We start from the raw sequence: 69,147 nt of genomic DNA, 5'->3' as shown, positions 1-69,147 counted from the left end.
GTAGATTAAGAAAGTAGTTTGCCCCACTTGCAAGACAAAAGAGTTCATCAAAGCTCATGAGGGAGTTGCAGCTTCTTCAGCACACGGAGGCTACAGAGCAACAGGATCCTGAACAGAAATTGCTCATTAAAATGATTTTATCTTTGAATGATGGAAAACTTCTCATTTCTGTGAAGCTCCACAGAAAACATATTGAAGTAGAAAGATCCTGTGATCGTAATTCTTTAACTTAGCAGCCCGACCCTTCTGCTTTGGGTCTGAAAAGCTGCACCCTTTAAATTATCAACGTCTAACCCCAGTCACAGTGTGTATTTTTGCTTTCTTTCTCTACAATCAAGGTGGAGTCTTAAAAATCCGATTAGACCTGAAAATATGAGCTACAAAAATGTGATTTTTATCTGCTGACTTTATTATTTTAAGTGTACAGGGAAATAAGAAATTGTTTCCCTGTACACTTTATCAAACTTTCAGTTTGATAAAAACATGCTATTCTGTGTGACTTCAAATACAAACTACTCCTATAGCAAACGCATAAAAACAATCCTAATCCAGAGTAAGTGGCTCTTTTCTGTGGCGCTGCTGGGGTGGCTAGTCAACAATCAGCGGTTGACAACTCGCACAACCACATCTCTTTGTGATCAAAGCCTCCTTACATGCTTAAATGTTTCGTCACAAAAAGAACAGAGAACGGCCTGCATTCTGTCTATTCACAGACGTCACGTGCCAAAGAGGATCGCACACTTTCAGATCGTCTCCAAGTGTTTTTTTTTTTTTTTTTTTTGATCGCACGAGCCAAGAAACGGCGATGACGTATTTCAGTTACAGAAAGCCAGAGACTTACAGGAAGGTGGAGGATGCTTTTAGTAATTTATGAGTGCCACACAGATACGTGGCAGTCTGACCACACCTGGTCAGCAGCATGGTGACATGCAGCCGGCAATGATACTTCAACAAAGCAATTTATAAAGTCTGTATTTTTAATCCACGCACAAAAAGAACAAACACATTGTAATTAGATAAGCAAGATGAGATAAGATTAAGTTCTTGAACAAAGTTCCTGTTTACATTCAGCTGTGGTAGAGATCAGGAATAACAGCTTAGACTCCTTAGTATACTTTAATTTCCAAACACGGCTATGAATAGAACTTGGTGGCATCATTTAGCAACTTGTTTTAACCAGTATATGTGGGATATCATGTCTGAACGCACATATTGGCCCTTCAGGCTCCAGCTGTAAAAGACACCAGGAGACAACACTCCTGACACCTAAGAACAGCAACCGGAGACTACACTTTACTAAGGTTAACAAAAAAAAAAAACAAAACAAAAAAAAAACAGTTGCCTGTGCAGATGAGTCTGAATTTCAGCTGCAATATTCAGAGTTTAAGGGGCCAAAGTGACCCAAGTCACATGAATGCATGGATCGATCTGCCCTTGTATCACCAGGTCAGGCTGATAGTCTCAAAATGGGCTACGAAACAGTTTCAGTTCTGAGGTAGAACTGAATGCAAAAGTCATTCAGTCATTTAGTCATTGAAGAATCATAGTCGTATACAAAGAAGGCAGTAAGATATTAGTGACTATCCATACAGCATATTGTAATCCTCACTGAAGCCTTTTTTTAATTTTTTTTAATCAAGCATTCAGTGAGCTACAGTCTCCGACGTTAAATACTTTTAAAACAAGTTTGCGTAAAGTACAGGATGCTTTTCATTTTTACTTTTGTGATGCAAATGCTTTGAGCTTCACTCAATCCTGTGAAGGCGTCAAAGCGTTAACAATCGAACTGAGAAAGAAAGGCCTTCTGAGCTAAGAAAGCACTGCAGCAGCTCAGAATTAAAATCCACATGTAGTACAACTAAAAATCAGAACCCGTAGCACAACATATAGGTCTCTTCTTTTTGTTCATTTACATTTTTTTTTAGAAACATTTACTGAATAACGGCGTCTCATGAGTGTTTCCGCAGAAAGACTTTTCAGCAGAAATAAACAGCTTTTCTGAAACATGTATAGTTAAAGTATTACAAATAAGTCTGCTTTAAAGACAGATCCCAGCAATAAATCTGAAAGATTAGCATAAGAAGCAACTTTCCAAGTTCAGAAAATGATCGGCAAGAAGTTTACATTTATCTTGCAAAGTCAAAGAAACACTTGAGATGAAGCTGTTATAAAGCTGATGTTTCCAGGACAAGATATAAATCATTCCATTATTTACCATTAGTGAAGTGAGGTCATTTTTTGTAAGAATAAAAACAGTGTTTCAAGACTCTGACAGATATGTAGTGAGAAAGTAGAAAGTACCAAGGACCACATTGACCTCTAGTGGTCATGCTTTAATATTACTAAAGAATTATGGCTTTGTCACACATAAAAAAAACAAAAAACAACAGGTAATGTAAATGTTACCTGCTCTCTTACAAACAAGAGTTGAAGCTGACGTCATGAGCCACACTCGCAGTTTACTGGAACATTTCTTTCTCTCAGGACAGTCACATTGACGAGAAGCAGAAACTGCTCATTTTAATATCAATCAAATCCAAAGATTCACAGTACGCCCACATAAAAATGCATTTTTCAGGATCCTAACAAGTAAAAGAAGGATGTGTGCCTGACTGCTAACAAGTATCAGTGGATGACGCTTGTGAACAGTGTCGGGTCCAAAATGATTCGATGATTAAAACTGAATATCGTGTAATATACAAGTTTGCTTCTGACAGAAAATGAGATCAGCATGTCACGAAGGATAAAACGATGTACGGGGACTGTCAACTTTGAAAAAATCTATATATTTTTCTACCTTGTAATTTCTTTCCTTTTCTCAATATTGGCCTTGTAACATTTGAACAGGACTTTTGTCATTAATGTTTTTACTGCTTTTCTGTTTTCTAAAAGAAAATGCTTACACAGCTACCCCCCCCTCCACCCCCCTGTAAATGCCAAGTTACAGAATGTCTTCAGTGTATATTGTTTTCAGAAGGTATTTAAAATCTGATAAGGTACTGTTTTTTTTTTCTTTTGTTGTTTATTTTAGCAACTATGTATTGCAGTTGGTGATAAAGTAGTTGCATTTACATTAGTAAAGTATGACGCATATTAATGCGTCATTCTGACATACATTCAGCACATTCAAGTAATGTGCTGAATGTATGTCCACAGATGCCATTAGAAAATCTTAGCAGTGATCACACAGGAACCAAGATAAAGAGGAGGCTCACGAGACACAGACGTGTCTGAAGAGAGATGCCGCAGTGCTAAAACCGCCCGCGTCTCGCATCAAAGTGTGTCTGAAAAGAGAAAATGAGATATTGTTGTCGCCTCAAAAACTTTACCAGTAAACAAATAGGTATGCCTTCAAGTGTAACGGGTGGCTGTGCAGCGCTAACTTAAAGCTGAATGTGTCAAAAGCTGGCCTGGTTTCACAGACAACCAGGGAGATTTAACAAGCATGCGATGACGGGAGAGGCAGTGTGTGGGTCTGTTTAGTGCTACTTGTGCATTCAGTGACGTTTTGTCACCTTCTCTTTAGAAGTATGAGGTGGGTCTATCATGGGCAAGCAAATGTTTTGCACAAAATTTTGGTTTGAGGTTTGAAAAAGTTGGTTTGGACACGTTTCAGGAACTTTATCTAGGTCATGCCACTTTGCCTTTTGTTAAACACAATGCATGTGAGTGACGGGAAGCAAGAGACGCGTTTTATGTACTTTTAAAAATTAAAACATTTATGAACACAACACTTTGAATGTCTCGAATGAGAGAGTTTGATGCTTGGTATAGTTTTAACGTTGATGTGGGTGAGAAAATGAAACCATAGTTTTGGCTTAATCTGAAAAATTAAAAAATACATCCAAATGTTAAACATACAGTAAAAGACATGAGAGAAAAAGCAGCTGTTCTTTATTACATGGTTTATTCTCATGATTCTGATCATTTTCTATTCATTCAGCCCAGCTTAGTGAAAAATAATTAAAGTGAAGTTTCAAGAAAATAGTCATTTCAGATTTTCTTATACAAATCCCTTTTAATATAGATTAATCTGTTAAAGATTAAAGCACTTTAAGGACAAACACTTGAAATTGACCTTGCAAAATCATTGTTTTAGATATTCTCTTCAAAACTGACTTTCAAGGAAAGCAGACAGGAATGTGAAACATGAAAAGAAGCAATTATATTCTTCTGTCCACAGTGGACAGAAGGAAACGCTTAGGAAGTTTGATCACTATTTTGTAAATTTTAACAAACTGTAAATTTGTGTTTTCAAGTTAATCTGGCTTCTCCTGCATTACTTGTCAGGGCAAATGATTAATGCATCTAATTACGCATAATAAGACAAAATTATGCTTTGAAAAGTAAATAAATATGTAACTTTTTTTTTTTAAAGTACAGTGCTAATGAGTACGTGGCATTCAGATCAAAATATTCAAAAACCATAAGCCGTACATCACTGAATGGTTCCCTTAGAAAAGAAAAAAATGTGCAGAACACCAGATGGCCTCAAATGGTGAAAGGACAGATAGCAGTTTTAAAGAAATTAAAGATTCAGAAACTATTCAAATTTCAGTCTGCTGCACAAATAAAGGGTTAGTCAAAACAGCTTAAAGAAAACTAATCAAAATGTTTTCCTTAAGAGTTTCTACTGTGTTAATATTTGCATTCCCTTAGCTGCAATTTCAACAACAACAAAAAAAAACAACTTTGGAAAATACTGCATGCTTCATTTCATATAGAAATATTGATACATTCTGCAAAACTTCAACCATGTTTAAAGTCTGTCATGTAAGGTCCCAAAAAAACATTGTGAAAGTGTGCGCAGACATTCAGTCCCTTGACTTAAATGCATAAAAACCTGCTGGTGCTTTTCATGATTTCAAAATTGCTTGCGGTCATAGTTGCAACATTTTAATGTGACATATTTTTTCTTGTCATCTCATGGCTGCTAGCACGGCTCGTGGCTGGTGAACTACCATGACCAAACTTAGCTGTTGTCTTTTTGTGTTGTGTGACTCACTGTAGTCTAAAACCACACAGCTTTGAGGTAAAAAGATTTCAAAAGCGACAAGTTTTTTAACTTCAGCAAAGTAGCGCTGCACACTTCAGTCGCTCTCACAAACAGTTCCAATTTCTCACAACTTAATATGTAGAGTTAATGAAGAGAGCATTGACTACTGTTAATGATTCATTTTAATTATAGTTCATATTTCAGGTGACGTGTTTTAATGGAAATCACAAATTGAACTTTGCAGCGAAAATCATCTCGTTTTTGACGTGGCAAACTTTTTAAGAAATGCAGAAACCCGTCCTATTGTGTTTCAATGTGGGAAAAGGACAGTGTGGATGTGGTGGAGAACTACAGATGTTTAAGCTTTCACTAACAGCACCACTACACTACTACAATGTCTTTGCAGGCTAATTTCAGGTTCAGTTTTCAGTATCACAAATCCGTTTCACTTCTTATATGGGTCTATTATTGTGGTAACTTACAATGGAAAGATGACAGAGATCAGCAGTGCCTCTTGGACAAACAATGCCCTTAGGGGGAAGGGGGTTTCAGCACTATTCTGAAATCATTTTGTAATTTAGATATTGCCCATGCAACTAGAGTGTAGCTTTGTTATTTAAAAATATCAACAACATTTATTATCAAAACCGTGATTATGATATGATTTCAATGCTTAAATGTTGTCGCTGTACCTTTAACTCACACAGAAACGAGAAAAAAGCTAGATAGATCTTAAAATGAAAAGAGGTTTAGAGGTTCTCTTTTCAACACAATATTAAGTGGTTATGGTATAATAATCAATATATTACTGGCTATTATACCATGTATTTAGTATTCTACAAAATAAATGTAATTTAAGAATTTATAATAATTTCTTTTACTTTTTTAAAGTTTCTCAGGGAGTATTGGGCAAAATGTGCTAAAAGTACTTTATTACAGTTTGGACTTAGTCTGATACACAATGTTTATCACAATATTTAGAATTTGTGCTTCGGTTCTATAATAATGTTAAAATCTTTAAAGCAGCTGTAAACCGTAAGCTATGATCTAAACCTTTTCCCCAAAACAGAACAAAAATTAATTTTGCAGCTTCTCCCCCCCCCCCCCACATAATCAAACAAGTGACTTTGCGAAACAAATTTGCAGTTTGGCAGCTCATTATGAAAAACCCCCCAAAAATCTTACTTACACCATATCTTGCAAATGTATCAACAAAAACTTGCCGAGACAAACTCCCCCGATCAATAACTAGACCGTGCAGATAATCAACAGTGAGAAGGCAGCCAAATGTGCACAAAAAGAAAAAAAAAACTGTTGACACAGTAGAACTGCATCTAAATGAAGCCAATTATATCAAACCAATGTTCAGTGACTATAAATTTAAAGAGAAGCCATTTAAATATATGCCCAGTTTTGTTTATAAGTCTAAAATAAATGCATTAGAATAATTACTATATAAAGCATTGTGATTCATGTAACAGCAAATATTGCTCCACCATGACCTGCTTTTCTTTCTTTATATAAAACCTTGCTGTGCATACACATGCACATGCAATATTCCTTTAGTTCTGCATTTTATTTCCTCTAAAAGTTTACATATTCATCCTTTATGTCTGTAAGCTGTGACTAGATAAAAACCAGTCAAGTTCCGTGTTTGTGCATTAATAATTATAATAAAAAGTTGCAGATGCTTTCCATGTAAGCATTTACCTTGGGCCAGTAATACTCAACATCAAAACAATCTTTGCACGACATTCAGGTGAAACAATAGCATTTTCAGTCAGTCAGACGTTTTCAGCTCAATCGCAGTCAGAAACTGTAGCAGAGGTCAGTCGTACCAACTAATTCCACAACTACTCTCTGTGCCACAAACGTTGAGTCATCTAGAAGTTTGCAGAACCGGTCTCTTTTATTTGCATTAACATTGTCCCACTCATTTCCTGTTTGAAAGATAAAGGGCAAATTGTATAATTTATTCTGCTATGAAAAGCCATTTCTATCCGTCAAATTTTTCATCAGAAATCAATCAGAATTTATTTAAATTTAGCTGTCTAAATAAAACTTTTTGACTTTTCCATTTTGGAATTTGGGGTGACTTTTAGTGACAACTGGTACCATGTAAATGAAATGAATTAAACCTTTATCTTACAAGGGTTTGTAAAAAAAAACAAACAAAAAAAAGCTTAAATCCTGTTAAATTGTTTTGCTCCATAATCACCAGATCTCAACCCAATTCATTTCTGCCTTTTTTTTCTTTTTTGTTTTTTAAGTTTTGGTTGATTTGTTCTTAAGCTTTTTCGAAAAGGATAAAAAAAAAGATACCCTCCTCCATGAAACATTTCATAACAAATGTTTTGCATTGAGAATATTTAAGATTTATTTGAGACAAAAAAATACTTTATAACAAACTGATTTGCAATAGCTGAAGTACATGAGTGCAAAACTATTTACTGACGCAAAATAGAAGTAGCAGGAGACACAACGGCAACACGCTTTAATGAAATGGAGGTACAAATTAGTAAGGGAATGAACTGAGGGTGACTGTAACTTAGTGCATAGTCGTCGCTTTGCTTCCAAGTTGCTTACTGAATTGCGCATCTTCATTGTGGACATACTGGTGAGGGTGAATGTGTAATTGTGGGTTTAGTATTAAACAATTTGGGTGGTTGGAATGACTAGAGCAGAGTTGTATAGACTCAATCCATTCATCGCTGCCCTGGACCATCATAACCAAGTTGTAGGTTATAAAAAGGTCTCTATGAATGTGGCTTGTCAGGCGAAACACTTCGAAAGTACAACAAAACTAATTTCGTCCTATATCATAGTAATCTATTGAAATCTGTTCAAAAATATGAGGATATAATAATTGAATAGTAATTCAGGAAAATGGCAACCGTTTACGTAAAAGCTGCTATAAGTATAAAATCGGAAAGTTGGCAAAAAGATGACTGTAGTCATTCCAGAATATAAAATGTAATTACATTATAAGAAAGTTGATTAGCTTGCATGTTAAGACAACTGCTGTAAATTTAGATAGAGTCTGACTTTGAACCACAATATACTACGTTTACTGCACCAAGTCAAAATGGCCAAGATTACAATGAATTTTCTGAAAAGTCTGATTTTTTTATTTTCAGGTGAATATTTATTATCCTCGGCAGAGAATGTTAAAAAAGAAAACGGGCAACAAAGAAGAGGCGATATATCACTGGTTTATTTGAATTTCAACAATGGTTCTTCATAGAAAACAGGACAAGCTTTGTACAGCAAAAATAAATGATGTATAATGCAATAAGTTACAAAAATTGAAAGCGAAGCCAAAAACAAAAATAAAATATTTACAGGTTGAACAAATCACAAAGGCTGCTGTGAATTTCTATACAATAAAGCAAAACGTTATTTTCTCATAGTTGGGTATTAAAATGTAAACTGTACAAAATGGGTGTATAAAAATTAAAGTCTCTCCCCCCTTTTTTTTTTTTTTTTTTTTAGCTTTGACCAACAACAATTAACATCTGTTCATGCTGAGTGGAAAAATCTGTACAACTTATCATTATCACTACAGTAATATTCAACATCTTAAAGAGCAGTAGCTTTTATAAGAAGCTCCTTCTTGACACATGAGACTGGAGTTTAAAGATCTAAAAGCGACTGATAAAATCTGCTTTGTTGTGAAGCGATCAGCTGCAGATGCTTAAAGTCGTGCTGCCGGAAACCAATACAGAAATTGAGGAGAGGATCCAATTACTTTTAAACTGATTTCCAACGTCCGTTCATTATGCTACAAGACATATTTAAAGCAAAGACACTTATGTTCTACTTTCGAGATCATTCGCTTGTTGGAAACTGAAACTTGAGAGAGGTTAATCCATCCCTACTGGAGCAACTGCGATCAGGTGATGTTGGGGAGACAACCGAGAGGACAGTGAGAGCAGGAGAAGAGGCAGAGATGGATGTGGAGTGGACACTGTGCAGCTTCAGCTGCAGTCTACATGGACAGCCAGAGTCATGCATGAGCTGCAGTACGTCTTTGCGAAAACGTACGCCAACCAGTGCGTACAGGATGGGGTTGAGGCAACAGCGTGTGTATGCCAGAGTGCAGGTGATGTACTCCCCCATCAGATCGCAGGATTGCCCCGCTATTTTCCGAGACAAAACCACCGTGTATGGAAGCTGGAAGATCAGGAAAACCAGCACCAGGGCAACCATGAGCTTTAGCGTGCGCTGCCGGTGCCACTGCTTCCCACGGCGATGCACGTGGCCTTCCCACAGAACCACACCTATGGAAGTGTAGCATACCACCATGGTGAAAAAAGACACGCAGAAGACGCCTATGATAGCTCCATTGGTGGTCATCTTGACGTGCCCACTCTTTTGCATGACACAGTATTTCTTGCCATCAGACTCAGACTCAGAAACCCCAGAGTAGAGGATTTCAGGCGAGCTCAAGAGAATGGCAACGATCCAGACAACTACAGCAGCAACTTTCCCCGCCGTTAGTATCTGGCTGCGCAGTCGTAGCATCTGTTGGGCTCGTGCCACAACCATGTAGCGGTCAATGCTGATGCAGCCGAGCAGCAACAGTCCGCTGTACGTATTGATGGCATAGCATGCACGCATCACGTTGCAGAGGGCGACAGGGAAAATCCAACCCCAGTGAGTGTAGGATGCCTGCAAAGGGAGAGTGAGGAGCAGGAGGAGATCAGCCAGCGCTAGGTGGAAGAGAAACACATCAGTCATGGAACGAAGCCGGAGGCGTCGGTAGAGAGCAAAGGTGGCGATCACCAGACAATTTCCCAGAACTCCCACGAAGAAAATCAGGCAAAAGGCGCATGTCTGGAACATTGGGATGACATACTTCTCGCTTGTACTGGGCTCACAAAAGTCGTCATTTTCGTAGAAGTCAGATTCGTTTTTGCTGAAGTTTTCCCAGCACTTTATAGGATCACTGTAGTTGAGAGGATCACAATTGGGGTAGTCCATCTTCTCTGTGGGGAAACAGAAAGAAAACGTGTAAATTCCTCATGCAGTGAAGTTTGGTGCCTAAAACACAATCACATCCTTAACTGAAAACTCAAAGTAAAAAGAAACATTTCGTCTAAACAGAGTACATTCAGTTGTTTATCCTATATTTGTTCTTTCAGCTATTTAATTAGTAGAACTTGAATTTAAAAAAATAAGCTTAACTGGAACCATTTCAAAATTTTGTCTGTAGGTGGTAAAGCTAAGCTGAACCCCAACACCTACTGCACATTAAACCATTAGCTTTTTGATCAGCCTGTAGTGAATATTGTGAGTCATTTCAGATTTGTGCAAAATGCCACGCCACAACTAGATTGCGTGAGGACGTATTATTGTTCTATCGCACGACAGGTTCCAATTTACATGAAGCCTGGATTCATTTTGAGAAGAGTTCTGCCCACTATGTCAAGAGATCAGGAAATACAAACTGGTACAAGCAGACTAAAAGTCAAGGAGCTGCAGCTCTGCTGTTCAGTTTGAGTAAGCAGCAGAGACACTTTAGTCATACCGAAGCGTGTTGCGTGACACTGGCATCAGGTCGTTGGCACAGGGGAAATCGTGGGTAGTCAGACGGTCGTCAGATCAGTCAGTGTCGCGTGCTAAGAGCCTTTATAGGCAGTTTTCACAATCACTTTTTTTTCATTTCATGTTTCACTGCACTCTGCTAGCAATGAGGCAGATAACAGTGTTAAATTGTCCTCTTTGCTTTTAAGAATAAATTTCATTACTAAGAGATCAAGTCTGTGTTATGGAGGTTTTCTGAAAAGGTAAGCGGAACATTTCTTTCTGGGTCGATTTGTGTCTGGTAATTTGAATGTATTATGTGCTAGGAATGATTTCTAAGGTTTCTTAAATCATCAGAAATAAGTTAAATGTTACATTGAAATTAATTCTGCACAAGTTCTGCTTTTAAAAATCGGAAATGAGTGGAAAATATTAGTTGCGTTGCAAATTTAAAAAAAAAAGGAATGAAATACAATTTGTGTACAGGTTAGAAGACTAATAAAAATGGTCAAAAATGGAGGAAATGAATCTGAATTATGTCTTCCAAAACCATCAAATGCGAACTTATTGTATTTTTGTCACATCCGCAATGCAAAGCGATAACTTTATGTAATTAACTTTATGTAATTAGAAAAAAAAATTCTGAAATGAATTCTTCAAATCTCACAAGATATTCTTAAATACGCGGTCCTAATACTCAAGTAAAATAGCAACGTAGAATATCAGGGGTTTTCCATCCAATCTACACCCCAACTCTTAATGCACCGACAACGTACATGAAAGTATGTTGTCATACGACAACGTACAAGAATGACAAATTTGTCATTCTTGAGAAACTAAAACTTACCAAAAAAAAAAAAAAAACCCTGCTTCATTTAATATTTTTGTTCATTTATTAAAGTGACAGCACTTTATGTTGCATGCCACCAAATCTCCTTCCTCTCCTGCTCTGAGTCATCAGCTTCTTCACTTTGCTTTTGATGTTTTCCAGATTTTAGTGTTGGTTGGTACTAAATCTACTCCAACTGGCGTTTTTTTTTTTTGTTTTTTTTTTTTTTACGTGCACAGATATACTAACAAAATTGTATAATTGAAATATAAAAATCTACATTTAAAAACTTGCTACTTTAATGGTTTAAGATAGCTGGTTGAATCATGTCTCTGCTTAATAGACCACATATTTGTCGGAAGAACTATTGTTCATCTCTTCTAGCTTTCCAAAATAATCATAAAATCAAATTTAACTTAACTTTTATCTTAATTAAACTGAACACATCTAGAATTTTGTACAATTTTAATGTATTTAAAAACAATAAAATATTCTTTAATTTTTGAAAATGCAAAGTTAAAGAAAAAAACATTAATAATGTGTTTTACACACGAAAGCTCTGGCTTTAGAAATGTGTAGTCTGGATTTGGAATCGTTTTCGATTTTTTAACAAATGATTGTCAGTGGGTTCTTTATTCAGCGGCCTGATGTTACACACTTTACTGTAAAATATTCAACAAAGCATAGCAATATCAGGAAAACCAGCACCTTCTAGATAAAGCTGAAAGTGAGATTGTCCCCCACTGACTAAGGGATGTCGCCAAGTTTGAGTGGGCAGCAGTTATTATTTCAGTCATTTTTTTTTTTTTGCAGCTGCGTGTAACGAGTGTGTCATGTTTCTGTTCAGGAATGCCACCGCAACTTAATTGATTTCTAGCTTTTGTTTTGCTTTTTCAGAAAAATATCCATATCTCAGATTTCTTTCTGAATTGTACGCACATAGCATTTTTAATGTGAAAAGAAATGGGAACATAAAAAACCCCCCCAAAACAAATCACATGAATGAGTCATGAGTGAGCTAAGATTTTGATGAACCACAATCAGACATCCTGAAAGTTTACGTTTGGTGGATTTATAGTGGTAGTAAAGCTAGTAACTGTTTCATTTAAATCGACTGCTGAGGCTCAACGTACTATGCAGGTTGATAAAGAAGTAAGTAAAAAAAAAAATAACGTAGATATTACTTTACTAAATCCAACATTTTGCTTTGGTCGCTATAAATATCTCCCTGCTTAAAAGCAATCATTTTTCAGTCTACATTAAAACTTCCACTTCACAAAACTGAACGTACCTGAGGTGTTGAGCATGTCCCAGGTCGTTTTCCTGTTCCTGCACCAACAGCTCTGAGGAGCTTGCACTCTTAAAAACAAGGCTGTGGGCTTAACCTCAGCTACCACGAGCCAATAAAACCAGCTCTGTGTTTTGTTGACCTTCGTATACCCCTGCTTCGACGATGCCAACATGCAGAAGTCCTGCCTTCTTTTTTGATGGCAGTTTACGTCTGTCACACGCCTCAGACTGTGTGTTGCAGTTTCTCAGGTTTATACCAAAAGAATAGCTGTTTAACAAGCATCTTGGTGTGCAGAATAATGTTTGAAGTTGCCATATTTGCAATATCAAGTCAAACTTTCTTGTAAATGTATCTTTAGCCAGCAATGCTAGAATAAGAGTGAAAACCGTCAGTTAAAGACCTACAAAGCCACAAATGGATGTGACTGACTGGTATAAAACCAGTCTGTAACCTCGACTTTGCTTCTGTTGTGGTATTATGGTTGCTTTTCAATTATCTCTTTTTTATTAGCTTATCAACTCAGTGAGATTCTATTTTTTTATAAACTGCAAAAAAAAAATTGTGTTTTAATAAAATTAAAATTTTTATTTGTCTATTTTTCAGTTCAGATTTCTGTATTTGCCAGATCTAACCCATTTTATTATTTTAAAATAGCACACTTCGCAAGTGTTTTCTGTCCATAATCTTATGTTGTGAACTTGCAGATTGCTTCACAATGCAACAATGAACTGCTTAATGACTAATCATCATTGGTTTCTGACTGGGAAAACAGCATAAAGTAACTGCAGTCGACTCGGTGGGGAGTGCCCACTGACACTGAGCTTGAGAAAACTCAGCATAAAGATGATTTAGTAAAGTTCACGCAGTCAAGTTCAGCTGGCGGACAAAAGGTGCCACCACACTGGGTGTGACTGCCAACTTGGACATGACCCTGTTCATAACCTCTCTCTCACTTCTGAGGTTATGATCGTTAGGGAGTCGACCCTCTTTCACCTTTAAAGACTTCTCGTGCCTCTGAGTGTCCTTTGTACACAAGCTGCTCGGACCTCAAGTTCACACTCCTATTCATAGCATTAAGCTGAACAACTGCCTTCCGTAACTAGATGAGAAGTCTTCACGACAGCCTCTTAGCATGAAATTATATGCTAATGTTTTACACAGTTTGCCACAAAAAAAAAAGAAGGGGAAAATGAACAGAAGAACCGGAAAAGGATGAAGTGATTTCTCACAAAAATGTGAGTGAATTTTTGGTCTCCTTGCTGTCCGTAAGACATGAATTATCTACACTGGGAAAAGAGTGGCACCGTCGTCTGACTGCACGTATCGTCACTGTCAACACAAGGAGCCCACGCAAACACACAAATTTGGACTGCATGTGAACATCTTTAGTCAGGCACTCAAAAGTCACAAGACGGACACAAGACCGTCAAGAACTTGAAGTTAAACTGAAGTTTCAATATGTGACACTTTGCACATTAAGATGTATTTATAGGAGTTTAGCGCCAGACTAGCACAAAGTAACACATATTCCAAAATGTGAGTATGAAAAGTTTGGTTTTTACAGATAAAAATCCCTCTTGCATTTTGCTTCAACTCATATTGTTGTTGCAAAATGAATCCCAGCTGGAGAACGTTGTATTGGAAGCATCATGCCTCTGTACTTATACTCAGCCTGCTGGGCTCTGCAGCATGCAACTTTCCAAACCACTTGATGTTTCTTTTTGCTAAAAATAGCACTTAATTATCTGGTCTAAAATATTGAGATGGCCAAGACCTAGGGATGCATTTTCTAAAGCACTGCAAGAACGGAGCAAGAAGTCATATTTTGCTCGTTGTTGTTGGATGAGAAGCTTTTATGACTCAGACATTTTCACTACTGTAATTGTGTAGATAATTATTGAAATTAGTGTCTGTTGTGACATCAAAACCAGAAAATTTTAAACATGTCATCATATGTTAAACAAGCTCTACAGTAAACGACAAACGTGATAAAAAAAAAAAAAAAATTCAGTTGCTTAAAATTTCTCCCAAATCAATAATTCAGAGACCAAAAGTCCCCTCTTAGCATTGTTGGGTCGTCATCTGATTTTTGCATCAGATTAAAAAGCATGAAATAAGTCTACAGTACATGTACAGCCAGTGTTTCGGTGCAAATCAGACGCCGAGGCGCTGCAGAGACGATCGCAAGCAAACACCAGACCACACTGGCTTGTTTCCAGACCATGAGAAAAATGCACAATGCGCCGGTTTGCTGCGCTTTTGCTCATGGGAACTTTGGCACGCTTGACAGCTGTGCTCAGATGTTGACGATCCTTGATCCACATTGCGGTTGACATCTGATTTTATACTTGTTTGTGTGTGTGGTAAATGCAAACTGGTGTGAAACTGGTGACCTACACTTCAACCTGTGCATGCCACTTGGGCTCAACTGTCATCAACACCCAATAAAAATACATATCAAGAACTGTAAATGACATGGAGTTTGATACTTTCAGATTTCAACAATGTGAACTGATCTTCCATATTGCTGAAAACGAGTAAACGATGATCGCAGCTCGACTAAAATATTGAAAAAAAAAAAAAGGATTACCTCTGTGGCAGAGCAAATGTGGACTGATTTTAAAACACTATTGTTGGCAACATACTCATTAAAGTTGATTTTTATTTAGATGATTAATAAGTGATGCCCCAGTCAATATTTTAAACTAGTTGAGTGCCGAAAAATGAAATGTTTCAGTGGGCTTACTACCTCAATCAAGAAATATGCTGCATATGTTTTGGTTTTATGTTTATTTTATTTGCACGTTGAACTTGTTGAACTAAAAAATGGTGAAAAAAAAACGAGGTCGGATGCTTTACGGCCAAGAGGAAGTATAATCAGCAGGCAACACCTCAAAGAAATCCGGATATCAGTATCTGCCAGTAAGAGAAATCTCCTTGGTGCATCTGCAGGAACTGCTGATGAATGCCAGATAACATCAGACTCATATCCCTTATCTCAAGTTACCTCACATTAATATATTACCAAGACATAAAACATTTTAAAAGAAATTGTTGATATTATTATTATCTTGCTTTTGTCATAATGCTCAACTGTTATACTTACCTATTTCTGGGTCTTGATTTCTTTTTTGTTTTGCAAATTTTAAAATGAGAACTCAAGTCACAAGCAAATAGTGTTTAAATTGTTCAAGCTGCAAAATCTTTTCTGTTTTTTTTTTTTTTTTTTTTTTTGCTTAAGTCAGTAACTTCCTTGATTGTCTTGTTTGTTTGCAGACATCGCTCTCAGGTGGCATCAAACATCCGGATCGGAACCCAAGAACAAAAGTCCTCGTGAAGTAAAGCCGTTTTCTTTTCAGTATTACAAGCACGCTTTTGTTGTTGCAGCATTTTAGCTGTAAGGAGAAATGGTATTTTACACTGTCATTTAGTAAATAAATGAATCTTCTTTTATCGTGCCTGTTAAAGTGTGACTGAAACTGACTAAACCTGAAAGTCTGTTATATTTTCATAATGGCCAGTTCTCCAAATGTTCTGATTGGGCTTCACATAAAAAAAATAAAAAAATTTAAGTAATTTTACATTTTTTGAATTATAGTTCTACTTTACAGACTTCATTTATTTAATAGATATCATTTGTATGTTCATCAAACTACAAAAAATAAACATAGTTTTGCTTTTTCAATATTTGGTTTTAACTGTTCTAAAGGTGTTGAGCTAATAATATGAATAACATAATCACATTTCAACCATGGTGCTAATGATGCATAAGAGCATATCAAATGTCAAGCTATGCTTATGCATAATAGGAAGGAAATAGAAAAGGAAGGAAATAAAGAACGCAATGATACATTATAAACAACAACTTGTTTGTAAAGGACAGATTTAGCTTATGAGCTACTGCTGTGGGTACAAGCACACCAAACAGCAAACAAAAGCTTATTGTTAAATTTGAGGACTGCGAGAGATGTTTTTACCACCGCATAGCGTGTCCTTGAAATTAAATTACACGTCTGTTTGACTTGCCAGATAATGTGTTAGCTGATTTAAATATCATTTTATTTACAGAAAATAAAAACTTAATAATGGCTACGTCATGATCCAAAAAGATCCTCTGAATTGTTTAATATTTTGTTTACAGAATATTAAAATTAAATAATAAAGAAAAAAATATTTCCTGCTCAAAGGTGCTTCAACTCTATACTAATTGGTCTTTTTAATGAAGCAACTGCCTTCTCTTTTTAAGGACGTCATCTGTAGTGAAGAAAAAAACAAATGTTCTTGGGAGCTTTATTGTCATTCCACACCCTTTAGTCGAAAGCAACTATAAGCAGACTCTACCTACGGGCATTAGTCAGTGCAGTTGTGAAACAGGAAAGACAGCAGTTGTGAAACTGTGAGGGGAGAAGGCCTCTGGTCAGGAACAAAGGAAACAAACATAAGAGTTTCATACAAATGGGTGAATTTCTGCTTCGCAGCGGCTCATTTTCACCACTAGAGGGTTGATTTATAAACATTTCGTTTCACCTCAGTCTGAGTCCACAGCAGATTCTTACTTTGAGCAAGGAACCTGCCATTCAAAAGCATTCTTCCACTGTAAGAGTCCAAACTATAACTTAACTTGTTTTACCAAGCTAAAAAATAAAAGACCTGTCTAAAATTTAAAGAAAATGTCAATGTCATTTTCTCTTCCAAAAAAAAAAAGAAAAAAAAATTTCTTGTATTTAATGCGTCCAGTTTTCATATTCCGGCTCTACAGCAGACCTTTTGCCCAATTATAAAAGCCCTGCGTTCAACACGCAGCATGTGTTTTCTTTTTGACAGTCGTTTCAAACGCTGACAACTTAGTCACGACAGATTTATGTGTCAGTGTGTCTATACATTTGCAGAGGAGTGGTGGTTTATTTGATGTGTTGACAGACTGCAGACAGTTGTTTCTCCACTTCGAATTGGGTGCTATGAGTCAATCTGACTATCTCATACAATGTGGTAGTTTTTTTTTTGTTGTTGTTGTTTTCATGGTGGTGATTTTACATAGAATTCTGACTACTGTATAGCTGAAAAAAAAACACCTTCTGAATTCATCTCGGTGCCTGATAAGGTTATGAAACTTGTACGCAAAAAGCAAGCTTCAGTGTTTTGGGGCAGAGGGGAATTAATCAAAGTTAAAGCTGCAAACAACTCGAAGTTCAGCAACTTCCAATTTCTTCCACATTCTTTAAAATGCATGTTGGGGAAAACGAATGACTGCGCGCAACAGAAGATACTGTCCAGGAAACCTCAAAGACAGACAGACGAAATATTCAACTTCAGTATTAGAGATGCTAAATAGGTTTAATCTTAATTTAGTTCTGTTCTGCTTAGCTATGCAGTGCAATGATTGTAATTACTTACATTCATTAAGTAATTAATGAATGTCAATTGCTTAATGTCACTAAGTGTCATTATTGCACTTAATGACACAAATGTAATTTATACAGATAAAAATAGTTAGATTCAAATTCAGTTACACACACACACACACACACACACACACACACACACACCCCCCCACACACACACACACACACACACACACACACACCCCCCCACACACACACACACACACACAAATCATCATCATAAATTTGTACTAAACCTTCCTCTGTCTGGCAACATAACCCAAAAAGTAAAGTGGAAACTATTCACCACCATCACAGATTTACAAGAGACACCCTGAACACATTTGTCTCAGCTGATGCCCATTTCCAGTTTTCCCTGGAGCTCTACCTCAAGAGATGGTTAATAAAAATAAAGGAATTATTTGCTGCAGCTCCTTTGTTCTGAAACAGAAGACGACAATAAGTTTACGTCAATTTCTATACCAAAGTATGTCTAATTATAAATTTCTTTTCCCTAAGCGAATAAAAAGTGCAAAAAAGTGTTGGTTGTTGCATTTTATTTAATTTTTTAGACTCAAAATGGTGCGAATTCGGAGTTTTGCTGCATTTTATAAAAAAAAGAAACAAAAACTTTCTCAGCAAGTCATTTGACCTGCCACTCCCTGATCAGCGCTGACCTAGTTAGAACTGGCCGATTCTAATCTGTGGCAGACACTGTATGTTCGTTGCCTCCTCTGGAATTTCCATTAACACTTCAGCACTTATGCTTTCCAGCTATAGCATGCGCTCTCACAGCTCGAATAAATCACAAGACAAAAAAAGCATCTCTCGACTTGAGAAGTGTGCTCTCACATCAGCACATCTTCAAGTTACAACCATCTGAATGCTAATAAAACATATAAAATATGTTTTATATTTGCCACGTATAAAACATATCGAACTTACAGGACAAAGAGGGTACCTACCTACAAGCACCATACATGATCACAAGAATGTTGCTAAGAACTGTAAATTTTGTTTGTGATTTACTACCATACTTCATTGAAAGTCTTTTTGTAGCCATTTAAGTGAAAGGAAAAAAAAAATCTCCTGACGATTCCTTATGTTTAAGTGCTACTGATCAAATGGTCACTCAGGTTTTTAGAGTTACAGCTAATGTTTAGAAATGGGACCAAACGCTCATAATGCACACTTAACCAAAACTAAAGGATGACCAGCTAAAAGTCGTCAGAGCATGGCTACTAACAATGTTGCTTTTCAAAAACCAAAACAAAGCATTTAATATTCTGAGGGAACAATAATTCCAGCTAATTTCAATTCCAGCAGTTTACCATTTTCTCAGTTGCTGACCATTAAAATGACAAAGTCCTGCAAGTTCCCTGACAGAGTTTTTATCATCAGTCTGATAGAAATTAATTAGAAAAAGACCACGAGACGAGGACATGCTGCTGTTGTTGTGTTTGAGGACCCAGAAAAGGGGGAGTTTTAGAATTAGATTCGATTATTAAAATGAATGTTATGGTTATATGTTTTTCATGAGGACGCAGCCTTTTCATTTTCTGCAAAGAGAATTTTGTTTTTGTTTGTCATCTCAGATTTTAGGACATTAACATTTTCCTTCAAAAGGTAGAAACAAATGACTCTAAAATACATTTTAAAAGATATTTATTTGAGCAAAAAGGCCATGGCTGCAAACGTTTTTACACATTCAAAAGCAAGGCGTTTGATGCATAAAATAAGGAAACATGCTTCATAATTTCTGCTCTACGCGGGCATGAATTTGCCCACAGGTGCACAAACCATCTTGGTGTGAACGAATTCTCATCCTTTTTTTTTTTTTTTTTTTATGCATCACTATCACGTTTTGCGAGAACAAACGCAGCTAATAGTAAACAACACTGTAACTAGGATACTGGTGTCAACGCTCTTTGTGTCCGTAAACATCTGTCAGCAAGCTGTGAACCATTGAGTGGCAGAGAGAGCAGCTTCCTGTCTCACGGGCAGACATGAAAACAGAGGCCTTTACAATAAGCCTCGAGGTGCTGTGCATTAAAAACCGCAAAGCACAGGAAGCTGTCGTACTTCTGGCACAGAGAAGTGGCAGCTTGAGGAAAACGTATATGATTTACAAAATTATAGCAAGATTGTACTTTTTTTTTTTTTGCAAGTCCACAAAATGAGCCGGCGCTGATAAAACTCCCTCTTGCATGTCCCGCTGCAGACGTCCACACAAAAACTGTTTCGTGCTCGATTTTCATTCTGAACCAGCTGCAGGTTTGAGTCTCGTCTTCCTCACGCCGCAGTGAATTAAAGAAGGAAACTACTTAGGAGAACCTCCAGTAAGAATTTTAACAAGCGGCAGGAAATTGCAGCCTTGTTTGCTATAATTTACGGAAACATCAAGATAGCAGCAATATTGCTTGTTTATATCTGAATTCTTTGATGTACTGGTGCATAAACAAAGCAGCGCTCTGTCTTGTTTGCTAAACACAACTGTAAAGGTTGTGTGATAAATCATCCAGTCAATATGCTCTGGAAAATTACATTTATTGATTTAAATTTGCTGGCAAAAGCATAGAGAAAGTGATTCCCCCCTCTCCCCCCCATAAATATTAAATCTTTCCATTTGAATCTTAGGAAGTGGAGACCAGACTCCAGTGGACACTTCTCAGACTGCAGGACGATTTCAACAACTCGTAAAAATTGAATATTTTAGTTTTAGTTTTTCATATGTGTACATATTTAGGCATTTATTTGGTTTATGAGTTGGGAACACAAAAAGAAACTACAAGTTTAATAAATGAATTAGTGTTGTCATAACTTTATGGTTACCTGACTATTTTTTTCTCCATATTTGCAGCTGTTATTCAGAGAAACTATTCAGGTTTTTTGGGTAACTCGTCGTGTTGTTTTGGTTCTGTTTGCTACCAGTGTCAACATTTTTTTTTTTTTTTTATCCTTTAATTGGTATTTTTCCAAAAACGAGGCTATGACATGCTTGTGTACATCAACAGCGAGCAGAGCCAAGATAAAGGGGGCTGGGCTGTTTTGCAAACATACCAAAGGACTGAGGCATTTAGCCTCAGAGTCTCCTTGGGTCACAGATCGACCTCAGAGATTCCTGCTGCTCTGATCATCTCTGGCTACTATGATCGCCTACCTTCTCCTACCTGCCGTCATTCTCCGTAAGCGTGTGATTTAACAAAACCAATTAGGCAATGCATAACCTGATTTATTTATTTATTTATTTTTGCTTGTTTGTTTAGCTTCTTATAGCAGGAGTTAGTTGTGTTTTTCTTCCCTTTTGGATAGGCACTGATAAAAGGTAAAAATATTAATATGGATGATGTTTAGCGCTTAACTTGTGTGTTTGCAGGTGTTGCCGTGTCACAGCAAGTTACCGTCACCAATGAGCTGAACAACCAAACGTTCAGTGTCTTCACACATGGAAAGAGTAAGGTTCCTTCTACGCTTTGGTTTGTAATTGCTCAAAACTACTTCAGTATGCTATTAATTATATTGATTAACTGCTGTTTCCATCAGAGAACAGCAGATGAAGTTTCGTTTATCTTTTTTTTTCCGTCTTGGAAACAATAGATATACTGGGTCATTAGCTGCTTTATATACTGAAAGCAGCTAATGACCCTAATAACTGTAAATCAATTTAGTTTTTCCTTTATAAAATAAAGTAAGTTGATTTAATGTGCTGGTAGAACATTAAGAAGTTCTGTTTCTAATGAACTGAGGAAAATGTATCTAATTCGGGGCAATTCAACATAGTTTTGACTCAAAGATTTCAATAGCACAGATTGGAATATTATCTAAAAATGAATATTGGAGTTCAGCCTGAGGTATCAGATTTTTCATTATTGTTGATAATAAACTGTTTTTAATAGATTTTTTAAAAAATGGCAGCCAATTTTTTATGTAAATACTTCAACTTGGATAAGAATTATTCTTTAGAATTCATTTAAAATATTTTATTTTGTCAGATTTTTATTGGACAGATCAGTAAACCACTGCTGCTGAGCTTAAACATGATTTTACAGCAAATAAAAAAAAAGATTATTACGAAGAAATGCATTAGGAAATTCAATTTGTTCAGACACTCCTATTGAAACTGTCCGCTTTCTTTATTACTCAGAGCTTCTGAGCATTTCTGCTTTATCAGGCAAGTTGACAAAATGTGCTGATTATTACAAAAGTGAAACTTCTCCATCTCCACTTTGTGGGTCTAATTCACAAAAAGGTCACAGAATAAAGAATATTTCTCTGAACGTTTACCTTCAGTGCAGTTAGATAAAGAAAAATCTCCTTGCAATAGCAAGGAAAATAACTATGATCAGCCTAAAGGAGATACATTTTAAAGATAAGCCAAAGAAAGCCCAGAAAAAGAAACTGTCCAACAAAGCAAATGATTTTAGCTAGACAAATTGTTACTGCTCAGTAAAGCAAAATTATTTATTTCAGATACGACAAACCCAGACAACAAGGCAACGAGCTTGTACGAAGATGAGCTGAAAGAAATTGAGGATGAACTGGAAAAGCAAAACACATCTTTAATTATCACGGAGGATAATGGTGAGTGGAGGACCATTAAGGACACTTTACTTACTTCACTTTATAAAAAATATAAGCAATCAAAGGTCACCAAGCTTGACCTTTCAAATAAATGCAGAATATCCTCCAAGTCATCCAGCAAAATGTTTGTCCTTTGGTGTAGTTTGGGTCTGATTAGATGAACCTTTGGCTGTCTGATTGACAAGAGTGTGTGTGTAGTACTTTTTTTTGTTTTCCTGCAGAACATTTCCAGGACCAAGAGAATGAAATGTCATACAGAAATTGCCACCGGGGTAACCTGAGAGAGTTAAGTCACCAGTACTGTGGTAAAACTTTTCATGCAGAAATGCATGATATCCACAAAGATGACTGGTGTGTCCTGAAACACATTGCCAGGTATGTCAAAAGAGTCTTGAGTTCTTTCATAGATATTTATTTCCACCTACTCAATGTCACCTATTTTGGTCCATGCGGTGGTGACGAGAACAAAAGCAATACCTGAACATTCTTTTTTTTTTTTTTAAACAACAAATTTGTAATTTTTTTTTGTTTGTTTGTTTTAATTAGCTTTAATTCTCAGTTTATTTGATGTAATTTTTCTTAGTGGGTGAATGCATAATTGGCAATTACAATATAAACAGAAATAAAACATGGATTATCCACGCACGCTTAAAATAGACATTAATAACAAAATCTGTAAACACAACAGTTGGAATAAAAAAGAAAAAAAAAAAAGAAAAAAACGGGTAGCCTATTGTAAAATTTGTTTTAGTGGCAATATTTTCCCACCAAATACAAATATTTAAAAATTTCCTCTTGCCTGAAATCATCTTTTTTTATGTAGAATAACTGAAATAATCCAATCCGTGTTATTTTATTTAAACTTGGAGCGTTGCCATTTTCTTTCACATCCATGATGGTCCTAATTTAGCAAAGCTGCAAAAATGATCTCACAATCTTCATAGGTTATCTTAAGAAAACATTTTCTTAAAAATGCGTCTGGTAAATTCATAAACTCTTCTAAGGTTAAGTGTATTGAGTGTAACAACACGACAGTTACTACTGTTAACCTGCAGTACCATTAATGACCACCTATTATCTGCAGTTCCAGCACCGAACCACACGGAGGCGCTGTTTTCAGAGTCAGTTCCAAAATGAAAGAATTTGTACTTGATACATATAGCCTGCATTAGTTCATTTTTATCAGACTTATATTGAATTGTGACCATATTACAGACAATAAAATATTTTAACAGAAAGTGAAAAAATAGAGCAGATGTAAAACCGCGTTCAAGAACAATTTTAGCTACTATTGCAATGATTTATACATTGAAAATGATTTTTTATTTTTTTTTAATAAATTCCAAAATAAAAAGTTAAGGCCAGCCCTGTTTGGTGAGACTGGGGATGGGAATGTAAGTTGTTTGAGTTGCAGTTAGAGGGCATGACGCAGGGTTTGATTTAGAAGGATGTGGGCCCCTGGGGCCAAAGCCAGTCTTGGTGCCCTACCCACACAATTTTCCTTTACGCATGCAAATTACAGATGGCTCAGCGTGCATTAGCTTTAAACTGTTTAAGCCTTGATTTCATAAAAATGGTTTTGTTGTTTGTATGTTCGAATTTACCCCTTCCTCATATACACAAGAGACATTCTTGAAATATCTTTTGTCCATGCAAAAGGAAGAAGACATAATGACTATGCCAAATCTGTACATATCTGTGTATCTGCTGAATCTGGCACAGTCAGTTTTGACTTTGTCAAATCTGTGCATATACAGTGTATGGTTGTGGATCACAATTCACAACCACAACAAACACACAAACCCCCTACATCCTACGAGTTGTTCCACTGAGATCATGTGCCTCAAGTCGTGTGCTTTCAGGTCTGCGCCTGATTCTGCTGATCATCATATTTCTCAGCTTGGATGTGCAGCATTGGAGGATAGTATTTCTTCACCTTGTGTGCACAAGCAGGCACAAGCAGGCTTGCTGCAGCAGCTGCTGTTTGTTGTGTGTTGTATTACGTCACAGTTAGTCTGAAATCTCTTGTTACTCCTAGCAGGTGACAGTTTTATTGGTCCGTGGAGGGTCAGGATTGTAATATTGGTAAATTGACTTCAACCCCATTTCTAGTATTTTCTAGAATTTATACCTTTTTTAATTCACAAACATATTCAAATTTATTGAAACTGCATAATGAAGAGTAGCTACATGTTGAAAGTCAAACACTCAAACCCAAGACATTGTGCATTGTAAAATCCTTCTCAATTAATTCTGAGCACCGTTGTTTTGTGGAAAGAGCTAACAACTATTCAATTCAACCATAATTTAAATTTGTTGGACTTTTTACCCAGACATTGTGGAAGGACTGGACACTCATAAAGTGGACTGGCAGTACTGGTGTGGGTGTTCATGGAGCTTTGGTTTATTGGTTCAGTTCTACTGGGAAATATCCATCATTAGAACAGCGTCTGAGGAAGTTCCTCCTCTTCCTGCTTAACAAATAGTTTCCTCCTTCACTCACCCAACCCCCAGTTTCAATCTTCTGCTCTGTTTATGCACCATCAGGAAATAGTTTAACCGCAGCAGTTTTAGTTATGTTTGCTGTGCCACAATATTACAGAGCTTCAGAGTTTAGCTGTAAAGTTTCAGTTGTTGAGAGATAAAATAAGTGTCTCAGCAGAAAGTAAAATCAGTCCAAATAGTCAGAGAAGCATCTATGAGGGTTAACACTGAAAAAGCACTTTTGATTTATTGCTGTCCAAAAACAGACACAGTATCCATCCGTTGTTCATGCCTGCATAGGTCATTCATACACTCAGGCCTAATGGTAATTTAGAAGAGCCAATTCACTTAACAGTCCCATTTTTAATCTGTGGAAGGAAGGTGCTGTATCCAAAGAGTAAATAATTTACTCCATGCAACAGCTTAATAAATACATACATATATAAATACATTTTAATTCTGATGGTCTTTCTATTATATGGAAAAAAAAATTCAAGTTTTCTACATGTGAATTTCACATGTTTTTCGGGGTGCTCTGTCATTTCTATTTGTGCCACGTCTTTAAATTTCGGTTTGTATTTTTGTCATAAGTTCTTCTGTTCTACTTTTTTGTACCTTAAACATGCAACAACTGCTGAGGAAAGCAACAAACCTGTTTTTTTTTTTCCTATCACACCACAGACCCAGAGAATTTCTATTCTCTTCCCTTATTGTTAATAAAATACCTGTATTACACAACAATTTCTTTTTATCTGCTGCAGAATCTACAACGAGTTGACGCTATGTGTGGAGTTTGCTACTAGTGTAACTGGCTGCTATTTTCCAAATTCTGATGTCCAAGACTACTTCTTCTACATCCACTCCACCTATTTCCATAACTGCACGGAGAAAGAAGAGCCGCTTAAAGATGCCCCTACCAGCCTGGTGGTGGCACTCACCATCATCGAAGTGAGCTTTATCCTTGTCCTGGTTTGTCTGGTACTTTGGAAAAGTTAGGAACTGACTGGCCCATATTAAAAAAAAAAGTACTTAGCTTTGAACATTTTGGCCACCAAAGCTTTAAGGAGAAGATTCTTTGATTCATACATGGATTAATTTCTGCAAAAATGTGAGCTTTGTAAAATGTCTTACAGGGGCAGATGGATGAGAAAAAAAATACTTTATTAGCTCTCCTGGTTTTATCTAAAACAGGATTTTTTTTTCTGGTTTTTTTTTTATATGAAGCAACATCTCAGAATCTGATTTGCTTATCAGGCACAATGATTAACACGACACATAACTATTAATTTTAAAACATAATCTTATTGAAGTATCAATATCACACACTAAGCAATAAAATCAACATTAAAAAAATAATTCTCCTAAAAAACATAAATACTTTCTGAAAATAATGATGAAAAATTCTATATTTTTGATTTATAAAAAAAAGTGAACCTTTGTCAAACTTTACTTAGAGAAGACTGATATTATGTACCACTAGAGGGAGCTCACTTACTCCTTTGAGTCCATGCTACACAGTTTTAAAGCTACACATACAAATCCATTCATGTCTGAATTTATGTTGACAAAAACAATACAAAATTTGTAAAAAAAAAAAATCAGTTGTGGAGAAAATATCCCTAACTTACCATGTCTAAATCATTCAATAGCAGATATGTAAAAGTTCTCCAAGTCATTTTCAGTTTTTCATTTTATTTTCTAAATATTTTCTTTTCTGAGTAGCTTTTAAAACTTGAACCTGATGTTTCTGTGCATTTTATTCTAAATAATTTGGAAAGGCACAATGTCCCCCACCCCAAAAAGAAAATAAAAAGGACAGTCAAAGTCTAATTCAGCTTTTTTGTCAATGTGCTTTACATGCTGGACGTACAGCCAAATTGAAATGTCGATGCTAATGGACAATTGGTGTAACAAACAACAATGATATCTGGAAGAAAGAACCATATAGCCATAAATAAGAATTAAGTGTTAGATCAGAAGAGTAATAATCAGAGGAAATTCTACAGCTGTTGTCAGGCAGTGTTTATATTTAGGTCGGTTTAGACTGCTCTTTGAATTTAAAGGTCAGGAAAGAGCCTGAAGCATATATTCTTAATCCGGAGGAGTTACATGAGCAAAAAAAACAAACAAAAAAAAAAACATTGTAAAACTGTGTTTACACAGTGTAAACACTGTAAAACTGAAAACTCATTAAACATGTGCATGTATAAAACAGGTGTAAAACTGCACCAAAGTGCTGTACAAAAACGACAATGAAGTAAGTTGATGAAAAGAAAGAGAAATAATACATATATATATATATATATATATATATATATATATATATATATATATATATATATATATATAGTTAAAATAATAAGAGTAATATATATTTCTTTTTTAGATATTTTAATAATCAACTGGAAAGTCTTCTAATTTAGGTTGTTTTGTTCCCTGAAATAAGGTCATTCTATTGCAAATATGGACAAATGAGTGTTTTAGACATGTATTTACTTACCTAAAAGCTCAGATTAAAGTCTAAGCATTTTTTGCTGAGTCGGCTAATCTTTTTAGTTAAAATGAAAAAACTTAGAAGCAAAAAGAGACAAACAGCTCTTGTCTTTTTTGGAAGACTTTTTTTTTTCTTGTTATGCATAACACAAAATCAAAATACCAAACAATTTTCCTAAATGTCTCTTTTGTTGTTGTGTAAAGTAAAAAAAAAAAATGTGCGTGGCAGAATAGTATTGGTCAATTTCTTCCCTGAACAAGAAACACTACAGTCACACACTGACAACTGACAAATTCTACCTCAGCCTTGCTAAGCAACATTGTAAGTAAATCTTGCATCAAATCTTTGAAAATCATGTGTAAAACGACACATTCTATGTAAACTATTGCTGTTTTCTTTTTGAAAATAAAACATACAAAATTATTTTATTCTGTATTTTATTGATGTGCAATGTGAAAATTGTGTCAAATTCCTGCCGGTGACAAAAGATGAAACTGAGCACAAACGGGCACACTGTAAATGTGATGAAAACCTTTCATTACATTAAAGCAGTTCAGGTTCAACCAACCACAGTTTCCGTTTTCACACCTATTCTTCCCATCAAGGCTTTGGGTTTCTGGTGGCTAAAGGGTGCTAAAAGTTCACCGAGCAGCTGCGTAGCTGACCAACATAAGAACCTATTTTCAATTGTTTTTTTGTTTTTTTTTCTTGTTTATATAGACGATATGAAACAACAGCAATTGTTGCTTGAACAGCACCTAGCCCCTCTTTCAGCACTCCCAAAACAACCTAATTTGGTCTATCTACTGTCTATCTTGAAAATGTGTTTTGGTGGGTTTTCAAAAAAAATATGCTGAGGAGGTAATTCAGTCAGTCAGGTGATGGAGCATCCAAAATGACTCAGTTTTGATGACACCTGATGTGAAATGGGACACTGCCACCTTCTGGATAAAATTCATACAGCTTACTTCAAAATTAAAGGCAGAGAAACAGGTGCTCTTATTAAAACTATATATGTTACAGTTTATTCTAACATCAACATGATTTAACTTTACGATACCTAGTTAAAGTTACAATAAGACTAAACACATTAGAAATTACATAGATATATAAATAAAGACATAGACAGCAAATCTGATTTGTTTCTGTTTTATGTCATTGCTTACATGTCAGGTACATATTGTCGATGGTGAGTAAAACAGTTACACAATTACACTATAAAGAATTGCACAGTTTTTTTTTAATTAAATGAATGCATTAAGTATTGCCAGCTTGCTCACAATTTGATTGTTAAAGTAAATCACTTAAAGCTTCAAGGCAGCTCTGACTGAACAATAATACTGTCATTGATTGTAAAGCCAATGTTTCTAACACAGAATTAAGTAGCATTTGTTAGTGGATTGTTGTGGATCTGCATCAGCAGGACAGGACATGACATTTTAATACAGGCAAAACTTTAGCTTTACAGTAAAGTTCACGTAGGGTTACTGGTGTGTTTTGGGGGCACTTCTGAAGCCGTTCAGAACAAATCCTTTGGACACAGGATTTTAAGCTAAGCGTACTTTTGAACAGTTGCACAAATGAAAACATTAATAATCAAGCCAACACGGTACTAATAGAGAACTAGAGTGTCATTGATCCTGCAAGGTGTTTACAATTCAGGAGATAACTGACCTGGTCATTCAAGTTCGTTCAAGTTCAGTGTACAAAAAAAAAAGAGAAAAGAACACAACAGATTAAACGCTGCCAGTGTTTGTCAAACTCTGGTCCAGAAGTGTTGTAGTTCAAATGGGTGCAACTTGTCCGACGATGTTCGCTTCTAAGAGAAAAGGCTTTCTCTTTCAACCAATTCAAACAAGCCGTAGTGCTTCAATGTTTTTTCTTATTGTCCTCTCATGAAATGTGGCATTTAATATGCTAAACGAAGCCTGCAAGAGGTTTTGAGTGCTTTCCAAATTTCCTGAACATTTCACAGTCTGAACGTTAGACAAATTCGCTGACATCTGACAGTACTTTTTTTTCCTGATGAGCATTTGATTACATTTTTCATAACACCATAGTCTGTACAAACACCAGTTACATCGGCACAGCAACAGAGGAGTGGGGAACAGGCACTAAGAGTAGACAAAATTGGAGAGGGCTGACAGGAAGTGAAAAAAAAGTAAAATGAATAAATAAATGAAGGGGAACCCTAACCCCACTGGAGCTTTGTGTGACTTCTGCCAACTTTTGAATAATTATTCTGCCTAGTAGTCTAGAAATTGCCTTACAATCCTTCATTATTGGGCATAAACAATTGCTTCTCCAAGGTCATTGTTGTTTGATGCTTTTCTACCTTGCCTATGTTAGCCCTCAGCCCCGGATGCTCTTGAGCAGCAAAATGCCACATTTATAGGCTGTCAATAAGATGATAACTGACTAAAGAAGTGCATTTCTTTTCTACAATGTTGCTACTGCTTCTGCCCCAACAATAAAAAAATAATAAATACTGACATTCTTGGATCTATTGTGAGCTTTTGCATATTTGAGAATCGATTCAATGATTTTAGAATTTGCCTAAGACTAGATCATTTTTATATGTAAAACCTGGAAATGCAAAACTGTATTCTTACGTCAGTTACATCACTGATCCAAGTCAAGTTGAAGAAAACAGCCTTCTGTTTGAGAGCTCCGACTTACTCTTGCTTAGATTTTCTCTTCCTGCTTAGCTGAAAGCAGAGGAATCGTATGAAACCTACCACGGCAGCTGTCAGCATCAGCAAAATTGCCAACAAGAAGACAAAAACATCCACAGAATAATAAGAATACCAACGCATCTTATAGGACTCTGTTCGTAAATGTGCGGCTCCTTTGTGCCTCATGACAAACTCTATCCAGTACACTGCAGTATCCAAAGGATGCATCGGCTTATCCCGATGGAGAGCGGACAGGCGCTTCATATTCTTTCTGTAGGAGGGATTGTTAATGACATCTTGCACTGCTTCCAGGAAGTTCTGTTGCGTGAGCTGTGTTGCGTCCACCACCCTCGCTGCTCCTCGTGCTTCCAGTCTCAGGATGTTTTCAAACTGGTCAAACAGAAGGGGGATGCCGATGACGGGCACTCCATGGTAGATGGACTCGTAGACACCGTTAGTGCCGCCGTGGGCCACAAAGGCTTTAGTCTTTGGATGACCCAACAGGTCGTTCTGTGGCATCCACTTAACCAAAAGGGTATTGTTGCCCAAGTTGCTGGGCGGCTCACCAGCATGCCTCCATATGACTTTCTGAGGAAGCTGGGCAAAAGCAGCAGCTATTTCTGAGGTGATATCTGTTGGCAGACCTTTAACCAGTGTACCCAGAGACATCAGGAGGACACCATGCTCTCCTGAACTCTGAACAAACTCTTCCAGCTCTTTGGATAAAGGCTTGGAGGGCTTGCACTGAAATCCACCAATGTAGGCAATGTTTGGCATGGTAGGCCTGGGGAATTCAAAGACAAAGTCTACCCTCATGAGCCAGATGTCTGCACCTTGAAGAAGGTGATAGAACTTCACGTCTGGACCAAAGTACTTGTACACCAGTCTATCATAGTGAGGGCACACAACAAACTTGTCAATGCACGTGTTTAGGAAATAGAACAATGCATTTTTGACTCTTTTGATAAATGTCATCTTGTCGGTCACAGGGTGTGCAGAAGTTGGAACATATGAAGTCGGAGAAGGAGCCACAACAAAATGGCCTTCTCCACTGGTGATCCATCTCACATTATAAACTGTTGGCAGCTTTAGTTCATGAGCCACCAGAACTCCGACAGGTAAACCTGGATCAACCAGGACCACATCAAACTGAGTATCCCGAATACTCTGCATAAGAGTCTTGTTCTCAAACATTTCCACTCCCAATAAGCTGGCCTGTTTGTGAATGTCCGACAATGCATTCAGCATCTCCCAGTAAAACTTAACAAAACCGGTTAGTGATCCTTCCTTTTTTATTTCCAGCATTTTCATGAGAAAGTTCACAAAGAAGTCCTCCTTTTCAATGACTATGGCTTGTGGCAGTGTGACAGTAATGGTGCGATAATGTGGCGCAGATTCTTTGACATACCAACTAGTGGCTGTTCGAACAACAGTGACCTCATGGCCCTTAGCATGAAGGTTTTGGATCAGCAGGTTCATGTTGACCCAGTGGCTGCCATCCACTGGGAACACCATAATCTTCCCTGCCTGGACACCGGTACCAGTGAGGAGGGGCACACACAGCACCAGAAAGAGTGACGCTCCTTGAAGACTCCCCATTGAAAAGCCCTGAAGAAAATAGTCATATATAGTAATTTAGAGAAAGCATACCACAGTGAAGGTACAGTTTTAAACATTAATCCTTTAGCAAAGAAAACGGAAGAAGACATGCCTTCTGTTTATGCTACTTGAAAATGTTAAGGTAAAAAGAGAAAGACATTTACGTGTGTTTGACAAACCAACCTCAAACTGTTTGTGTTTGTCAATTATTCTATAATCACAAATGTTTATATATTTGTATAAAATGTGATAGATCAACATAAAGTATTCCATAACTGAAGTTGAACAAAAAGAATTAATCATTTTTCATTTTTTCCCAAAACAAAGAAAATGTGGCAAGTACGTGTCTCTTGTCCTATTTACTCTAATACCTCTAAATACAATTGCATGCAATTACATCTGTGTTTAATTTCATATCAGTAATAATTCAGCCGTTCAGTGAGTGTAGAGAACATTGGTGAACAAGCAGAATCATGTGGCCCTTTTCTACTAGCGCCTAGTCAGTGCAGCTCGACTCGGCTCTCCATGGGTTAAAAGGGTTTTCCATTAATATTATCTACATGTTACCAGCCCCCCTTTTTTTTAGAACCTACTTCGCTGGGGTTCCATTCATGCAGAGTCGGGTTGAAAAGGTGGCATCAAAAGCCTGTCGGTCACTGATTGGCCAGGTGTGTAAAGGTGATAGAAATATTCCCCCAAAGACCATCAGACAAAAAACTATCAACTTGGGGGCTGAATACAAATGGAAACCAACTTTTTAGACCATAAACCCACTGAAATGCATTAAAGCTTTTGGTGTTAAATTGAACAATTACACTGTAGAACTGAGAAAGATCAACAGACATCTGGAAATTATTAGAATGTCTTTTTTTCTCTGTGCATGAGAAACATTTTAGTAGCATAGGAATGCATGATTTTCCTTAACCGTGACTCCTCTGTACAAAGCTCAGCTGCAGTTTCTCAAACCCTTCAGACATAATTGTACCAAGAAAGTTGCAGTTCTGATTTTGTTTCAGTGTGAGTTTCAAAATCAGGATGGGAAACGCACAGTAGTTGCTCAATAAATCAAAGTCCAGTGGAGCACATGTTCTCACTAATGCCTGGTGTTAGTTTAATCTCTAATCTCAAAGAAACTTGATATGAAACTATTACATTTAAAACAATTATTCCCCAAGAACATATTTTTTCTGTCTGCAGGTCTGATCTTTAGGAAGTTGGAAAGAGCAAACTCTACTCTGAATCTCATCTGTTGTCGTTATGTTAACATGTTGCAAAGAAAGTAACCTACCTCGCAGCTCTAACACAGCAGAGGAAATGTACGTTTTGTTCTCTCAGGACAAAAAGGTCTCAGTGCCTGTGTTGTGCAGAATTTAAGTCCTGATTACTGTGTTACATAAGAAATGTGGGAGGGGTCCGTGAGGACTGGACTTCAAGTTCATCTGTGTGAGTTTGAATTCGAGGAAAAGGAAACATTCTGCCAAGAACACCCGCCCTCCGAGTATCAAAGGCTCACAAAAAATGCAGATTCCATAAAAATGCTATGGTTTTTCTTATTGAAACGAAACAAAATGGTCGCAGAATATTTATTGGAAGTTGCTAACGCTATGGAACTCTAATTATTAACAGATGCTAACATAGTTCCATACCATATGAGAAAGAAATGTCCTTTTTTTTCCATTTTAGGAAACTACTATTTATTTGGAAAATACAGGAAATAATAGTCACCAAATTAATTTTGTCACAGTAAAACCAATAAATACACTTTTTAGCCAACTGATTGCAGAATATTTCAAAACCTGTATAATATTAGAAAAATTGAATGTGGAGAAAAACCGGTGTTAGGTTAATTTCAGGACACCAGAGGGCGCTGTGAACCAGTTAGGGATGAGTGTTTTCACCTGAATAGATGGAAAAATGCTTCGTGGTGTCTTAGATGAACAAATTTGACTCTTTGAGTTGCAAAGTAATTAAAATGGTGAGTAAAGGCAGAGAGCTACCTACACTCAGCACCTGTACGGTATAACAGTCTTAAAGGAATAGATCGTCCAAGTCACAGACGGTCACAAGGTACACCAGGATAGCAAAAGAGTTAGATAGGGGTGGAATTCCATGACGACGGGTGGTCATAGCTTTCAAGGTATGTTTAAATCCACATCTCCGGATCAAATCTGATGTCTTAAAATTGGGCCTCTGTCTCTTTAAAAACTCCTGCTCCCCCTGAAACTCTGCCTTCAGGAAGTCATCATAACATTGCTCCTCTATTGACTTTTTAACAACGTTTTTACCAGCGTGGTGCTGAGAAGTAGCTCATATAATGAGCTTAGCGGGTGTGCAGTTGCGTCAGGTGTTCGCTAATTGCTGCTGACTTGTCTGAACGGGCTGAGTGGAGGAGCTGTGTGGAGTCGCGAGGAGACATGCTCTGTGAATCGGAGCTGCACTTCAAAGTAGATTACTTAAGCATTTAAGGAAGAATCAAGGCAACACCGCAGGTATATTTTTGATGAGAGAATAACAATATGACGTTATTTAAAGCTCCAAAAAAGTTGTTTTTTACAAAATACTGCCCCGTTAAGGCACCTTCTTGGAGTCTCCATATGTCTTTTTTTTTTTTTTTGGATTTGTACAAACGTCCTAACTAATAAAATTGTATGATTGTGGAAAGTGACATTTACATAAATGGATTCCTCATCTGTTCAAATAAAAAGGCATTTGGAGAAAGTCATTTTGAAACTTGCTTCTGCTTTCTTTCAGAGGTCATGTGTTGGTAAAACAGGAACATGCTCTTAGTTGATTCCTAACTCTGTGTGAAAGCAGATGAAAATGACGGGTTTGTGCACATCTCTGCTTCTTCTGGCCTCCATCTCTGCCTCTGTAGCAGATGTTGGGGACTTCATCCCCTGCTTGCAATTTTTCTACAAATCCTGGCCCCCCAAAGGCCTGGCTGGGACCCCGATCTGCCAACGTTACAACAACTTGTACCAGTTTGCCACGTTATACAGTCGACCTCGCCGTTCAGCGTGGTTTTCAGCTTATTTGTACTCTGTACCAACTGGGAAAAGGCCCAAAGCTTCCTGGAAGTATGAGCCACAGGTAAGTAAGTTCGAATTCACATTTTCAGTTCTCTGATTTTGATAGGATGAGAAGTTGAATGCTGTACAAGTAGTGGTGTCCCTAAGTATCAAAGATTTTATTTACAGGAGAAACGGGTGCCTCCTGGTTTACTAGTTTAAAACTGAAAAACCTAAAAAGAAAAAATCTCTTTAGTTTCTAAAGGTCCAATTTTAGTTCACTTAGCTAATAATTTTCAGTGTTTTTCAGAATGTAAAGAAAAATAGAACACACATTTCTAAAAGGAGAAGTGATATCCGTGTTTTCACAGTCAGCAAGTTTATGCAAATAAGCCTGTACTATTTTTTTTCTGTTAAACTGTTGCACTGAATGTTTAGTTCTTTTGTCTACAATGGCCCTAAGGTGCTAGAATGCTATTAGTCTTTCCTTTGAAGATTCTAACGTTTTAATAAATTAATGCTTTCTTTTTCAGTTATTCTTTTCAGTTTTTTTCTTAAAATTATAGATATAACGCCTTTATTTTGTGAAATAACACATTATTTTGAGGTTTAGTAATCTCAGAGATTATTACCAAACATAAAAGTTATTGTTCCAAATAATAAAAAATAATATAAAACAGAAACCAGGCAAGTGAGTTACTGATACTTTATTAAAAAAAAACCTTATCAGCAAAAACACTGGTGTGGTGCCATTTCCTTTTTCAAAAAAACAAAATTGTTAAAATTCTGGAATCGATAAATCATTTGGATAATAATCAAATTACAAAAAGACAAATTCAATACATTTTTGACTGTGTACATCCAGATGAAAAATCTGATTTTAAAAAAGGCAAAGTAGGTCAGTGAATGGTAAAAGAACAGTCACATTTTTCATTTTTTCTTCTTTTTAAACTGTTGTTTTATATAAACCATTCTCAGAAGCTGAATCTAGACCAGGGGTGGGCAATCCTGGTCCTCGAGGGCCGGTGTCCTGCAACTCTTAGATGTCCCCCTGATCCAACACACTTGAATCCAAAAGCTGAGTCACCTCCTAACTGCAGTCAGGTTCTCCAGAGTCCTGCTAGCGACCTCATTATTTGACTCAGGTGTGTTGAAGTTGAGACACAGCTAAAAGTTGCAGGAGACCGGCCCTCGAGGCCTGGAGTTGCCCACCCCTAATCTAGACCAAAGAATAAGTCAGTCCAGACACAGTCAGCAGTGCAAAAATGGAGACGTAATTACAAAACTGAACATAAAACTTTTGAATTTTGTCTCATTTGGTGATTTGTGGATTTGTGCTGATCAACTTGGTGTTTCCAACAATCTTATGGCTACCTTTAGTTGTAAGATCTGTGCATATATATATATATATATATATATATATATATATATATATATGTATATTGTCTTGCAATCAAAAAAATGGTCCTGACACAGAATGTGAGGGTTGAAGTCAACTCATCAACATCCTACCCATGATCCATCTCTAGAGGTAGTAGGAAACGTGTATCTACCATTAACTGTAAGGGTTAATATGGGGCTGCAGAAAGTTTGACGTAGTCATATGATACAAAACAAAGACGGAAGCAAGAGTCAAAGCATGTCCATCAGACCCTAGAAATGGATCATCAGAGAGTAAAGGAGATAAAGAAAATCCAGCTTCACTTACATTTGAATTACACATTCAAATACGTCTTATTCGTTTAATTTTTCTGAAACATTTTTTCCCCTTTTGGTTCATGAACAGTTGGCCTACCCTTCAGCAGATGGCAACATGGTCCCCTTCTTGCCTGGACCAGTGGACATGAACATCGTGGAGAGCCAGGCAGTGGACCTGGACTATATCAACTCCACCTATTCTCGTGGCCACCTAAACCCTAGTCTTCATCACCAGACCTACCAGAGCCGGTCTGCCACATTCACCCTCACCAATGTGGTTCCGCAGAAGAAATGGTCTAATGATGGACCCTGGGAAGTCCTAGAGCTTACCGTCAACAAGACCTTGGCAGCCTACTGCCTTGGAGAAGCCTACATAGTGACAGGCATCATGCCCTACCAGAAAGAAGAGCACTGGATGAAGAATCGGGTGGCAGTGCCAGAATACCTCTGGTCTGCATACTGCTGCCCAAATTACAACCAGAGTATTCCTGACAGACTGAAAGATGCCTTTCCCACCTTCGCTGCTATTGGACGCAATGACCCCAACAGCACAGAGGAGATTGTTCCAATAGACAAGACGGCTAAGAAAGAGTACAGGGGATATGATGTGAAACAGATGTCTCTAGACTCGCTTGAGATGTACCTGAAGGACAGATTCAATACAGTCATCAGTGTTTTTAATGAGCAGTGTGGTTAATCAGATTACATGCTAGTAAAAATTATTGTTCTGACCGGAATTTTATTTAACTGAAAGCTATGAGCCATTTTCTGCCTTGTAACGTAAACTCACTGTTAACTGAGTGTCAGAAACTCCATCAGTTGCCTGTGGTTCCACCTGTAATGACACCACGAAGTCCTTCAGTACCTGTTCCAACCATGCCAGCTCCTTGTCAGATGTTTAATTTGCTGCATTTTGTTTTCTTACGGAAAATTGCTACCTTATAAACGGCGTCTGCAAACTTACCACTTCTGACCACTAGATGGAGTCGTGGAGCTGTATGTGTGATGGCATTCTCGCTCATAGATTTTTTTTTTTTAAATATAATTTTGTATTGCACTATAACTTATTGATAAAATGAATAATTGAGTGAATAAACTTTCTGTTTACAGAAAAAAATGTCCACTTTATCTGTGAGCCTTTTTTCTACATAAAGAGGTTTTTTTTTTTATTATTACTGGAAGAGAGGCGCAGATGCTGCACTCAAATTAAACATGCAGCACTTAAAGTTCAGTATGGTAGTACTGAGGTGTTATTTACAGGAAATTATAAAGCAGAAGTATTCTGTTTGGAGAAATTAACTTTTTTATTGTTCTTGAAATACAAAGGGGTAATTTAGTCATAGACAAGGCAGGTAGCAAACTTTTGAAGAGGTAATGGATGATGGTTTTTTTCTTTGTTTTTAAATGCATTTGGTGTTAAAATGACAAATTCTGACCTTGAACAGTCATCCATTTTTTAAACCGCATACTCCAAAACCAAAGTAGTTTTTGTTTGTTTTAGCCCCCAAAATTTGCAATTTTTTTAAATTTATGATCATGCAACCATTTGTTGGCATGTCTGGATGCAGCTACACAGCATAACATTCAGATTGGTGATATATTATTATTTGCCTTTAAGTTGACTGTTCAGACTGTCTTATTAAAAGGGATCTAACTGGAGGAAATGTACTTCCACACTGAAAGTATTTGTTTATTTGATTGTTTATATATTTTTTAAATATGCTGGAGAGAACTACTAACAGAAATAAACCTGTTAAACTAGATTTTTTTGTTTGTTTTGTTTCATTTATTTTTTCCGTTGGCAGCAATAAGTACAACTGATGCTTTGAGTAAACATGCTTTTATTGCATGAACAGGCATAATATTAGCACAGGTTTACACAGAGCTGACCATGTCTAACATGAACTTGTTTTTTAATACAGTCAGTTAGGACGCTGTGCCATTTGGGTGGAAAGCTTGTCCCAGATCTCCACCTTCATTATGGCCCTGCCCATGGGGGACATGGTGGCCTTGATGTCCACGTTGCTGCCCTCAAAGGTGATCCCACAGCCATTGGACTCCTGCCGGACAAAGCCTTGCTGGTCCTTGTTGTAGTACATCTCTTTGTAGAGGCTCTCATTGGTTTCTTTGCCCACATTGTAAATTCCCACAGCCATCCAGTTTTTGTACATGTTGTAGTCGTATGGCACAGAGAACATTATTGCTATAATCTCTTTGGCACTGTTGGTTGATCGGCCGAACAGCTCATAGGTCAGCACTCCTACAGCACCTGTCGCTTTTCCGCTGTCTTTGGAGAAGTTACAGACTTCTGTCTTCTGTGGGCGGACAGTGGGCTGGGGAGGGCTGTGGACGTTGCCACTGTCTAAGAAAACCCTTTGCAGAAACAAACGTCATAAAAAAAAAAATCAGATTTGTATTTTTTTTTTATTTTTACTTTATGGGTAGGAAGCCAACTGTACCTATTTTGCACTTACTTGGGGTTAATAAGGCAGTACTGGTTGCTAAGGTTGGTGATCTCAATGGTGACATTTCTTCTGCTTTTGAGGGCGGCAGCCACAGCCTCTGCTGATTCACTCATTGTTTTGTTTTCAAGTGTTTAACTACAGATCAAACAGACATGCAGCTACTAATAATCAATGCACTGACCAGAAAAACAACTTCTCAGTAAGTTCAAGAAGCAAAAAGGACTTACCTGTCTGTGCCACTAGTGTGTTGCGGACTTGTGCGGTGCCGTATTTGAATCCCAGACTCTAGTGCTCAGGTAAATCTTACTGGGGAATGTGAGACAACCCACAGTGTCTCCACCCACAGCAGATTCCCAACTGTGTTCCGCCCTGTCTCAAACTTCATCAATCAGGTATTTCTAACGATGCACATAGAAAATAGGTGCAGCTGAAAGTGGTTTTTCTTGTTATAACTGTATTTTCTTGCCAAGATATGAGACTGTTGAGTTTGCCTCACAGTGACTCCCTCTCAGACGAGAATACCACACCCTTTTCTTTTGTGTCTTACTTTGTTTTTTTTTCATGGTGATCATCTCATAATGCGCTGCCGTCATCCTGTCAAACGACTGTGTTGCACACTGCTTCTGATTTTAATGTATTAGTTTGCATTTGTTCATCAAATCTTTTGTCAAAGAAGAAAGGACTGTCAACAAAGCAAAGTAGACAAGAAGTGGATTAGATTAATTTTTACTTTTATTTTTTCAAAGCACTCAGGAATCAACAATCAGGAATGTCAACTATAATGCTTTCAGATGATGTGAGCTGTTCATTTTGACAGCATTGCAAACAGTTCATCTGCCCATCTTGTCATACAGCTCTACTTTGATGATCGCCTTTCCAACATCAGACATGCAGGCCCTCACGTCCAGATCCCTGCCCTGGAAGACCAATCCGGAGCCATTGGCCTCTTGGCGCAAAAAGTTGGTGTAATCCTTGCTCTTGTACATCGTGTCGAACAGCTTGCCATCGCAGGCGCGCGTGTGCTCGAAGATGCCCACACCAAGCCAGTTCTTGTAGATGTTGTAGTCGAATGGCACAGAGAACATGATGGCCATCAGCTCGCTGCAGCGGTGGTCACGCATGTTAAGCAGCTCGTAGGTCAGGACGCCCACGGCTCCGGACGCTGTGTTGTCGTCCTTGGTGAAGGAGCACACCTCTGTCTTGGTGGTACGCACGGTGGGCTGCGGGGGGCTGAATGGGAAGCCACTTTCCATGTGAACCCTGCAAGGAATAGAAAGGATCTCATGAGCCATTTCATCAAGAGTAATAGAAAAACTATTGGAGCAATTTAAGTTGGGAATGTGGCCCCTGACACCTCAAAGAGAAATTGGAGTTAAACTTGGTGAGATTATAACAAAGAAGGCAAAAACTGGAGATAAAATCCAGCAAAGGATGGAAATGAAAAATGAAAGGTAAATCCTAAATTCTCATAATATAAAAAATATATATACAAATAATAATTAACATGCACAAATATATGAAAAACTGAGAAAACACACCAGATTTGGAAGTCAACAGACAGTTGAAACAAAAAAGATATGCAAAATAACTTGCAAAAAACAAAACAAACAAAAAAAAACCCAGCTGAAAAACCCAAGAAATGAGACCTCCAGATTAACTGAGCCATGAACAAAAGTTTGATTGTATTTCAGATGCAGATCTTGGAGGGAAACTACTGGCCGTCTTTCAGAGGCTCTTACTTTGGATTGACGAGGCAGTAAATAGTACTGACGTTGGTGATCTCCATGGTGCAGTTACGGTTGGTGGTGAGGGTCACGGAGTGGGACTCTGCAGTCTCAGGCATGTTGGTGGCTGCTCAGGAACGACTACAAGGAAACAATTCAGATGAGAAGCTGAAGCAGAGAGCAGCCAGGACACCATACATTACAGAAAGTTATTCAAAGAGAGCCACAAAAAGCTCCACCAGATATTACCACAAGAACATATTTAGTGTTTGATGAATACAATAAAAGAAAATAGAGTAAATATTTCAAAATAAAAGCACTTACTTCAGGTAATATGGCACTCGTGAGATGGCAGAAAGTCCTCTGAAAAGAGATTCAAGCTTGGTTTAGAGACGCGCTTGAAGCCACACCCACTTAGACACACCTCATCTGCTGCAAGGTGTGTTTCTGTAGTCCTGCACTGCAGCACAAGGAATGTCACTCCCAGTGTTACTTCTGTGAGAATTGAGGACAAGAATGTATTTTAATCATTGGGGTCTTGAAGGACATCTTGCAACAAAACATTACAGATAAAGCAATAAAAATTAGGTCAATAAAGTGGACAAAATGCTGTTTTATTATGTTGAATGTAAATGGAGTAAAAATTTAAAAGTGGGGAGAGTATTTGTTGTAAAAAAAAAAAACTGTGAAAGGAAAACATTAGAAACAACAATTCTACAATTTTAAGAAAGTAGAGGTAAAAAGATTTGGCCCAAAGGATGGGAGCAACTGAACAAAATAGTCTGAGTCCCACCCAAAATATCCAGTGACAAAGTTAGACTGTAGTCACCCAGACGTGTTTGTCTGGATAACCGTCAAACTACCGGTGATGAATATTGGTTTTCAATGTGTTCTTTCTCTGTCGGATTAACTTTGTTTAACCACAAATGAATCATAATGCCAAAGTAAATTATGAATCATGAAAACTACTACGGTTTTTTAAAATGTTGAATGGATGAACTGATTATGTTGGGTGGGTGCGGCAGCCTGTCCCTGTTTGCAACATCTAGAAATCAGCAAGGAGTCACGAGTTCATCTGTCCTTGTTCTGTTCTCATGGAAACTTTTAGGCTCCTCTGCAAGCACCACAACTATAGAGAAAATAACTAGAAGAGCAAAACAGCAGAAGAAACAAGCATTACAACTGATGCAAAATAAACATGGAAAAATACAAAACCAGACAAACAAGAGATCTCCATAAAATTATTAAAAAATGCACAAACAGGAAAAACCATGCACAAAGAGACAAAATTATGAGATACTTTTAAAAGAGAAAAGACATGAAGGGATGTAAAAAAAAAAAGTTGACAGAAAACAGGCAGGCAAAAGCAAGATAAAACGATGCAAAATTTGTAAATATGACAGTGTGTGAACACATTAAATATCTTTATGTGAAATGTATCCACCTATTCTGCACAGACAGGTGACAACAGCTACACCTGGCAACAGACATAAACTAAACTAGCAACCAAACTTGTGGATAACTTGAGTATAACAGACATAAAATACAATTCTGAGAAAATTTCTGATGTAGCTTAAATATTTGCCATGAAATTGTTAATTTGACACAAAACAACTGCAATATTAGTATTTGTTTCTTTCAATAACTGGATTAAAATTGTTTCTTATTGTGGGCTTCTGCTCAAACTGCATTACATCCTGGCATTTGGTGTGTATTTTGTTACAACTTTAGCACCATCTTGTGGCGCCATTTTTCTGCTTGTCAATTCAAAGAAGGTAGAACGTTTTATCCCACTGCTTTTCCATATTTTCTATGTGCTGATGGATCCTCATGCTGATCCTGGTTCTGGTTCGGCTCAAAGGGTGTTGTGACCCTCGACTGCTACTGCCCTCTTGCACTAGAGTGCATTAAGCTGATCGAATCACATAACACGGTTTCCCCCCAGATAACTTGCTGTGTCCGGTGGTAGAGGTACCAGGGGCGTCATCCAGCAGCCTTGCATATTTTTAAAGTTGACAGAAAATTTGAGAATATGACGAAGTAAATATATGCTATTGGAAGACATTATTAACAATACCTAAAAATCAACTTTAAAGTCTTAGCAAAAGAAAAATAAATAAATACACATTTTTTGTACTTCAGTTGTTTCATCCACTTTATTTGCTGAAGTTGTTGGTGTGTATAAAGATGGATAATAAAAAAAATACACCTCCCTATATGATTACATTCTATTTTGCCATTGTGCTTCCAGCCATTTCACCTAAGAGACTCTTTAATACTGTTACCGGTGTAGAGAAAATTATTTCAGAAATGAACAAATTATGCTTAGCCTGAAGGGGGGGAGGGGCAAGTAGAGTCTGGTGGCCCGCCAGGCTTATGACACTCTGAGGGAAACCCTGCACAATGTGCTGGCCTTCTGAGACAGAAAACTTTCTATCGATCTATTTAATTTGATTTCTTGACCAGCCTGCAGGAGATGTCCTTGAAAAATCTCTATGTATTTAACTGCTGTCAGCTCTATGTAGACTAGCTGCACAGAGAACTGGACTTTATTCCACAGAAGACACAGACGTTAATTGTGAGTGAGAAGGAAAACCAGAGAAGTTTGTTTATTTAGGTTTGAGGATATCTAAAGTGATTTATCACAGATGGATTCCATGACTTTGCAGAAAAATCTGAAGGATGATTTGATTTATTTATTTTTTTTGTTTTCTCATATTTTATTGAATAAATAACCTATCCCTTTATTAGTAGATGTTATTTATTTATATATTTATCAGTGTTTTGAACTAAGCATTGTACAAATTGGAAGTAACATATTAATAAAAGGTTCAGACAAAAAGGAATCATTAATTAAAATGATTCTTCTTGTCCAAATATGGACATTCGATTTAAAAATGTTTGTTGTATTCGATTCAGTTTTAAAGTTCTAAAGTCCCCTCTCTTACCTCTCAGCATTCAGCTGTCCCTTTAAGTCCTGACGACCGTCTTAACGTGAAGCCACCATCACGTTCAGTCTTTAACGACGTGTTATGCTTCGTTTTGACCACAGGGTGGCAACGTTGTGTAACAAATCATTAAAATAACAAACACTGATTCCTTGATGAAGACACTAAAGAAGATGTTTTGCTTTCATTCTGTTTTTAAGAGGACAGAAGCAGTAACTCAATTCATTTCAATTCAACTTTATTAAAGCTACAGTACCCTGATTTATTTACAGACATAGACAACAGCAAATTATCAGTGTAAAAACTGTATTTGCTTAAAAAAAGGTCATACCATGAAACAAAATTACAGGCACAATTAAGAAAAAAGAAATACATAGCTTTTATTCCTCAGCAGAGGTTTAGAAGTTACACCAACATATTTTATCACAGGTTTGTTTGTAGCTTTTCATATATCAGGAGAGAATTTGCTCTTGCTTTGTTTTTCTCTGTCTTTGCTTGAAGACAGAGAAAAACAACACTCAGTGAACTGAGTTAGCACAATTGCTGATTAGATGGAAGAATAAAAACTGATTCATATAAACAGAAACGTAAAGGTATTTGCTATATCTTTCAGTCAAGCTTATAAAGTAGTTCAGCTTAAGTTGTTTTACAGCTCAGAAATCCCTAACAGTTGTCATTTTGCCTTATCAATAACAATTTCTTTGTTATTCTCCAAACAACTGGTGGCCTGAGCTTTAAATCATTTCTGAGGGAACATGGTTCCAGTAGTGATGGTAGGCAGACTTGTCTTTTCTTCAATCCATTTGTTGTAATTGGTAACTCTGGTGTAAACACCAGGTTTATTTTCCTTTGCACATCCGTCTCCCCAGCTAACAATGCCAAAGAGGAAGAGCGTGTTGTCGACTTCGCAGACCAGCGGTCCTCCCGAGTCACCCTGTCAGAGGGAGGCAGACAGCTTTAATGGGAACAAACATCATGTGTGGGAGAAATTCTCGAGTCAGGTATTGACATGCTTAAATACCTCACAGGCGTCCTGGCTCCAGTCGGGACGTGCAGCACAAAACATGTTGTTGTTGACCATTTCTCCATAATAATCCTTCTGTCGACACACATCATCAGCGAGGAGGTTCACCTGAGCCTTCCTGAGGAACTGAGAGTTGTACCATAACCCTGCAAAGGAAAGGAACAGATAAGACATTGCACAATAAAAACGGTATATTTTTACAACAGTACATCAATCTTATTTCTTTGTTTTAACATGCAGCCATGCAAAAAATAGCATTTCCATGACTGTCAACACAATCTATTAAAAAATATTAAGTTAATTCACGGACGCAAGTGCTTTTTTAAAAAAAAAAATGTTCCTGAGGTCACACTATGACTGTCCAAAGCTATCCATGAAATCTTTAATGAAGATGTTTGGACAGCTTTCGCAAGGTTTCAGTATTTTCAATAATTTAAATCAGGTTGAGGTCTGGACTTTGACTGGGCCATTGTGACACCTTGATTCTTTCTGCTTCTTTAGATATGCTGTTGCATGAGAGTCAGAGGCGGTGATGTTGGGTTTAAGAAATGTTCCTGAGAATTGCTGGGTGTGAACATTTGGTGTGAACGTTTTTGGGGACTCTTTCTCTAGAGATGATTGGCAGCTGTGTTAAATGTTGTCCACTTGTGTTATATGGATTCTCCAGAATTATGGCATTAAAATAGTTTGGTAATTAAATTAATATCCCTTCCCAAATTGATGCACAACAAAAATGTCTTGTTTAGATGGTTTTCGATCTTGGCGTGATGGACCAAATAAGTAAAACTGATGAGAATGACCGCATGTTATAGAGGCGATTGGACTCATGATGACCAACCAATCAAGTGCTGATTGACTTTTCAAGTAGAAAAAGCAAACATTGTTTTTCCATGGCTGTTCTGACAGCCTCACAATACTTAGTCTTTACATGAACAAGAACAAGGTATATCAAACTTTCTTCACCAAATTTCTCCTTCCCATATCCAGCAATCTCACAGGTGGTCCCTGGCGGGAGGCTCTTCAGAGGCGGTGGGAGGCAGACAGTCTTTACCGAGTTAGTCTCTTCAGCACACTTTCCATACATGGCCTTCAACTTCAGCAAAGCTGAGGGAAATCAGCACAAAAAGGACACAGTTTGTTCTATTTAAGCTGGTAAGCTTTCTTTAGGTAAGTAAGAATTTATGTTATTGGCTGTTTTTCTTTAGGAGGTCTTTGTAGCAAATAGATCCTTTCATACCAATGTCATTGTTATAGTTTTGTTCACTGTGGTTGAATTGTTCATGGATGAAGATTTGCTCCACTCTGAAAGTTTGCTCCACAGTTGAGTCACTCTCGTTGAGTGCATTTTTTCCCAGCGTGACAGACAAGCGTTGATGCCTCGTCTGAGAGCTAAAGCACGAACATACAACAGAAAAATCTGTCATTTCTTAGCACCGGCTCTGTTTACAGTAATTGACATAATGTCCTACCCTTCAGGGAAGCAGTGGGCAGCCGTGATGACCCAACAGGCAGATATCAGACTGCCCCCGCAGCGGAAAACATTCTGCTTCGATTTGCTACGCCAGAATATAGCAGCGATCCATGGGTGAGATTCCACAGTAGAAACTGTTCCACCCACAATCTTTGTCTGCTTCCGTATAGTCCGCTGACCACATGTCAGGTCTGCAGCTGGAAAAGAAGCCAAATTCAAAACTGTTGTTGGAAAACATATACATGACCAGGAACAAAAAAACAGAAAAAACATTTGCATTAGGAGCTTACATGCTTGTGGCATGATGGGTGAAGTTGAAGTTGAAGGTGCAGGTGAAGCTGTAAGATTGAAAATAATTATTTTTTCAAACCTTTGGAGCATGCACCTTGTGTGCCTGAAACATTCCTAATTTATTAAGATATTTTCCAAATTTTTCTTAGGAAAAAAAAGAGAAAAGATCTGAACTTGTCTAAGAGATTCAAGACCTACATCAAATCTGAGGCATGTGAATAAAAAAAAAAATCCTTTCAGGAAGAACATACTTACAGGATTCAACGTCACATTGGGGGATATCACAATATTCCCGGACCAGCTGGTGGTTTTTTCGAACGTTACACCATGGGCGTAGTCTGTACTGAATATTTCTGAAAGAAAAACAATGTCAAGAACCAACAAACAATAAATATCTTTGGCTTAAAATTGACAGTTTGACTGTAAAGACCCCGTGGAAAAGGCATGCATCCTCAGTAGGTATTTGGATGCCAAGATCTTCTCAGGAAGATCTTCTTATTGAATTTGTCATATGGCTCCTGGATTAAGGCACTTGGCTGGTTTAGATCATTTTTGCCTGACAAATTCCAGTTTATTCATGTCAACACTAATCCCAGTGAGGTATGTGGATCACGGGAAATTCTCCAAATTATACATGCCTCTACTTGATAAAATTGTGTTCCAGTATTGCGGTGATGGTACACAGACATATTAATCAGGTATATGGTGATATATACAAATATATTAAGCCAGAAAGCCTAATCCAAACATCCACTCTCACCTGACACTTGCTCAAGAGAAGGGATTGCTGCAAATTCATATCGTTTGACTGCAATTGACCTACCTTCCAAAGATAGATAACCTTTTTACCACCAGGCATGACAAACACAACTGATTTGCACTGTATTATTATATAGGAACCAAAGTGGAACGTCTATAACCGAATTTAAATCTATATCATTGGATCGCATTCATTTTATTAAATCAAACAGTATATTTCTGGGTACGACATATACTGTTGTGAGGTGTCTTGTTGACATGACATGTATCATTAATTTGCGCTAAATATGCGAACTGATCTAAAACATTAAATGTTGCAAGTAAGGCCAGGTAAGCAACAACATACATGCAGATAAACTGCTGTGTTTGACCTATATTCTACCAAAAGTGATTCAGTGAATCATGACAATCCCTCCGTTTTGTTAGAAGTATGACTAATTGCATGACAAAGATCTGTAACACACAATTTCCTTGTTTTGCAATTGGTATGAGAACAGAGACAGATGTTTAACATTCAAGCCATAGACCACCTGCAGTAGTTGTGTCGTCCAGAGTGAAGGTCTGAGGACAGGTAACGCCTCCTGGCATGTAAATCCCAGATCTCGCATGTTTTTCCGCTGACTGATTTTGAAACAGTCCCTCTGTAGAGTACTCCGATCCCTTCATAGCAGCTGTCACCTTTCTCTACAGCTACAGACACAAGTGATTAAAATGTGAACTGGCGTCACTGAAGTTTAGCTTGAAAAATCAGCTTCTCACCTATTTCACAGCGTCTCCCAGAAAGCCCATCAGGACACTTACAAAACAAGGGTGCACCAGTGATCAATGAAGGGACAGACAGGCCACCGTTGAGACAGAAAGTACCTGCAAGATGAAATGACACATTTAATACTCAGGAAACAAAATCAAGAAATCTTAATAAAGGATCTATTTACTGAAATTATCAGAGGAAGGCAGGGAAGCAGCAATGTTACTTCTTCTTCTTCCATGTCTCGAATGGCCCTGAAAATATTTTTCAATCAGTCAATACAGAAAAAAGTAAGTAAAATTTGACTTCAGATGAAATAAAAATGTCCTTACCACTTCAGCTAAAGAAAGAGCTATCAGCAAGCTTAAGAAAACCCCCGGACTCCTTGTGTTTATCATGGTTCTCGAGTGCAGTGGGTGAAATCCAAACGGGCTCTGCATGTGTGTTCTTGCAGGAGGTTTTGTGTGGGGCTTTGGTTTTCTCTGTTTTATGCCTGAAAGAGACTGAACTCTGATTGGCTGACAGCTGTTAAACAGCTGGCTGGCCCATTAGATTATGTAGTGAAGAAATCACAGTGTACAAGGTTTTTGAATGAGTCACCAGAGGTCACCCACATAGTTTCTTCTCAATATGACCGAAACAATCCAGCACCTGTTTAAATGACTAAACGAATTACGGGTTCTATGAAAATAGGTTGGTAATTAGGAAACCACAAAGTAGGATTTTATTCATTTAGATATCTTTAGTCTACTGAATGTAGGTTTCTACGCAATGTACAAACAATATGTTGGGTAACTGTGACTACTACAGTTACCCAAAATAACTGTATTTTGGGTAACTGTTGTTACCCAAAATAACTACAGTTATTATGATCATCATAATGTAATGATGATCATTACATTATCATCATAATGTAATGATAATGTAATATCATTACATTATCACTAATGTAATGATATTAGAAATATATAGTTTTGGTCTTCTACAATGAATGTGTACTATCTGTCCACTGACACAGATTACAGTCAGAGAGGGACTGATGAATATATCTTATTAAACTAGCCCTGCTTTGTTAAGCTAAGAAAAAAAAATTGTTTTCAACATATTTAAAAAAAATAAAACGCTGAAAGGTGTGTCCAGCGTTTTTCTCAATTCCCTTTTACCCTTGAGGCTTATAAATAAAAAGTAACCACTGTACCTCATTCAAAATACAGACTTTATTTGAAGGCCTCAGAGGGTTTTTAGAGAATATTGGTGAACAAACAGCATCATGTAGACTATAGAATGCAGCAGACAGATCAGGGATGAAGCTATGGAGAAGTTTAAAACATAGCTGGGTAATAAACCAACCCTAAAAGTGCTGTTCACTCCATCAAATGAAAATGTAATGAGTGTTACACAACTAGAAACCTACCAAGACATGGTAGGCCAGATAAAAACAGTACTTTAATCCTTTAATCAGTGGTGTTTTCTGATATGGGCGACATCTTGTGGGGGCGGCATGAGACACCCCTGTCCTCTTTGGTCCTCCAGTTAACCACCTGCCCATCCCTCATCAACAATTTCCGCCTGCGAGGGGAATGGAATGGAATGGAATGGAGCAATGCTTGGGATGTTTTCCCAGGGCGCCAAACCAGCTAGAACACCGCCTCCCACTCTAATCATAAAAGGAGCAAGAAAGGACGTGGGGATGCTGGTGAAGCTACATAGATCCACAGTTTAGCTGATTTAATCTAACAGTTTAGTGATGAACTTAGTCCTTCTGGGCATCCATTTAGTCGCATAAACTGATCAGACCGCATTCCTTAATTAATTGCTAAAACTCACCTTCCGCCGTAAAAGTCATAGGAGGTCACATTGATCTGTGATTTAGCTGCATTGTAGTTCATGCTGATCTTTCTTTCCTTCTTGTATTTAATTACGGTAGTTAATCAGTTGAAGTTATGTTTAAGTATTCCATTTTGCTTGTTTTTTTTTTTTTTTCATTAATTTGATCCTTTACTTATTCAAGTCTTTTCCTTCATAGATTGCATGTAGGTAGCTGGAGGTAGAAGTTACTGATGGAATATTTTGACTGTAAAGGTGGGCTACTTTGTAAATTCTCGGACTTAATTGAAGACAAGCCTGTTTCTGATCATTCCTTGTTGTGTGAGGAGTTTTCTGCTGTCCGGTAGCCTTACATTCATTCCTTCATCAAGCTTAGGGAAGGTGCACCAATTCAACTAAAGAAAATTGTATAAATAATTCATCATAATTATTAATAATTATATGACAAATATTAATGCAGTCTGCAGAAAGTCAAATTTGCAGCATCCTATAAGCCATACAGAGGGACACAGCCAACATGTGGAAGAAGGTCATCTGATCAGATGTGACTAAAATTAACCCTTTTGGTTGACAATAAAAACGCTATGTGTGGTGGATTACACAACACCAATCTCATGACAAAACATGGTAGTGGCAGCGTCATGCTGCGACAAAGCTTTTCTTCAGCAGGGACATGGAAACTGGTCAAAATTTACTGAACAATTTAACAATTTTAATTGCAAATTGATTAGGTGTCTGTGTTGTTTTAGAAAAGCCTGGGAAATATTTACTTACTCCCTTTTGATAGAATTTGTGCTTGTATTAAACATACAATAGTTACTTCAACACATAAAGTGTATTGCTAAACCAAAGTGTATTGTTGTAGTTATGGTTCAAAAGTCAGAACTTGTAGGTTATAATGTCAATCTATCAAGTTTATATAGCACATTTCAGCAGCAATGCAGTTCAAAGTGCTTTAAGTCATGAAAACATAACAACGTCATAAATACGTCAATTATAGGGGGCTGGACATCAGTGGTTTTATTCATTGCTGATTACCTTTACCGGCTGTTCTGCTTTGTGAACTTATGGTTCCATCTAGTGGCCACTTCATAAATGTATTCACCTGCAGTTGAACAGACAAGGAGAGGAAAAAAAGTCTCTCTTTGTAACGTTACATTCAGAGATGATCGTGCAGACAGTGATTATATAGGTCATCATGACGTGAATCTTATATGTAGAGAGTTTACCAGGAGAGTCACATGGTAACACGGGAAGATAAATATGTGCATGAAGGATCCCGGAAGTTTGCTCATCTGGATCCTGCTCAGCATGTGCTGCTTTCAGGGACAGTCAGAATTATTCCAACAAAATAATATTTGATTTAGGTTTGCCAGCAACGGCGGTTTATTATCAATTCAATTATTATATTTAGAAGCAATAACATTACTTTTGATATAAGTGTTTTGTTATTTAGCTCAGGCATTTTCTATCTGTTTTTGTATTATTTGTATTATTTATTATACATTATTTTCATATTTAATTATATTTTTATTTAGTCTACTTATACTTTATGGTTAAACTATATTTCTATTTGTAGTTTAGATTTCTTTTGAGAACGTGGCCGATATTGATTTGCATGTTAGTTTTTACTTCAATTAAAATCTTTAATTATGTACGGCTTTTATTTATGAGAAAGAAATATTCTCTCAACACAAAACTCATGTCCCTTTTCTGGTTAAAAATCGTTTGTTTTCTTGGTTTTTGTCTTTTTTAAATTTATGTTGTTTTAATTTCCGTAGATAATAAGATTATAGTTTTTCCTGTCAAAATTATATCCTAAATATTTTTGTATTTGCAAACTTCTAATATTTGTCTTAACACAGGTAGGTTAGCCTATTTACCAGTATAGTTTCTTGTCTTCCCTTTTACAATTTTACACGGACTTGTAAAATTCGAGTTTTCATGAACGCACCAGCTGCGCTGCGCTCTGAGTTGAGATGAGGAGAAATTATCAGCAGAATCCGCAGGTAGGAGGACGCGGCTGTTGGACACAGAAAAAATGGGAAACGCTGACACTAAGCTTCACTTTAGGAAAGCGGTGATCCAGCTGACGACCAAAATTCAGGTCTGTTTCTGTTTTCTTCATAATAAAGCTCTTGAACGCGCAAGGGAAAAAAAAAAACGTGATTCTGAACGATATTTGCTTACGACGATAAAAGTTGGTGTGCCAGATGGTAGCGTCAGGTGCAGGTCTTATTATCACAAGTGGAGTGGAAACAAACCGTTAGTAACTACACTTATAGATTTGAAATAAGGATAGGAAGTTAAGACGAGGAGCAATTATGATTTTATTATTTGCACTGTTTTGCGGAAGAAAAACCATCATTCTGCCAGTTTTGCATCATTTGTTTAATGCTACTTTACTATATGAAAAATGTGTTTGCCTGAAGGCTGGATTAGCTAAGGCCTACAGAAATTGTACCTTGACCATTTCTTATTTTAAGGTAGAATCGAAACCTCAGAAAAAGAAAAAAAAATATCAACGTTTTGGTCTTTATTTCATGAAAAAAAATCATTTGAGATCATCCCAACTGCTATTATCTGTTAAAGTTTATTTATCATCTGGTTTTTGCACATTTACTAAACATTTCACCTAGAAATTATCCCAGTCATACATAAAAAGTATAAAATAAACCTCTGACTCTTCAATAACAAATTAAATCATTAAAGTACCAGTGAAAACATGCTTGGTCATGAATTCTAAGAATATATATATATATATATATATATATATTATTGCTGCAACATAGCAGGACTTTTCGAATATTTTGTCAGAAATAAACTTCTTAGCTGAGTGAAAATTACTTCAGTCTAGCTGGGTTTATACGTGTGTTTTTATTTAATGGTAGCAGTTATGTGTATAACATGTCTACACGATTGGTGCTGCATAGCTGTTGAGCATTTTTATGAAAATGAAAACTTGGGTACACAAAGACTTTACAAAGTTTCCTGTACTGCAGCCTGTTGAAGCCACAGACAACGTGTTCTGGGACCAGTTCTGGGCCGAGTGCTCCATCGCCGTCCAGGATGTTTTTGCTCTGGTGCCTGCAGCAGAAATCCGAGCTGTCAGAGAGGAGTCTCCATCCAACCTAGCAACCCTGTGCTACAAGGTAACCTGGCCTCCTCAGAATGAGTGTCTTATTTAGATCATCTTTAGTAATATCACATGGTTAGATTTAAGTGCATTTCTGTTCCTCAAACATTTAATGGAATTGGTTTCTTTCTTCAAAATGGGAAAGACAAGTGGTCCTTTCACTGTTAATCTTCAGAAGTCAAAAAATTACTTCCTGAAAATACTTAATACCTATTTTTTTACTTTGTAAAATTATAATTTAAAATGTTTAAAACACCTCCAACTGTGACAAACAAGGTTTAATGAGAGCAAAAATTCATATTCTCAACATACAAAGTGAAAAACTTACAGGAAGTAGAAACATTTCTAAAACTTGCTGCTGGAACTCTGCTGCAAAAACTAACAACCTTGTGGTTACCAAGTTTTGATAGTGATTAATTTGAACATTTCTTAACATTTTTTATCAAGGGGATGCCAGTAACCATGCAAGATGAGAAATGCATTCTATTGGACAAGCACTCTAATTTAGGAGTCTGTACCACTAAAAGTGAAACTACTGTATTTCTAATTACAATGCATGTCATTTTTTATGTTTTTTTTTAAGAAGGTAACAGTAACAAAAGGGTTAAAACCAATAGCTTAGTTGGTTTGTTGTGAATATGATGTCCCTTTTGCATGATCACGCCTACAGACATTGCAGCCAACTCTCCCTTGTTAATCATCCAACCTCTAATCTGATCTTCCCACTGAAATATTTGACCGCTGGCTGAGGCTGAAGGATGATGTCTACAGATTTAGATATTTACTTGATCTAAATCTGCAATAAAATGAAAATCTTCTCTGTCTTCTCAGAGACTCAGACTGAAAATAATGCATTGAGTTTTGTAATGAATGAATTGGTCACTAAAACACAGAGAGTTGGTTTACAAGTTACCGTAGTTCCTACAGACAGCAAGGATTCCTGTGTTTTACATGACCGCTTGTATTGTTCATGCTGGATACAGTCAGAAACAAAGGAATGCAGATGTTTGTTATTCCCACACTTGGAGTACAAGAGGTCAGTCTAAAAGAGAAAAAAAAATAGATGGGAGGAGGAGAAACCACTCGTTAATCAACAAAACAAGTTATCAATAAAATTAGAAAAATACAGATAACGATCTAAGAAGCCAATTTTTGCTGTTTTTGTTTTTTTCTTCAAATCTTAGCTTGTTTTGAAGAATCCATTAACATATATTAGGTCAAAATTGCATTCATATCCTCTTTTTTTATAGTTTCTGTTACAATCAGTAATCTAAATGTTTTGCCATCTTTTTAATAAAAATGACTTAATGTAACTCTTCCAATAGAGATCTTTATAGCTTAATTTACATGTTTGACGTGGCTTGTTTCCAGGCAGTGGAGCGGCTGGTTCAATGTGCCGACTCTGGCTGCCCCTCGGAGAAGGAGCGTCAGATCGTGCTGAACTGCACCCGCCTTCTCACCCGGATCCTGCCGTACATTTTTGAGGATGCTGACTGGAGGGGCTTCTTCTGGTCCACCATTCCTGGCACGAAAAAATCCGGGGTACGACGCGTCGCCTGAGGGAGCTGACACTCTGACAGTTTATCTTTCTTTTTACTCTTTAAAGGTTTATCAGTTATACTCAAGTTGAAGGAAGAGCTAAATGACATTTTCTGGATATTTTAGCTTTAATAATCTTAAATACATCTTCTTTTTTTTTTTTACTTGCAAAGATATTTTCAAGTTACGTAGGTGGATATGGTTTATTCTTGGTATGTAATCTGTGGAAGCTGCTGCCGGAGAAATCCATTCTGTCTGCAGACAGGAGTGTTCAACCTATTAGCTATCCTTCCATCACACAGTTTGTAGCCCTTTGATAGCTTCAGCTACAATAATCTGGCCTGGCTAGAAAAGATGCTGCTCTTTGATTTTCAGAGCAGATCTTGCAGTGTAAGATAAAACCACTGCTGCTGTCGATGCAAAGGTCTCCATCCAAAGCTGGACTCTCGCTCCTCTCCTCCTCTCCCACCCTGCCCACCTGCTGCTGAGTCTCTGGTTACCTGGTCGACTGGGGACCATGGTGCAAACACTGCCCATATTGTATCTCCCACCGTCTACCCGCCAACGGTTGAGTTAAGGAGGGATTGAATGTCTGTTAATGAAAGTATGGTACTGAGGAGAAGAAGGGCTGCTGCAGGCGGAAAAGGCTGATGGCCTCTTTGCAATCAATTCAGTTATGCAGAAAACGTCTTTATTTCTGCATCGAACCAATCGAACGTTAAATTAAATGTTTGCCTGGCGAGTGTGAAACTACATTTTGGGATGGAGATCTGTAAATACAAGGAGTAAAAGATGAGCTAGAGTAAAATATTCTTTAATTAGTCAGTAAACCATATATAGATTAATTATTTTTTGTTACAAATATTCCTAATTATTCTTTTTTTTTCTAAGTAGTTCTCATTGGATTAACCTGTAGGATTTGCTTGTTGCTGTACTCGATGATAAGGCTTACTGATATTAGCAATAAAAACTAAACAGTGCATTTATCTGTATTTTATGTGTTTAAACATGATAGCAATGAGCTCACTTATAGTTTGTACATTGCTGTGTGCTTGGGATCAGCAGCAGTGCAGCAGTTCATCACTGCAGCTGTCACCAACATTTATGGCAGCCATATTGGATTTCAAAAGCAGTGTTGCTTAGAATCCTCATACTTAGTATGTGGTAACTGAGAGTTCACAGGATGTTGCAAGCTTCTTTTTTTTGTCTGATACAACTGAATCCTCTTCACTCTGCAAACACAACCACGCCAAAGAATGATGTTGTCTTGAGTATGGCGCATTCACTGATCAGAAAAACGAACAATTCTTTAGTTTCTGACCAGTCAGAGGGAAAAAAGATGAAAATCGTTCAGTCACCAGCACACTTCTTGGTTTATGTCTTTATAAAAACCTGCGAGACTTGTTTTCGAGTGATGCATTCGTGTTGCAGAGTTTGGACGAAGATGCTGATGAGAATGAAGCTCGGCCGCTGGCTGAATCCTTGCTGCTCACCGTCGCTGACCTGCTCTTCTGTCCAGATTTTACCGTCCAGAGTCACAAGAAGAACAACCCGGTCAGTGAGTTGAAAGAAGAACATTTATAGCCGGTCATTACAGATTAAGGCAGAGTTGAACATTCTCTTAAGTCCTTGGTAACATTAAGTGTTTTACTGTGCTGTGTCCAACTAAGGCTGGTACGTCTATTGCTCCAAACCGGTGTGATGGACAAATTTAACATTTAACTTGCACACACAGAAATAAAATGATCTCACACATGTTGTCCTAAACTCCTTGGTAATTACTTAAAGGACATCATTCCTATAACAGGCAGGCAAACAGAGCTAGCCAGCGTTTTCTCTAATGAAAGGTTTCAGGTCTTGTTTTCTTAACCTTCCTGTGGTACAAGTCTGTGCCGTTATCTCCTTCATGCAGCCCTCTGAGGCGGTTTGCTGGAGTTAATGAGTGACTCCATGGTGCAGGGGGAGGCAGGCTGGAGTGGCCGTATTTGAGCTGGGTGGACACGTCTTAACTGAGCTCTGCAAACATTTTAGAGACTGGGGAGGTGATCTGTGCTGCCATCAGAGGAAGTGGTCAGTGTTTATTCCCACCTGCCTCTATGGTTAACCAAGCATGAAGAATAGCTGGAAGGAAGCTGTGGGGAGCAAATAAAGTTTTCACTTTTCTGTCAGTGTTTGTTCACCTGGAGGTCAGTGTTTTTTTTTTCTGAAAAACAAAAAAACAAAACACTACTTAAATTGAATTCATTGTCTTATTTACCTTCCAGTGTTCAAACCCTCCTCTAATTTCTTGAAAAGTGACCTTGGTCAAGATTTCTCAAGGAATTCAAGCCAAGTGTTTAAGCATTTGGCTTGGACTTTGGTCACCTTTTTTTAGCCAGCTTCTGTCCAGTACCTCAGGGTCCATGAACAATGTTATCCACCAGCAGAAGGAGGTGTCATTTTATAAGAGTCAGCTGGACTGTGTGGGGGATCAGAACCACTATCGGTATAAAAAACAGTCTAATATTAAGTCTTAAAATTACAATAACACTACATACACACTTTTGGTCAAAAGTTTACCTTGTTGTGATTATTTATCTGTATTATTTATCAATAAGACTAAACCATCAAAGGAAATAAACTGATATGCAATTGGAGTGGAAAATGTTTTGTTGATGGATTCAACATGGAAGGAAGTGGGAAACAAATGACGCCTATATAAAAAAATTGTGGTTTGAGTTGGTTAAGTGTTGAATTCATATTTTCACTGAAAATAAATGAGAATTTAACTCCAACAAGGCAGTTCCTTTAGAGTTATGTTAGCTTAAATGTTGCCATTTTGAACGTCTAAATGAACTGAATCAACTAAATTGTTGGATCATGCATCTCCCAGGTCATGTGTCAGGTTGTTGCCTTTTTTTTTTGTTTGTTTTTGGTATAAATGAACTTATTTGTTTTTTTAGGTTTCACTTATTGGAGAGCATAATGGTGGCATAGCAGTTTCTGTTTCTGTTGTGCCACTGGAGAAGTTTAATGCAGCGTGCGGCTGTGTGCCCTTTTGTCAGATAACTTACAGAAACACCTCATCACTTCTATTCTTAAAGCTGCAGTTATCTGTGCCGAGGTGTCAAAGCCAGATAATGTCAGCAGAGTGTAATCGGCTCATTCTGCTTGCTGATTAACATGGACCAAGTGTCCAAATGCAGAACCTTCTTAGACCTTCATTATTTTTTCCCTTTAAACAATAAGAAATATTCCATGACGTGCTCTATGCTGGTTTGTAGCACAGTTTCACATTATGACTGAGTATGACAGAAAGATAATACCACAATTAATTATCATAACAGCACTTTTGCCAAATAATATGTCTCTAATCCCAATGACAGATTTTCTCTTCTCAGTGATCAAATCTGGTTTGTTACTAGATGTCACAAATAACACTGTACGTTTGTTAGAGAATAGTCTTCCACATATTATATATCTCAAACTATAATTTTTTTAAAACTCTTGTTTTGCTTCAGGATGCCTCAGAGGAAATGCGATCCATAGATAGCTGTGAGTACATCTGGGAGGCCGGGGTGGGCTTTGCTCAGTCGCCTCCCCCGAATTACATCCATGACCGGAACAGGTGAGACTGCAAGCTACATTTTATCTGTTTAGCTGCTATCCTAAAAAGGTGATGGACATTTTTTACTTCAAAGATGGGGGAAAATAAGGCATTAACATTTTGCTTTGTGATAATTTGGGTAAGATGAACCCACACAGTCAGTAATAAGCTAATAAGGCAATTCGTAAGAAATCAGTTTAAAGAATATTAACAGTCCTTAACCGTTAAACTGATTGCTTTAATATAAATGTGCTACATTGCTCAGCACTACAGGGATTTAGTGAGTTTAGTAACGTGTTATTTAATTAATATTGCTTTTTTCCCCACTTTGTAATTTTTCTGACTGCTGTTTTGATGGTAGATTCGTTGTGTGTTTTCAGGACAGAGCTGCTGAAGCTGCTTCTCACTTGCTTCTCTGAAGCCATGTATCTTTCTCCTTCATCTGAGACCCAAGTGCTTAACCCCTGGGTCTCCTTCTTCTGTTCTGCAGAAAACAGGTTGGCATGGCTCAAAAAAGCCACATCAAGATATTCTATGTGTAAATATGTGCTTTTGGAGCATTTACCATTTGTTTTATGTGACTGCAGTCCAGAAGAAATCTGATTGCTTTCGTTTATTTTGTCCTAGTGGATTGTTATTGCAGGTGCAGTGAAAACAGTTAGCGGCTTAAAGTGTAAAAATGCAAAGAACTTTCAATTCCTCTTGGAAAATCTCCTTCAAGTTCCTTTATATTCTTAGCTTTTCTTGCATGAACTGCACATTTAAGATATCCCCAAATTGGCTCAATAATGTTAAGGTCCAGAGGCTGAGATTTCCACTCCAGAACCTTCACCGTTTTTCTCCTGTATCCAAAAACAACTTATCTTGGTTTTGTATTATTTACAGTTTCCACCTCTGAATCTCTTCAGTTTATAGATGCTCTGTTGTAAACACCAGGATTATCTGTGTGCCATTGCTTCAGACATGCCTTGCCGCTCTTCACATCCCTGTTGAACGTGGTCTGTTCCTACGACCCGGTGGGATACGGTATCCCGTACAACCATCTGCTGTTCTCAGACTACCGAGAGCAGCTGGTGGAGCAGGCTCTGCAGGTCCTGATCGTCACCCTGGAGCACGAGACCGGGTCGGCTGTGAGCGCTGCCCTCCAGGCGCTGGACTCCTCCTCATCCAATCCATCTGAGGAGCTAGAGGTATGATGGATAAATGTTATTGTTGCCATTTTGCTGGAAAAAGTTACACTCTAAACTATACAGCAAACAATGTGAAAGAAGCATGTCAAAAGTAACACTAAAGAAGAATCAACACAGCTAAAAAAAAGAAGATTATGACTTAACTAATTTAATTTTAGTTCTACCTATTTCTGTAAGTCTATTGTCAGTCTCTCAAAACCTTTAACATAAGTCAACAGAAAATCCTGTTAATAAGTGCATAGGTTAAAATGAAGAATTCAAATTTTTTAATACACCTGTATTTTTTTTTTTAATATACAGCCAGCTGGACCTGACAACCTCTTTGTGAATTACCTCTCGAGGATTCACAGGGAGGAGGTACCAAACTGTAAACCTTCAGTTTCATCCACAGATAGAAGATTTCTGATTGGAAGCTTTAGCATATTCTCTGTATTGGTTCAACAGGATTTGAGTTTCGTCCTCCGAGGTTTTGCTCAGCTGCTCAACAACCCTCTGATCCAGACGTACCTTCCACGATCCACCAAGAAGATCCACTTCCACCAGGAGCTGCTAATTCTGTTCTGGAAGTTCTGCGATTTTAACAAAGTGAGAGGCTCCTTGCATTTTTAAATTGCGATCTTTTCACTTTTCTTAGGTTAAAGGGATAAAAAGTTACACTAACAGAGCACCTGTCTTTAACTCACTAACATGACTGTTTCTGCATGTTGCAGAAATTCCTGTTCTTCGTCCTAAAGAGCAGCGACGTCTTGGAGATGCTGGTTCCCATCCTGTTCTACCTGAACGATGCCAGAGCAGATCAGTGTGAGACACTTTCTGTGACATCTGAGCAAAAAAAAACAAAAACAAAAAAAATACATCCCTGTACACAGACATTGAGGCAAGGGTAAACCGCACAAACTTCTAAAAACTCTTCATGTTTGTGTGCATGTGCAGCTCGCGTGGGCCTCATGCACATTGGCGTGTTCATCCTGCTGCTGCTGAGCGGAGAGAGGAACTTTGGTGTTCGACTGAATAAACCGTACACGCTCCGTGTCCCCATGGACATTCCTGTCTTTACAGGAACCCACGCAGACCTGCTCATAGTGGTGAGAGACCTACTTTACTCGACTAAGAGATTGTCAACCTGCTAAAGCTTAACCTGTGCTTTACAAATATTTCACAACATTAAAACAGAAAATTTAAGAAAGGTTGGTTCAAAGGTTGGTTTTCTTTTCAAATCTGAAAAGCTCACTGAAGCTGCACACAAACTGGCAGATTCTACAAATTATTATAATTTTTTTGTATGTTTCAGCTTTAGATTATAATATGCTCTCAATAGTACCAAGAGTCATATTTATGTCCCTTCTTGTTTAGATTTTTCACAAAATAATTACCTGTGGACACCAGCGTCTCCATCCTCTGTTTGATTGCCTGCTCACCATAATTGTAAACAGTAAGTATGCCTGTAGACAATGCTGCCCCTTGGTGGAGAGTTGATGTAAGCACATTTTCTACCTCTGTAGTTTCACCCTACCTAAAGAGCCTGTCAATGGTGGCTGCCAACAAGCTGCTCCACCTGCTGGAGGCCTTCTCCACGCCCTGGTACCTCCTATCTGCACCTCAGAACCACAACCTGGTCTTCTTCCTGCTGGAGGTCTTCAACAACATCATCCAGTATCAGTTTGATGGTTAGAACAACAATGGGATCTTGTGAGTGCAGCTGCATTTAGGGCAACATTTTGATGTCTTGAACCTTCCCCACAGGCAACTTCAACCTAGTGTATGCCATCATTCGTAAGAGGAACGTTTTCCACCAGCTAGCCAACCTGCCCACGGATGAGGCATCCATTCAGAAAACTTTGCAGAAGAAGAAGAACAAGTCTGGGATCTCCCGCCTAAACTCCACAGATGGCGAGTCCATGGAGGGTTCCAGACCTGCTGCACCTGCTGAGCCCGGGACACTCAAAGCCACCTTAGAGGCCACTCCAGGTGGGGAAGAAACTACCAAGAAGAAATAGATAATAAGTTCTAAAAATATTATTTATTTATTTTTTTTGCAACTTTGACAAATAAGAATGTGAAATAAAATGGTAAAAAAAATAAATAACCCAAGAAAATCTCTAGTGACAGAAATTTATTTAAAAACAAAAAAACACCAAATAAATTTATAATAGAAAGCTAAAAACTGCCACGCTGGGACCTGTAATCTGAAAAGAACAAAATTATAAACCAACCATAAAAGTGTAAATTAAAATGTGACCAAGCCAACTGAAAGATGTTGTGAAAGAATGGACAAATTTTAAAGTAATATGAACAAAAAGAGGTAATTTAGAGCACTAGAAGCAACAAATTAAAGTGAACGTTGGAAGATTAGTGAGACATGGGTTTTGAACTTTTTTTGTGCGTGTCTGAAAAGTGTGGCTTGCATTTGTATTTAGAGCCCCTGTGGTTATTTAGAAACTCTGCAATCACATCTTGAAGGCCGTTGTTGTATGTCTTCTACAAACTTTACAAATCTACTGAAATGTTTGTACCCTCTTGTTTCCAAAATTCTTCAAACTACTAGTCAGGTTTGATGGAGAACTTCCATTTTCAAGTCAGGCCACAGATTTCCAGTCAGGCATCCAGGAAGTAACAGCTCATGTTGTTTCAGGAATTGATAAGATTACGGAGAAGTCTCAGGTAAGCGAAGACGGAACGATGATTGCCTTGCCTCGTTCAAGCTCTCCAGCAACACCACCTCACCGTGGTGCCATCAATGGAGCCAGCGACACGGAGTCCAACTCAGAAAGAGACAGCGAGGTACTGCAGATGCCTCGCTGCTCGCACTCTGTTTATTTTTCTGCTTTCTCACAGTTTCATCCTGTCATCAGGTCTTCACGAGGTCGCAGACATCAAGAAGTCGAATATCGAGCGTCTCATCTACTGCCGCTTGGACCGCTAATTCAGGCTGGGTGAGAGAGGTTTTTTTTTTTATGTTTATTTCTGCTGCTTGTTGGTTTTTGTCAGGAGATTTTATGCTTTATTTACCTGTTCCTGTTAGATGTTGTCATGGAAATCTAGACTTCCTCTGCAAACCATCATGCGGCTTCTGCAAGTCTTGGTCCCTCAGGTGGAGAAGATCTGCATCGACAAGTAGGAGAAAAGTTTTAATTAGAAGCCAGATGGATTTAATAGTTTAACTGATTTACAAGAGATTGCTGTAAATTCTGGCAGTGCTCAAATTGCAAATAAGCAAAAAGTTGATGTTTTGAGAATTTGATTCTTAAATCTGAGATGTTCCAATTGTTTAGAGCTGGATCAAATGAGGAGGTTTTGTTTTATCTTCAGGGGTTTAACAGATGAGTCAGAGATCTTGAAATTCCTGCAGCACGGCACGCTGGTCGGCCTCCTCCCAGTCCCTCACCCCATCCTGATCAGGAAGTACCAGGCCAACTCTGGCACTGCCATGTGGTTCCGGACCTACATGTGGGGAGTCATCTACCTACGGTAAACATACCGGATGTAGATTCACAGTGGATTTCAGTTTGGCTGCTGAAACTGATTTTTTCACTCTTCCTTCTGTTCTTTGAAGGAATGTGGATCCTCCAATCTGGTACGATACGGACATAAGGCTTTTTGAGATTCATAGGATTTAGAGGAGCTGCTGGAGTTGACCACAACAAGTTCTGCCAGATGATCTTTGACCAACTTACTCAAAAAATAAAGATTCTCTAAACATACCTTGAAAGTTCTTCATTATGCAATAAATCCAACATGAAATCATTGGTTGAATATAATGTTCTTCAATCACTTAAATACTTTATTTAAGAACTAATTGGAATGCACTACAGAAGATTTAGTACACACAGTGAAACACAGCTGTAGCAAAGATTTATGCTGCAGCTAGATAAAGTCTAAATCAAGTTGTCAAAAATATTTATGTCCTTTAAAAAAAAAAATGCTTATCAGAATTTTTATTTATTTTTTTAAAAGACTTTTTTAATTATTTTATTTCTTAAAAATATAAAAGGAACTGTACATAATTGTACTTATGCAAGCAATCTGCAGATTTAAAAAGTAATCAAATATAAATATTTGTATGTGAAAGGGGAAAAAATTATTGGCTCAGAGTGGGTGGACCTGGCTAAACTGGATTTACCAAATTTTACCTTTGGAAACAATAAAAAGCATGAAGAATTGATAAAATGCCTAAGTTTTAGAGCTGTCAACTTTCTGAATCGATTGGCTACAGTCAGTCAAACTAAAATGGAAAATAATTTTTGTATCTACTGGATGTGTAACTGTGAGGCCATTCGGTCAAATATACTATAAATTAGCTTATAGTGGACATAAGTTCGTAATTGTGTGACTATTCTGAACATGTTTTAAACATTTGGTGTTTGGAATTTGATCCGAGTGTGACATCTGTACTACAATCTTCGTATATTTGTAGAAAGATTACCGAGTGAGCGCTCTTTGGAGCAAACGATATCTGACGTATTTTTCTTCAGTAACCTTGGCAACAAGAATTTAGGCAGTTGGGGAGGCAGTAAACGTTTTTACGCTTTGTACGTACCTTGGAAAACTTTCGTCTTTGTAAGTATTTATGTGTTTGTAAAGCGCCTTGTTGTTTTCTTTGGCTGATAAAATGTAGAGCAGTGTGCATCTATGAGTGTGGATTTAAGAGGAGTGATAAATTTTTTCTTTGTTATATTTTCAGTTACAAAAACAGTTTGAATGTAGCAATATGAGTGCATTACCTAATAATGTATTTTTTTTCTCCAGCTAATAAAAAACAAGGTTTTTGTGGATACACGTCAACGAACAACTAGTAAAAACTTTTACTAGTTGTTCGCTGACAACTAGTAAACGCTTTTTACTAGTTGCTACACGTCAGTTGTTCGCTGACGTGTAGCTAATGACGTGTTGTGAGGACAGTGACCTCCTGGTGACCCCAACAAGGCGATCTCTGACAAGCAAGGGATATAAAGTAAAATGTTTGAGAACATACTGAATATGAATGCATGCGACGGGATCAGACTTTCAACTATTTTTAAAAGAATCTCACTGGTCTAAAAGAAAATACATGGTCAGAACTGAAAAGTCGTGTGCAGCAGGCGGCAACCTGTTTCACCCAAATCATATAATTTGAAAGGTAATTCTACCAAATAATATAAGGACATTTATGTCAAAGGTAAAGGTAACATCCAAAAATGTCTCATTCCAACATTTATTGTTTAATCTATTTCAATGCCAAACGGTAGGGAAGGGAAGAGTGTTTGTCCTTGTTCCATTTCTTGTTAATGGAACAAGAAAAGATCATTCGAGCAGTCGGGCTGTTTTGGATTTTAATGTTGTTTTGATCATTGTACACCTCAACAACATTTAAACGTTGTGGGGGTTGGAACTAAAAAAACAATTATGTGAAAACAATGACATTAAAGAGGGATGCTTAAATTTAACTTGTCGGGATTCGAAATCATCTTCAAAACTGAAGGATGCTCCAGATTTGACTTATACGTGAAGCGGGGCGCGTCTTTACGTGGAGACAACTCCGCCCATTCCTGACTTACAGCTGGCCGCCGTCTCTAAGCAACCAGCTGCCCAGCAGTGGGCTCTGCAGGCCGCAGCGTCCCGGAGCGAACCGAGAAGTCAGCTCTTCAAAGGGACTAAAGGTTATGGACTGGAGCTCAAATTGAGCCAAGGCCGCCATGAATGACCGGTACCACCGGGCGGCCCGGGACGGCTACCTGGACATCCTGAAGGAAGCCACTCGTAAGGAGCTGAACGCCCCGGACGAAGATGGGATGACGCCGACCTTATGGGCCGCTTACCACGGCAACCTGGAGGCTCTACGGCTCATCGTTGGCAGAGGGTGAGTCCATAAAAAATATTTATTGTTTGTTTATAAATAAATTTGTTATAGAGTTTGAAACGTGACCTAAGAACTATATTTAAAAAAAGGTAATTTAACCAAATCAAAGTCTAGTTTAAAATAGAATTATTATTATTATTATTATTATTATTATTATTATTATTATTGTTGTTGTTGTTATGGAAAAAACTAATCTAATCATAAGAAATAAAATATTGAGAATAAATGTTACTTCCTTCCTTAGCAGTTTAATTAGTGGAAGGACATATAGAGGGGTTTACAGCCCCATTACATAGAAAGGTCAGGTTAAACAAGTGAATGCACACTGTGACAGCTTCATGTTCAGTTATGATCAATTTTAGAACAGACCAGCCTGGTCAGCAGGCTAGCACTCTAAATCTTATCCAGAAGCCATCAGTAATAATTTCACTCAACTAGATTAAAAATGATCTAAAAGCGAAAATCCATTATGTTTGGCTGAATGTCTATGTTGAGATGCAGGAAAGGTTTTAGGATCAACATCTGCTGAGGTTTTCAAGCTACAACCAAAGCAGGATGCTGATCAAAGTGGCTCCTTGTTATCTGTTGAAGCAGAATGAAACAGTCTGGGTGCCCTTTATCGTGCAGCTGACTACAGGTTTATAGGGCATGCGGTGATACAGAGGACAGTCGACTCTTGGAAAGGTCATAGATATTGATTGATAGAAACAGACCAGGAGAAAGACATACACAGATTGTTGCAATGAATGTGTCAATAACACAGGAATTCCTGGAAGACTTGTATAATTGCTTTTTTCCTTCTTTTTTTTGCTAACATTTCAGTATAGCAAAGAATCTTCTTTATTTTTATACTACAGTGAGAATGTCTATTCAGTCATGTCTCCAAATTTTCATTTATTTGTTTTTGCCCAATACAATCGTCTTTAAGCCAAGCAGCAACATATTTACAAAGAATGTAGACACATATGTATTAAAAGAGAAACAATTAGAATTTATTGATGAAAAACTTTAACACCGCTAAATGTGTGTTAAAAAAATGTGGAAAAATATTTCTATGCCGTTAACTTTTCCACCTTTTGTCTCCTTGCAATTAAATCTCAGTGTTTACTTTATGTTACTGGGATTTTATATTATAGACCTGCGTACCCGGAGAGAACCCACGCATTCACAGGGAGAACATGCAAACTCCATGCAGAAAGACCCCGGGCTGGGAAACCGTCTTGCTACAAGGCAACAGTGCTACCAACTGCGACACTGTGCTGCCGTTCAGCTTCATCTCTTGTATTTTAATTTACATTTACAAAGCAGCATGTGCACACTGAAAGTTATATAATTCAAAAGGGGAAGTGTCATATTGTTTATGTCTTCAAACTTGTAGCTCATGACAAAATATGTATCAGTCACCGCAGTGATTTGATCATTTGGATTACCAGAAAGGTGACTTAAATGAACATAAAGAATCTAATGATTTGCTGTCTTAAACAATCTTTTTTAAGTCCAAAGCACCATAATTAACAATATTAATTGTTAATGACCTCGGTGCTTTCTATGACTGACCACACCAGCAGGGAAAAGCTATATTTTGAAAATGCTGGAGCCCTGAGCTACATTTAGCTTAGCTACCATTACCTTTAAGAAAAGGGACATTTCAGGATGCTTTTAGGGTAATTTTATCTAGCTTAGTGTCTAGAAATAATGGAAAAATACCCCTTTAAAAAGCAGATGGTACTAAGGCCTGCTTCGTTTTAACAATTCTAAGTATTAATAATGCAGAAGCAGCACAATAATTCAGATTATGTAATATCCTCCTGATGTTTCCCTCATGATTGACGAAAGAAAGCATATTTATTCTGGTCATGGGCACATAATTTCCTTCCTGAAACAATTCCTCTTCTTGCTGCTCGAACCAAAGTGGGTTAATGCAGTGCACTGATGAATCAATAGTTATACTAGCTCCTGTAATTAGTCTATCGAGTCTGAAGGTCCAACAGTGATTTAATTTTATAACACAATCTTTGAATATCAAAATACATTTTGTAGTGGTACATAAAAATTAAGCACAATGGTACAGCAACATATTTTCTTACCTTAAAAAAGCTGTTTGCCAACAGCAAATCAATCATCTTCTGTTTACAATTATAGACGGTCGCACTCCACTGTAACATACGTTATATTCACATTCTGTATATGGCACTGGTGTTTAAGTTTTAGAGGTTAAATCATTTTAATTACATTTGATTACACTTAGATTATTCTAAGTGTACAAGCAAACACCTAAACTATTCTATTGCATTTCATATCCCATACTTTTCTTGGGATTAAAGGATAACTGAGTGCCAAAAACAACTTGAGTTGCATTTAATGATTTTAAATGACTTACGAATAAAGTCTCACAGTCAGAGCTTCCTCAGAACAATTGCTCTTGACAGCAGCAGAAAACAGATTTGTTTTTTTGTTGTTTATCTCTGCTTTATCGCCTCTAAACTGGAGCTACATGTGATCAGATTACTGCCTGAGTTACGTAGGTGTGATTCCTGTTGCATGTTACTACAGTGATACATTTCCCACCGCTGCAACTGGATCTGCGTTACAGCTTTTAAACAAACAGCAGAACGAAGAACTTTAAAAAGGTCCATCAGGGTCACAAGCTGAAAATAAAGCCAGAGGAGATGCTGATGAGGCTGGTGGAACCTGTTGTGGTGACTGCATGTTTGTGGGTGTGTGCGAAAAAAAGACTTTGGGTGTGTGGGATGAATAATGCAATGTCACCTCTGTCATGTTTAACCTGCAGAGCTTCAATTATTGATCATGGACTGGCCGTGTAAGAGGAGGGAAAAAAAGAAAGAAAGTTTGTCGCTGCTGCAGCTGAATGCTCCTGTTTATGTCATGATAACGATACAGTAACACCTGGGGGAATAAACTGCATATTGGGGCTTATTCTTATAATTCATTAATATCAGGAGGAAGGAGGAAAAAAAACTGGATTTTCATGAAAATCAGTTTACTCGACTGTAATTACTTTAAAATTAGAATTTACTTTGTGTGATGATAAAGGCTGTTTCTATTCTATTCTATTCTATTCTATTCTATTCTAACTTTAAAATGAAGTTAATCAAAGAACAAGGGTTAGTTTATTTTAGCCACTTCTGATCCTCTTAAAGATCATCTGTAGATATCTAATTAATTTGAAGAAAAAAATCTTCCCCTAGCTGACTAACTTAACTCACACTCACAGTTAAAGTAGATTTTTGCCTTTTCTACAAGAAATCTCCCAGTGTCTACAGCTGAAAAGAAAACCTTTAAAATTAGCATAAGAATCAGTTCAATAAATTTAATTAGACATCTCCTCTCCTGTGTCTTAGAGGTGATCCAGACAAATGTGACATCTGGGGGAACACGCCACTCCACCTGGCAGCTGCCAACGGCCACCTCAGTTCGCTCTCCTTCCTGGTAGCTTTCGGTGCCAACCTTTGGTGTCTGGACAATGACTATCACACACCTCTGGACATGGCAGCCTCCAAGGGCCACATGGATTGTGTGCGATATCTGGACTCCACCGCCTCCAAGCAGATCACCCTCAACCCGAAGCTGGTCAGTAAGCTGAAAGACCGAGCATTTCGGGCTGCGGAGCGTCGCATCAAAGACTGTGAGAAGCTCCAAATGAGGCACCGGGAGCGCATGGAGAGGAAGTTCATGAAGGAGTCAGTGGCTCTGGACAACCTGGATGCTATTAGCTTCTCCAGCTACACCAGCAGCAGCACGCTAAGCCGCAAGTTCAACACAGTCACCTCCAACATGCCATATTCACAGGTGGTTATGAGTCAGATGTAAATAAGCATAATATTATATGTCTTCTAAATGCTAATAATGGTTTTTATGAGAAAAATTTAGATTATAACCAATTTTTCTTTACTATGTACTTATTGTTAAGAACTTGATGACGTTAAGAACTTGATGAAGACGTAGCCCACACACCCAAGGTTTTGTTTGAGCAATGGAAACTGGTTGTTTTTGACTGGTTAGCTTCATCTTTAACATTTC

The 69,147-nt window shown here is 37.6% G+C and overlaps 8 protein-coding genes and 1 pseudogene across 13 annotated transcripts; 4 read left to right on the top strand and 5 right to left on the bottom strand.

The window, feature by feature from the left end:
- Window positions 1-8,219: 8,219 nt before the first annotated feature.
- On the bottom strand, window positions 8,220-9,993 carry ccr10 (chemokine (C-C motif) receptor 10). The gene has a single exon (XM_015015461.1). The coding sequence runs from the start codon at window positions 9,977-9,979 to the stop codon at window positions 8,825-8,827; it is 1,155 nt and encodes a 384-aa protein (XP_014870947.1). The 5' UTR covers window positions 9,980-9,993; the 3' UTR covers window positions 8,220-8,824.
- An 11,089-nt stretch (window positions 9,994-21,082) lies between these two features.
- Window positions 21,083-26,621, top strand: LOC106935147 (receptor activity-modifying protein 3-like). The gene is made up of 5 exons (XM_015015473.1): window positions 21,083-21,208; window positions 21,400-21,477; window positions 22,494-22,604; window positions 22,826-22,979; window positions 25,850-26,621. Exons 1-5 carry the CDS (start codon window positions 21,172-21,174, stop codon window positions 26,082-26,084), a joined length of 615 nt encoding a protein of 204 aa, XP_014870959.1. The 5' UTR covers window positions 21,083-21,171; the 3' UTR covers window positions 26,085-26,621.
- Window positions 26,622-28,715: 2,094 nt separating this feature from the next.
- LOC106935145 (UDP-glucuronosyltransferase 2C1 pseudogene) lies at window positions 28,716-33,248 on the bottom strand (annotated as a pseudogene).
- Window positions 33,249-33,740: 492 nt separating this feature from the next.
- LOC106935146 (endonuclease domain-containing 1 protein-like) lies at window positions 33,741-38,476 on the top strand. 4 transcript variants are annotated; one of them, XM_015015471.1, is made up of 3 exons: window positions 33,741-33,831; window positions 34,608-34,946; window positions 36,651-38,476. In XM_015015471.1, the coding sequence occupies exons 2-3, from the start codon at window positions 34,671-34,673 to the stop codon at window positions 37,257-37,259; spliced, it is 885 nt and encodes a 294-aa protein (XP_014870957.1). In that variant the 5' UTR covers window positions 33,741-33,831; window positions 34,608-34,670; the 3' UTR covers window positions 37,260-38,476. The 4 variants fall into 4 exon arrangements, with proteins under 4 accessions (XP_014870957.1, XP_014870958.1, XP_014870956.1 ...); XM_015015472.1 differs by having other exon boundaries at window positions 33,774-33,993; window positions 34,732-34,946; XM_015015470.1 differs by having other exon boundaries at window positions 33,774-33,993.
- Window positions 38,387-39,361, bottom strand: LOC106935148 (DELTA-stichotoxin-Hcr4a-like). Of its 2 annotated transcripts, none has more exons than XM_015015475.1 (3): window positions 39,255-39,361; window positions 39,037-39,162; window positions 38,387-38,935 (listed from the first exon to the last, which is right to left on the bottom strand). In XM_015015475.1, the coding sequence occupies exons 2-3, from the start codon at window positions 39,138-39,140 to the stop codon at window positions 38,485-38,487; spliced, it is 555 nt and encodes a 184-aa protein (XP_014870961.1). In that variant the 5' UTR covers window positions 39,141-39,162; window positions 39,255-39,361; the 3' UTR covers window positions 38,387-38,484. The 2 variants fall into 2 exon arrangements, with proteins under 2 accessions (XP_014870961.1, XP_014870962.1); XM_015015476.1 differs by having other exon boundaries at window positions 39,037-39,185; window positions 39,255-39,321.
- Window positions 39,362-39,737: 376 nt separating this feature from the next.
- Window positions 39,738-41,188, bottom strand: LOC106935149 (DELTA-stichotoxin-Hcr4a-like). The gene is made up of 3 exons (XM_015015477.1): window positions 41,076-41,188; window positions 40,767-40,892; window positions 39,738-40,287 (listed from the first exon to the last, which is right to left on the bottom strand). Exons 2-3 carry the CDS (start codon window positions 40,868-40,870, stop codon window positions 39,858-39,860), a joined length of 534 nt encoding a protein of 177 aa, XP_014870963.1. The 5' UTR covers window positions 40,871-40,892; window positions 41,076-41,188; the 3' UTR covers window positions 39,738-39,857.
- A 2,732-nt stretch (window positions 41,189-43,920) lies between these two features.
- LOC106935138 (tissue-type plasminogen activator-like) lies at window positions 43,921-48,471 on the bottom strand. Of its 2 annotated transcripts, none has more exons than XM_015015458.1 (11): window positions 48,325-48,471; window positions 48,180-48,246; window positions 48,004-48,108; window positions 47,775-47,934; window positions 46,741-46,838; window positions 46,485-46,532; window positions 46,193-46,391; window positions 45,961-46,112; window positions 45,687-45,827; window positions 44,721-44,869; window positions 43,921-44,633 (listed from the first exon to the last, which is right to left on the bottom strand). In XM_015015458.1, exons 1-11 carry the CDS (start codon window positions 48,430-48,432, stop codon window positions 44,439-44,441), a joined length of 1,422 nt encoding a protein of 473 aa, XP_014870944.1. In that variant the 5' UTR covers window positions 48,433-48,471; the 3' UTR covers window positions 43,921-44,438. The 2 variants fall into 2 exon arrangements, with proteins under 2 accessions (XP_014870944.1, XP_014870945.1); XM_015015459.1 differs by having other exon boundaries at window positions 48,189-48,246.
- Window positions 48,472-51,786: 3,315 nt separating this feature from the next.
- LOC106935137 (protein HID1-like) lies at window positions 51,787-63,014 on the top strand. The gene is made up of 19 exons (XM_015015457.1): window positions 51,787-51,926; window positions 52,822-52,971; window positions 54,327-54,497; window positions 55,926-56,048; window positions 57,995-58,101; window positions 58,461-58,577; window positions 59,042-59,270; window positions 59,571-59,627; window positions 59,715-59,855; window positions 59,981-60,071; window positions 60,204-60,355; window positions 60,624-60,702; window positions 60,773-60,937; window positions 61,014-61,238; window positions 61,903-62,051; window positions 62,123-62,203; window positions 62,293-62,384; window positions 62,580-62,738; window positions 62,824-63,014. Exons 1-19 carry the CDS (start codon window positions 51,861-51,863, stop codon window positions 62,885-62,887), a joined length of 2,418 nt encoding a protein of 805 aa, XP_014870943.1. The 5' UTR covers window positions 51,787-51,860; the 3' UTR covers window positions 62,888-63,014.
- A 724-nt stretch (window positions 63,015-63,738) lies between these two features.
- On the top strand, window positions 63,739-69,132 carry LOC106935139 (Usher syndrome type-1G protein-like). Its single transcript, XM_015015460.1, has 3 exons — window positions 63,739-63,827; window positions 64,017-65,106; window positions 68,469-69,132. The coding sequence occupies exons 2-3, from the start codon at window positions 64,943-64,945 to the stop codon at window positions 68,935-68,937; spliced, it is 633 nt and encodes a 210-aa protein (XP_014870946.1). The 5' UTR covers window positions 63,739-63,827; window positions 64,017-64,942; the 3' UTR covers window positions 68,938-69,132.
- The last annotated feature ends 15 nt before the right edge of the window (window positions 69,133-69,147 follow it).

Source organism: Poecilia latipinna, unplaced genomic scaffold (genome assembly GCF_001443285.1).
Source record: "Poecilia latipinna isolate Pla-1442-1.1 unplaced genomic scaffold, P_latipinna-1.0 Scaffold1914, whole genome shotgun sequence".
Taxonomy (NCBI): domain Eukaryota; kingdom Metazoa; phylum Chordata; class Actinopteri; order Cyprinodontiformes; family Poeciliidae; genus Poecilia; species Poecilia latipinna.
The sequence above is the reverse complement of the archived record's forward strand: the minus strand, read 5'-3'. Positions and strand labels throughout refer to the sequence as shown.

Coding starts and splice junctions, on each gene's coding strand:
- ccr10 (XM_015015461.1), bottom strand. CDS start 9,979: ATGGACTACCCCAATTGTGATCCTCTCAACTACAGTGATCCTATAAAG.
- LOC106935147 (XM_015015473.1), top strand. CDS start 21,172: ATGATCGCCTACCTTCTCCTACCTGCCGTCATTCTCC. Junction 22,605..22,825: donor AATTATCACGGAGGATAATG/GTGAGTGGAGGA, acceptor GTTTTCCTGCAG/AACATTTCCAGGACCAAGAG. Junction 22,980..25,849: donor GTCCTGAAACACATTGCCAG/GTATGTCAAAAG, acceptor TATCTGCTGCAG/AATCTACAACGAGTTGACGC.
- LOC106935146 (XM_015015471.1), top strand. CDS start 34,671: ATGAAAATGACGGGTTTGTGCACATCTCTGCTTCTTCTGGCCTCCATC. Junction 34,947..36,650: donor CCTGGAAGTATGAGCCACAG/GTAAGTAAGTTC, acceptor GTTCATGAACAG/TTGGCCTACCCTTCAGCAGA.
- LOC106935148 (XM_015015475.1), bottom strand. CDS start 39,140: ATGAGTGAATCAGCAGAGGCTGTGGCTGCCGCCCTCAAAAGCAGAAGA. Junction 38,936..39,036: donor TACTGCCTTATTAACCCCAA/GTAAGTGCAAAA, acceptor GTTTCTGCAAAG/GGTTTTCTTAGACAGTGGCA.
- LOC106935149 (XM_015015477.1), bottom strand. CDS start 40,870: ATGCCTGAGACTGCAGAGTCCCACTCCGTGACCCTCACCACCAACCGT. Junction 40,288..40,766: donor TACTGCCTCGTCAATCCAAA/GTAAGAGCCTCT, acceptor TATTCCTTGCAG/GGTTCACATGGAAAGTGGCT.
- LOC106935138 (XM_015015458.1), bottom strand. CDS start 48,432: ATGCAGAGCCCGTTTGGATTTCACCCACTGCACTCGAGAACCATGATA. Junction 47,935..48,003: donor TGGGAGACGCTGTGAAATAG/GTGAGAAGCTGA, acceptor TTGTGTCTGTAG/CTGTAGAGAAAGGTGACAGC. Junction 46,839..47,774: donor GGACGACACAACTACTGCAG/GTGGTCTATGGC, acceptor TTTTTCTTTCAG/AAATATTCAGTACAGACTAC.
- LOC106935137 (XM_015015457.1), top strand. CDS start 51,861: ATGGGAAACGCTGACACTAAGCTTCACTTTAGGAAAGCGGTGATCCAG. Junction 60,938..61,013: donor CATCCAGTATCAGTTTGATG/GTTAGAACAACA, acceptor CCTTCCCCACAG/GCAACTTCAACCTAGTGTAT. Junction 61,239..61,902: donor CACCTTAGAGGCCACTCCAG/GTGGGGAAGAAA, acceptor ATGTTGTTTCAG/GAATTGATAAGATTACGGAG.
- LOC106935139 (XM_015015460.1), top strand. CDS start 64,943: ATGAATGACCGGTACCACCGGGCGGCCCGGGACGGCTACCTGGACATC. Junction 65,107..68,468: donor CGGCTCATCGTTGGCAGAGG/GTGAGTCCATAA, acceptor CCTGTGTCTTAG/AGGTGATCCAGACAAATGTG.